Source organism: Phoca vitulina, unplaced genomic scaffold (genome assembly GCF_004348235.1).
Source record: "Phoca vitulina isolate PV1807 unplaced genomic scaffold, GSC_HSeal_1.0 scaffold47, whole genome shotgun sequence".
Lineage (NCBI taxonomy): Eukaryota > Metazoa > Chordata > Mammalia > Carnivora > Phocidae > Phoca > Phoca vitulina.
The window spans coordinates 12,553,637-12,624,313 of record NW_022589750.1 but is presented as its reverse complement, the minus strand read 5'-3'; the positions used below and the strand labels follow the sequence as shown (position 1 = coordinate 12,624,313).

The following is a 70,677-nucleotide window of genomic DNA, read 5'->3' as shown; positions in this document are numbered from 1 at the left end:
GGATCATATGGTAGCTCTATTTTCAACTTTTTGAGGAACCTCCACACTGTTTTCCAGAGTGGCTGCACCAGCTTGCATTCCCACCAACAGTGTAGGAGGGTTCCCCTTTCTCCGCATCCCCGCCAACATCTGTCATTTCCTGACTTGTTAATTTTAGCCATTCTGACTGGTGTGAGGTGGTATCTCATTGAGGTTTTGATTTGGATTTCCCTGATGCCGAGCGATATTGAGCACTTTTTCATGTGTCTGTTGGCCATTTGGATGTCTTCTTTGGAAAAATGTCTGTTCATGTCTTCTGCCCATTTCTTGATTGGATCATTTGTTCTTTGGGTGTTGAGTTTGATGAGTTCTTATAGATTTTGGATACTAGCCCTTCATCTGATATGTCATTTGCAAATATCTTCTCCCATTCTGTCGGTTGTCTTTTGGTTTTGTTGACTGTTTCCTTTGCTTTGCAAAAGCTTTTTATCTTGATGAAGTCCCAATAGTACTTAGCATGTTTCTAACGCAGGAGCCCTCAGTATTTGCTTGTGGAGAACTCAAGAAGGAGAAGGTTCGGGACACAGGTGGCGATTGGCGTTGGAAGAGATCAGGTAGCCTACTGTTCTCTGGAGAGATGAGTCTGCAAAGGCTCAGATTTTCAGCATGAGGTTGAATGAGCAAGTTTGAGGTTTTCTTGGAAGACGTAGGGAAGATGCTGATGCAAATTGTCACTTCTTGGATTGGTCCCTTGGACAGTGGTGAAGTAGGTGGGTGTCCCAGCTGGGTATAGAGCCATTTTACTGAAGGACTGGAGTGCTGGGTCTCATTTCATGCAGGAGCTTTGGTGTTCCATTGACTTCTCTCACGGACTGTAAGCTGTGCTGGGCAGGGGATGGGCACCCTCCGGGGCTTCATTTCCTCCCTAGATCTCCCTTAAACCCTCCTCCAGGTGGCACTGAGGATGAGCGGTAACTTTCCACAGCCTACACATGAAGTCCAGAAACTCCCACATTAGCCCACTGTACGTGAGTTATAACTGAACACTCTTCTCACTTAGAGCAGTGCTTGGTGCACAAAGTCAAACTTACCAACTGAAAAAGAGTGGGGCTTAGACCCCAGCCCACTGAGTTTTGAGACTACACAAAGGCCTCCAAATGGAATCTTCAGCAATATATGGGATTCAGTTTGAAAACATCTGATTCTAGTTGGTTGTATTTCTCTTCTCTCTAACTTTTGATGTGATTAATCATATCACGAAATTTCTTATTTTTTTTACTTTGCCTGGGGTCATTCATTGGTTGAAACCCAATACCCAATTAGGATCTAGTGCTGTTTCCGATTTCTTACTATACAGAGAACTGTGAAGAACCTCTATGTAGAAATCTTTGCAAACTTGTATAATAATTCCTCAATATAAATTAAAAACTTTCCAATGCTGTGCTTGTCTGGGTCTTTTCGGCTTTTAGATATATTCACCCCCATTTTAAGAATCTAATATTTCTTTGCATGATTTCCCTTATATTTCATTATACTTCATATACATGTTTAATGTAAAAAAAATACAACAAAAAAGAGTGTAAAGTCAAATTACGATTATCTCTAGTTCCTCTCACCTCCCATTCCAGGTTCCAAAAGATGATCATTGGCAACCAGTAACTCTTGCAAGGTTCCTGATTTTTTTCTATTTATATATAATTTTTAAATGATTTATATTTAAGGTGCGCCTCAGTGGCTCAGTCCATTAAGCGTCTGCCTTCGGCTCAGGTCATGATCCCAGTGTCCTGGGATCGAGCCTGGCGTTGGGCTCCCTGCTTAGTGGGGAGTCTGCTTTTCCCTCTGCCCCTCACCCTGCTCTTGCTTTCTCTTTCTCTCTCGTGTTCTCTCTCTCTCAAATGAATAAATAAAATCTATAAAAAAGATTTATATTTAATACTAATGTTTTCATGGAACCAAAGTACAATCAACACAAATATTTAGTCTTTATAATAAAGTGCATGCCTCTCTTCACATTTGTATTATTTGTATTTAATACAGGCTATATTCAATAATCCATCATACCAAGAATATTGGTATGGAATACAAAGACCAACGATATGATTCTTCTGCTCCATGATTTAAAAGACTGTGTGGAGCTCCTGTCCCCTCCGCTGGTGCGTTCCCCAGGGCCCCACCTGCCTGTCGTCTGTCGCCCTCTGCCTTCCGCCCTAACCCCTCTTGCCTCCCCCGTAACTCTCAGGGACGGGCCCTCTGGGATTGAGAGGGGGCACACACACTGGCACTGAGCCCTTAGCCCATGGTCCTGCCACACAGCCCCTCCAATGTAAGGTTTGTTCGAGGGAGGGGCGGTCAACACCCCCACTTTACCCTGAGCCAGGAGAAGAAACTCGGCAACCACTGAGATCCCCGCTGCACGGCCCAGACGCCCGCACTCCCCCCACCCAAGCCCTCCTGAGGTCCCAGTCCGAAATGTGCTTCCCCAGGGGCCGTTTCACAGCTCGTTCCTGCAAGCCCCCCAGCCCTCACCCTACTTAGGGGATTCCCTCATGACCCCGCCCTCAGCCCTGAGCACCCGTTTCTCCAAAGCCCCCACTGCGGGGGAAGGGGGTCTTCCCGCAGCATCAGCTGAACCCGCAGTGCCAGACGTCTCACGGGAACTCGGAGAAGCGAGCCCCAGCCCACACCCCGCAGAGCGCTGGGCAGGAAGCGGCCAAAGCGGCCCCTTCGGGTAGTACTGCGAAGTCCACGGGGCCGGGTACCACGGCCAATGGCAAGAGAGAGCCGCTCGTTACTAGGCAGGATCCTGTCTCCCGGCAACGAAGGACCAGGCCTGCGCCCCCAAAGGCGGACAGCAAACTGGACCAGTGGCTGCTTGCGGCGGGTGGACTGCAAGCAAATCGCAAAGTATAGGAGTCGATGACCGGTACGATAGCTACTGAAGCACGTGAAATGGGGCCGGTCTGAATTGAAATGTGCTGCATATGTCAAATCCAGATTTTGAGACTTGGTATGACAAAAGAATATTCAATATATCATTACAATTTTATATCAGTCGTATGTTGAAATAACATTTTGATGTGAATTAAATAAAATATGCTATTAAAATTAATTTTACTCCTTTAATGTTTTAATGTAGCTTCTGGAAAATGTGAAATTACATAGGTGGCGGATATGATATTTTTATTTAATGGAAATTGTTGCCCTAGCAAAACCATTATGTGAATAATACATATGTCGTTTGGAAAACCCTGCCCTCCCCAACTTTGTATACGGAGACAAGAAGCATAGGAGGAGAGCCAGCAGATTTGAAAGAAATAGTGAACAATGGAGGGGGAAAAAAGAAGGTATAAAGGTACTTGACTTGCTCATATTTCAATATAGTGTCATCGTCCCCTGTCCCTTCCCTCCATGATTTTGTTTTCACCATAGGCTAGAAGACATTTGTGGGACAGACAACATCAAAGAGGCCAAATACCGGATTTAGATTGAACACTGGATTTAAAGATTATTTATTTATTTATGTATTTGGGAGAGAGAGAGAGCGCAAGCAGGGGGGAAGGGGAAGAGGGAGAAGCAGATTCCCTGCTGAGCAGGCAGCCCAATGCTGGGGTCCATCCCAGGACCCCGAGATCATGACCTGAGCAGAAGGCAAACGCTTAAGTGACTGAGCCACCCAGGTGCCCCGAGCACTGGATTTAAAATAGAATAATGTCCTCTCCCAAATGGTCCATTCGGAGAAATTTGGAGGGTTCTAGCCCTCTGAGTCAAATATTGGTCAGTGCTGACCACCACAAATGTGGGTCTATGAGGGCCCCTCTGAGCATGAAGTACTGACCAGCCTTCCCTTCCTGGGAGAAACTATTCAGTGACTGAAGTTGTCCCAGTTTTTCTTGTATTCACCGACTCGGAGGTGCAGACTATTTTGCCTTTTACAAAAGAAAAATAACATAAGACTAGTTCACGTTACAAATAAGTGATTATGTGCCTGTGTAGTTGTAGAAACACTCTTTTATAGGAGACGCAGAAAGGGGCTTTCGAAGCTTTATTTTATTCAGGGATTTTTAATCCATAACTGTCATTATTTTTTTTTGACATCCCAACTGTCTCAGACAGGGGGATCCCCTGCAAGCTGTCCCCTTGTCCTTTTGACAAGCCCCATCATGCTCTGAGCACTTCCTACTCTCTGACAATATGTTCCAGGATCATCTAGGACATCACTTGCCCCGGATCTTCCATTTCTCCCCAGTGCCCTGCCATCTTTTGGTGGGGGACGGGTATGCCCACTGCTCCCCCCATGCCATTGCGGTAGGTCCTTTCAATGGACAAGTTAGGAAACTAGGTGTGGGTGTGCATGTCATTTTTAAAAATCATAGGTTTATACTAATCCTCCAATTTAAATCAAACAACAACAGGTTCTTCTCCACTTTTCCCCATCCCGGGTTTGCATTCCCCTTCTCCCTTGAGGACAGCCCTGGTTACCCCAGCAACATTAAGACATTTGTGCATTTGCTCAAACCTATAAGCCCCCAAAATAGTTTCAGAATCCCCATGCCTGCTGCACTATCAAAAACAAACTATCCAGCAAAGTTTAAGATCTCTTTATAGATCTTTTTGTCCTTAGAGTATCTCCCACTATGTAAGAATGTATATTCAGTGTTGTTGTTGAAAGTCACTTGAATTATTTATTTTTAATGTGTTTAGTTGCATTATCAATGTGACACACAGGTCCATGTCCTGTTTGTATTCAATGTTTATAATTTGCTTTTTATACAACTTTATATTTAGCTTTATTTTCAAGTTGGTAAAATGTTTACATTGTCCAAAAGTTAAAATTATATTTTTGAAAGTGTACCCAAAGAAATTGCCCTCCAATCCCTATCCTATCCATATCATTCATTTAACCCTGATGGGAAAATGTTTTCATTAATTTCTTGCTTATTCTTCCTGGGTTTCTTTTTGAAACAATACACAAATACATATTCATGTATACATACATATCTATATCTATATATTCTTATTCTCCTTTCTTCAAAATACATGATACATTTTGTATCACTTAACAGTATACCCTTAAAAATCACTCCATAGCAGGTAGCAGATGGCTTTCATTCTTTTTCACACATGTGTGTTTTTCATTTGTTTAGATGTAGCATATTTTATTCAACAAGGTTTCTCAGTGTGGACATTCAGGCTGTTTCAATATTTTGCTCTTGCAGACAATGAGGGCGGATACTCTGACGTTGATTGTGGGTTTTTGTTGGGGTGTTTTGTTGGGGGTTTTCTGTTTTTGTTTTTTTGTTATCCTTAGAGGTATAGTTTCAGGCTCATTCTTAGAAGCAGCAGTTGCTGGGGCAAAAGGTAAATGCGTTTGGGGTTTGGTTAAATAGTGTCAAATTTCCCCCCATGGCCGCTGCACTGCTTTGCCTTCCCCACAGCCAAGCCTGAGGGCAATTGTGTTGTGAATTTTTGCCCATGTGAGAGGTGTAGATTAAGTAGATTAACCTCTTTGAGGTACATGTTGCAAATATTCTTTCAATTTTTTGTGTGTATTGACTTAGCTTGTGGTGCTTTTTGCCCATGCAAGAGGTTTTTTCTTAGCACTTACACATTAATTTATCAGTCTGTTCTTTTACAGAATCAGAATTTGGGGGTGGGGGCAGAGGGAGAATCTTAAGCAGGCTCCCCGCCCAGTGTGGGGCTCGATCTCCCCACCCTGAGATCACAACCTGAGCAGAAACCAAGAGTCCGACACTTAACCGACTGAGCCACCCAGGCGCTCCTGGAATCAGAATTTTTGAAGCATGCTTATGAAAGCCTTCTCCACACACAGGTTACAATGGAATTACCCAGATTTTCTTCTAGTTCTTAAATGGTTTCAGTGTCTACATACATTTATATCTCTGGTCAGTGTGTAGTTTATTCTCGTGTTTATTCTCGTGTTCAGCCCCTCATTGGGGTTGAACCAGCGGCTGCTCACCACCCATCCTGAGTGGGAAGAAATCATGTTTCCCAGCCAACCACTGAAAACACACTCTTCATTGTGCCCCCTCCCTCGCTCCCACATCTGCAGTGACTCCCTACTGTCTTCAGAGACATGTTATTTGGGCCTCACTGTGAGCTGACATAGAGCCCCTAGGATCCTGCTGAATCAGGCCACACAGTGTCACAGACACTTAAAACATCCTGCCTTCCATCCACTGTCCTTGTCTTCCAGAATTCTATCTGCCTGTCTCCATGGTCTTCAGAGATCAATTTACTCCTTGTCTGCCTCCTTCATGCTTCAATAGCCCAGATTTAACTCCTTTCCTCCTCTCAATCCTCCTAGAATAAGTTTCTATGAACAAAGTTTAATGTGGTCCTTAAATCCTATATGAATTTTCTTTCTCAGGTCACAGGCTGAGCGACATTCTCTTGGGTCCCCCCTCTTGCTGATGTCCCAGTAAAGTCTTGGCTTCCTGAGTCCATCTTCAAGGCTGGTCACTGCAGGAGTCTAACCACCAGTCAGTGCTCAGTTCACGACTGGGATGTGAGGGGTGTCTGGGTGGGAAGAAGCTTCCAAGAGATGGATGCAGCCAGGGAGGGAAGGACTGGGGCACAGGCAGGACTAGCCAGTGAGGCCTCCAGGAGAGGCGAAATGTCAGGAATTCAAAGATTCAGCCCCCTGGGAGAGTGAGGAACAAGGAGGAAGAATGTAAGGACAAGGAGGGAGACTGAGGAAGCATTGCCTTGCACTTGCCCTTCCCCTGGAATCCATCTGTTGGTTTGCAACCCTCCCCGGAGCTTCCGAGATGAAATCTGAATTTGGCACCTGTACTCAGAGGTCAGGGAGAGACTGAAGGAAGAGGCACGCCAGTCCAGGTTGGTAGGTGGCAATTTTAATAATAGCAAAGGGAACTTACATACAAGGCTTGTCTTGGGCAGCAGAAAGATGAAGGATCTCTGCACCCACCCTCCAAATCTTAAAAATTTCTAAAGAGGCGCTAACTGGGCTCATGTATGCTGTGCAGATGTTTTCCACACCGCATCACCATCTTGAGGCTCTGTCCTTGCAGCAGCCCCAGGGAAGGGGAAAGGCAACCACTTTCCAGGGACAGGGGAGGGGTAAGGCGCCTCTGGATGCCCTGGTCCAGCTCACGGGTCAGTCAGCCCTCACATCTTTTTGGTCACCTTCCCCAACACCGTCCCTCCTCCACTTCTGAAATTCCACTTCTCCTTCAACCTCAGCTCACACACCATCTCCCCCAGGAGGCCACCCCCTAATTTGCATGGTTGGCGCTCTGTCGCCCTACCCTGACCCAGTGTAACACGTCGCTCTTCTCCCTGCTGCTGGGCAGCCTGCCTAACTTTGTTAGGACGGTGTCTTTTTAAACTTTGGATTGCCGCGCCGCTCATACACTTTGAAAGTCGTTCTGTGGACCCTGCAGAATTTTCTAAGTCTGTGGGCGAGCCTCAGAGCCTGAGGACTCCTCTGATAGGCTGGGGGACCAGGCAGAGAAGCCTCGGCCCAATCACATCATCCTAGGATTTTGAGGGTTCTCTATACATTCGGATACCAGCCCTTAGCTGGATATATGGTTGGCAAATATTTTCTCCCTGTCTACATTTTGTCAGTTCCTTCTCTCTTAAGGGTCTCTCATAGAGCATAAAGTTTTCATTTGCTGAATTCTAGCTTATCCAATTCTTTCTATGGACCATGGTCTTGATGCCAATCTAAAATCTCTGGCCTGGGATCCTAAACTCTTCTTCTAGAATTTTCTCCCCTAGAGAGTGCGTTCTAGTTTTGTGGTTTACATGGAAGCATGCGATCCATTTTGGGTTCGTGTTTGTATGAGGTGCGAGGTGTGGGTGTTGAGGTCGAGAGGTTCTGCTTGCCGGCTGTGGACGTCCAATCGCCTACTCCCATTTCATGGCGACGCTGTCTTTTCTCCCCTCAATGGCTTTTGCACATTTGCCAAATATCAGTTGGGCTTGGGCATATTTTTGGAGTCTCTGTTCTGTTCTGTTGACCAACACGGATCAGTCTCTCCACCTGCCAACATCACAGAGTCTCTATCAGCTCTGTAATAAGTGTTACATTAGGGGCAATTTTATTCTTGGTTTTCCAAATTTCTGTGGTCCTTCTAGTTTCTTTGCCCATTTGTATACATTTTTTAAAGATAAATGTCTACTTTTTTTAACACCAAAGAAAGTTCTACAACTTGCTTTTTTTTTTCCATTTAACTGTTCATCATGAATATTTACCTCATTTAAAAAAAAACCATAAATTTATAGTACTGCATTGTATAGATATACTGGGATTTATTTACCCTAGCCCCTCTTAATGAACAGCTATTGTTTTCCTCATTTTTTGGTTTTCATGGAAAGTAATGCAGAACTCAATATTCTTATCATCACACATGTTTTTGCACAAATGTCTCCATACTATTTTTAGAACCCACACTCTTGAAGAAGGGGCTACGTGGAGGTTAAGGTTGGACTTCTAAGAAGGGGTCACCCCCTGGCTGTGTCAGGACTACTAGGGCTAACCAGGCAGAGGACTACTCTGACCTAGGACTCAGACCTCTGGAAGAAGGTCCTGATGAAAGGTAGAACAATGAACTTTCTAGAAGAAAACGGGAGTCTGTCTTCTCTGTGCTGTGGCATTTATGAATTTGGTGTAAAAAGTGCTTTCTTAAATGGGACCCCAAAAACGAGGTAACCATAAAATAAAAGATTGTTAGCGGTGCCTGGCTGGCTCAGTCGGTAGAGCATCTGACTCTTGATCTTGGGGTTGTGAGTTCAAGCCCCATATTGGGTGTAGAGATTACTTAAAAGAAAAGAATCTTTTAAAAAAATAAAGAATATAAATAAAAGACTGTTAAATTGGACTTCGTCAAGATTAAGAACTCTGAGTAAAAAACAGCCACAGACTGAAAGGACATATTCACAATACATTAATCCAGTAGAAGATTCATACCCGAGATGTCTAAAGAGCTGATACAAATCAATTTTTTTAAAAGATAGCCCTACTAAAAACAATGAAAAGTTTGAACAGGCCTTTCAAAAAAGATTTCCAAATGGCTAAGAAACCTTGGAAAGCCAGTTTGATATCATTACTGTTCAAGAAATACAAATGAACACGACTATGTCATGCACAGCACACCCATCTGAATGGCTAAAATTAAAAAGACTCAAAAATTTACAAGACTGGTGAGACAAGTGTTGCCTATGGGAGAGTAAATGACTTCAGCAACTTTGGAGGATGGTTTGGCAGCATCAGTAAGTCTAAACACACATGGCCCACGTCCTCGGACACAGCCCAGCGGAGATTATCACTTATGTCCGCTCAAAGATGTGCAAGTCGTTAAAGGCTAGAAAAGGCCGACGCAAAGCGAGTTTACATCAGTAATCGAGCACATATGTATAGTTTGATATATTCAAACAACAGTAGTGCAGAGAGCAATGAGGAAATGAGCTACTGCTACAATGGATTTCACAGATAGGACCCTGAGTGAACAAACTGGAAATAAAAAAGTGCCCAATGTGTGTTTACATCACACTGTTGTAGCTTTGATTCCTCCCGTTTGTTTCCTAACTTTGCATTCATTGACATTCCAGCTCAGTAGCAAATAACATTCGTGAAAACAGACAGTATTGCCCCTTAGCTAATTTTAAAGGAAACACTTCTGCTTTGTAATTTCTCTGTTTAAAGAGAAACACAGGGGCACCTGGGTGGCTCAGGTGGTTAAGCACCTGCCTTCGACTCAGGTCATGATCTCAGGGTCCTGGGATCGAGCCCCGCTTTGGGCTCCCTGCTCGGCGGGGAGTCTGCTTCTCCCTCTCCCTCCACCCCTCCCCACTGCTCATGTGCACACTCTCCATCTCTCTCTTTCTCAAATAAATAAAATTTAAAAAAATAAAGAGAAATACAAATGACCTTTTTCATATGGGTCAGTCTATTCCTACTTATTTTGGAGTCATAAGATTTTAAGGATGTGTTTATACCTATCTCACATTACATTTGAGATGACAGCTTTATTTATTTTTTTTTAAAGATTTTATTTATTCATCTGAGAGAGAGAGAATGAGAGACAGAGAGCATGAGAGGGAGGAGGGTCAGAGGGAGAAGCAGACTCCCTGCTGAGCAGGGAGCCCGATGCGGGACTCGATCCCGGGACTCCAGGATCACGACCTGAGCCGAAGGCAGTCGCTTAACCAACTGAGCCACCCAGGCGCCCGAGATGACAGCTTTATTTTTGCACATTAAATGCTAATAAATAGATGTCTGTAGTTGGATGAAGAAGCCATGTTCCTGGTGGCAATTGTCAGTTGTGGTCACTAGTTTAGACACACTTTGATCACTTCCCTTCCAAACATCGTTCTCTCTGAACACCACATGTGTTTTTGTGAATGCAGAATTTAGTAAATCATGCAATATAAAGGAAAAAAATAAGCTTAAAATTGGTAACCTCAGTAAGATATTCATTCTGTTTTCTTATCTATACTATTCAATCTGAGTCTATTGGATCTTTCAGAACATTAACTTTGAGTGGATTTTTGTTATTTTTCCACCCTGGGTTTTTTTTTTTTTTTTTTTAAGATTTTATTTATTTATTTGAGATAGAGCAAGAGAGAGCACGAGCACAAGCGGGTGTGGGGTGAGGGGAGGTGGTCAGAGGCAGAGGGAGAAGCAGGCTCTGGCTGAGCAGGGAGCCCGACGGGGGGCCCGACGGGGGGGGGGGCTCAATCCCAGGATCCTGGGATCATGATCTGAGCCACCGAGGAGCCCCTCCACTGTAGTTTGAATAAATTACTCATGTCCTCTGATATCTCATTGCTGAGAAATATCAGAAAGTCTGAGTGCTGGTAAAAACAAAAGCCTTGGTGTGCTCATTAAAGATGTGTGGACCTGCTACAGGTCCTGGAGTCAGTTAATTAAGCAAATGCTGAAGAAGCAAAAAGGCAAGAAAGCCTGGAGTTTCTTTCCTGCCCCCAGACCAAGCAACACAGTCTAGTAACTGATGTTTTGCTGCCCTCTGCTGGTTCCAGTTGGAAGCCCTTGTTTAGATACATTCCAAGAAAACGGCTTTAGAGTGGAATTTTTATCAAAGTTTCCCTACACACAAAACCAGCAAAAATGAAATAAATAAAAATATGAAACACTTGATGTATATGCACTTAGTCAAATATTCCAAAGCGGAAAGTATTCTGATCCCATACTAAATTTCAGATCTACGCTGTTTTGGCTCTTTATGCCATTCGAACCCGATCAAAACTCTGCAACATTTCACCCAGAATGCGCGATTCTCAGGTAATAACGGAGTTCGATAGTGACTCCTCTTGTGGGAGCGGCTTCCCCAGGCCACTTGCTGAACAGACTGCCTCAGTCGCAACCCTAGTAGGGTAACTTTTCCAAAGGCAGAAAACATGCAACGTGGGACACATCCAAACACTAGTCAGGCTCACAAAGTCTTAATATTCCAAATGCTTGTTACGTGATCTTGTCCATGTAGGCACCGAGATTTTCACCCCTGGAACCAGAGAATTTCCAGCTGGTTCAGGCAAAAAAACACACACAGAGGGCACATGCACAAGAACACACAATAGAAACACACACAGGATGACACAGAAGCTGCTGGACCAGGGAGCCCACACTCTCCCAGAACTCACTCCTGGCTCAAATACATAACTTGTTTCCAGCTGAACAACCAAAGTGGCATTGACTCTGAGTTCCTCTCTCTCTCTCCCTCTCTCTCTCGTGTGTGTGGCAGGATGTTCTCCTACCCTGGCTATTTCCCCGTAGGGTGGGGGTGTCTGTACGCAGATGTGCTAGTCATGGTGCTCGGGACCCCAGCTCACCCTCATTTTCCAGGCGCTACCAAAGCAGTGAGTGGATACAGAGCTGCTGAGAGATGCCCAGGCCCATGACCCAAGCCCTGATTTGTTGTTGAAAAGCACATTCCTACTTCTGCTCTATAAGAGTACGCCCAGGTCCTTTCCGGTCCGTCTCCCCAAAGCCCATGAGTACAGATGTAGGGGTTATCCCCCTTGAGCCATTTCAGCCAAGAGCCAATCAACAGCTTCTAGAAGTTGACGAGGGGACCGGGAGGGGAGTGACTACTACTGACAAGTTCGCTTTATGGAACTCAAGGATAAAGTTTAACAAGCAGAAATCAAAATGTTGCTTAAGTCAGAAGTCCTGCCAGTTAAATTTTTTCAATAATTATGCATTTTGATGAAAATAGTCAATATAAGCCTTACTTCGTAATCCACACACATGTTTCTTCCTCCTACGAGGCTTGAAGCATATACTCTACTGTTTCTGTCATCACCCACTCGGCTCCCGCATAGACATGCCCCACTCCAGATAATACTGGCAGACAGGATTTCAAAAGTCCCTCCTGGTTTATTTTATCCGTATCCACACCCACCGGAAGGGCCCCTCCTCCAGCTCAGGGAAAGGGGCCTCGGGGTTCTTTGCCCTTGGGGGCTAGGGTCCGGCCTGAGGCACTGGGCCCACCAGCCCACCCTGCTTTCCTGGTCCATTCCACGAGAGATTTCTGCTGAAACGTGATCAGCAGTTGCCAGAGCAACTGCAGGTGAATTGGGGGCAGGTCATGAGTTAGAGGGGTCCTCTGGGCTGTCGACTCTGGCTCTAAAGAGGAGACAAGTCAATACTAGGAGGGGCTGAAACAGATCCAGGATCCTGAAGAGTGCTGGAGAAAGTCAGGAGGTGCTTTAATGCATTCTGCACCCTTCTGGCTGCCTGCTTGTCTGTCCTGTGCCTCTGTCTGTCTGCCTCTATGTCTATCTTGCTCTCTATTTATCTACCTTTCTATCTTTATGTCTATCTGTCCATCTACCTGTCACTCAGTTTGTTTCTGTTTGTCTCTCTGTCTGCCTGCCTTTCTGTCTTTCTGATCATTTCTCTGCCTATCTTTCTGTTTAGCTGGTTGTCTCTTTGTTTGCCAATCTTTCTGTCAACTTGTCCATTTGTCTATCTTTCTGCCTGTCTGCCTATACAATATCCATTTGTCTGTCTTTCCATTGATCTATCTGTATTATATGTTTACTTGTCTCTCTACCAGCCTTTCCGTCTGTCTGTCTCTGTGTTTTTATGTGTCTACATACAAGTCTATTTGTCTATCTATCCTTCTACCTGTCTGTGTGTCTATCTGTATAACTACTTATCTTTATAGATATTTGTATATCTGTTTGCACGTCTGCCCTTGTGTCTGTCTGCCTTCCTATCTCTTCATCAGTATATCTATTCATCTATCTGTCTCTTTGTGTGTCTGTCTGCTCATCTATCTGCCTGTATGCCTGCCTACTTGTTTCTGTATATGTATCTGTCCATTTTCTGTCAGTCTATTTCTCTCTCTTTAGGTCTCTCTCTGTCTACCTACCCACCTGTCTGTAGATGTGTCTTTCTGTCTGTCTCACTCTCTGTCTATCCACTTACCTTTCTATATGGATTTGTCTGTATGTCAATCTTTCAATCTGCCTCTTTTTGTATATTTGTCTGTCTACATGTTGTCTATCTGTTGCTCTCTCAGCCTATGTCTTTACCTGTCCATTTGTCAATCTATAATCTATCTGCCTATCTTTCTGTTTGACTGTCTCTGTCCATCTGCCCATCCATCCATCCATCCATCCGCCTATCTGATTTTCACCCTCTGTCTCTCTGTGTTTCCATCACATTTCTGACTACATCTTTATCTGCCCACCTACCAATCTTTCTGTCAGTCTGTGTATCTGACTCTCTTCCCATAAATCTATCTACTGCAGCCTACCTACCTAGGTGTATGACTCCCAGTCTGTCTTTCAGTCTATACATCTGTCTCTTTTTCTGTATGTCTACTTGTCTTTCTGTCAGTCTGCCTTTCCACCCATATATCTATATGTCTGGCTATCTTCCTCTGCCTCAGTCGATAGACAGATGATAGTTAGATGATGGATAGACAGACATCTATCTCTCTGAATGGCTGTGCATCTGTCTATTTTCTCTGTCTGTCTGATTCTATGTACATGTGCATGTCTGTATGTCTACCTATCTATTTTGTGTGTCTGTCTCTATAGTTGTCCATCTACATGTATCTCTCTACTCATGTTCCTGTCTATGTATTGTCCATCTGTCCGTTAACACATCTATCTTTCTGATTATATCTCTTCACTCACCTACCAGGCTATGTCTTTTGGTCCATCTGTCACTTTATCTATCTTATTTCTTCTGTATCTGTCTGTTTTCCTATCTATCTGTCTCTCTGTCTATATTTTTCTCTCTGTTTATCTCTGTGTATACATATGTATAAAATCTGTTTGTCTTTTTTTTAAGATTTTATTTATTTATTTGACAGAGAGAGACACAGCGAGAGAGGGAACACAAGCAGGGGGAGAGGGAGAGGGAGAGGAAGAAGCAGACTCCCCACTGAGCAGGGAGCCCGACGCGGGGCTCGATCCCAGGACCCTGGGACCATGACCTGAGCTGAAGGCAGACGCTTAACCAACTGAGCCACCCAGGCGCCCCAAAATCTGTTTGTCTTTTTGTCTCTATCTGAACATCTCTCTGTCTGTCTTATGTTCATATGTGTATCTCTCTGGGTGTTTTTCTGTTTATCACCGTAATGCTGTGTTTGTGAGGAGGTGTGCTCTGTGACGTGTTTGCTTGAGACCCCGTGTTTGCTGGAGTCGCTGTGTGTGTGAGACAGGGAGAGACCGCGCTGAGTCGCTGGTGTGCGTGCGGCAAACTGCGCTCACTGACACGCGTGTGGTACTGTGTTCAGTGACACACGCGAGAGACTCTGTTTAGCAGAGCGAGTGTGAGATGCTGTGTGCGAGCACCTCATCTGGACGCATGGCCTGGGGGTGACGGCACCTTAAAAAAGCCTTCCTTTTGAAACCTCCAGCCTGTGGAGGTCTCTGAGCTCTTTGATCCAATGGCCACCTCTATAGATGGACCACCAAGGCTGGACTGAACCCTGAGCTGAAGTGATATGAATCTCCTCTCCCTTTGTGCTCATGTCCAGTCCCTTGAGGGGGGATGGTGTGGCAGGAGGAGGGGTGAGGCTGAGGACACCCTACCCCTGCCTTCACAACCTCTGTGTGGGATCCAGCTGGTCTGCCCAAAACCACCCCATTTTACTCCTATGTGCCCCATGTAATTATTAGTAATCATGCCTCCTTCCATTTGTAAAAGGGTCTGGACTTGGGCAATAAATTATGGGTCACCCTTGACTTTTAGTCACTTTCAAAGTGTCCTGGGGGACTCTAGGCTGGAGTGGAGCCCCTGCTCCTTGGCCTCTCTTCCCAGAAGCCCAGACGTCCTGGAGGGTCCTGGCCCTGGCCGAGGTAACTGGAGCCCATTTTGCTCCTGAAGCATCACCTTGGGGGCCAGGGGAGGAAGCCCCGGCAGCACCACCTCTCCTGACTTTGGGGTGCCACAAAGATGGCGTCATCCTGGAGCCTTACTGTGCAGCAGAAGCCCCGATCCTTCTCAGTGCCTCCCTCCCTCCCACCACGTCCTGCTGCATCATCCATGTCTCTGCCATCTCGTGATCACTCAATCCCGTCCACACGCCAGCGAGTCCCCAGTCTCGACCTTCTGACCTGATCTCTTCTCTGAAATCCGACACATTGATGTCTCTGTGTGCAAGTTTTGTGGGCAACTGCTTTTTCTTCGCCTTTATTTTTTTTAATAAGGTATAATGAACCTACATTTATCTTTCGTTGTGTGGAGTCCTGCAAGTCTTCACAAAGTGCACATATCCATGGCCGTCATTACATTCAGGATATATAGCATTTTGGTCACCCCTCAAAACCATCTCCCATCCCTTTGGAGCCCTGCGTCCTTGACATGCTCCCCCTCCCCCAAGGCCCTGGCAACCACTGATGTGTTCTCCATCCCTGTAGTTCGGACTTTTCTAGAATGCCAGATAAATAGGATCCTTCTAAGTCTGGCTTCTGTCACTCAGCAGCATGCCTTTGGGATGCATCGTATCACACCATGGATGAACAGCTGTTCCTTCTCGTTGCTCAGGAGGGTTCCATCATGGGGACGGGCCATGGCGTGGTCACTCACACACAGGTGAGCGACACTTGGGTGTCTTCCTGGTTTGGGCAATTACGAATAAAGCTGTTATAAACATCCACCTAGAGGTTTTCGTGTGAAATGAGTTTTCATTTCTCTCGAGCAGCGTGTACAAGAGGAATGGCTGGATCTTATACTAAGTGTATGTTTAACGTTATAAGAAACCGCCAAACTGCCTCCCAAAGTCGCCGTGCCATTTGCTGGTATCTCACCATGTCCAGAGATGCCATCCCTCTGGCCCAAGCCTCCTGCCCTTGCTCCTCCCCATCCACCTGGCGGCTCACACCAAAACCCACAGGGTCAGCCGGGTGCCTCAGTGTCCCCATGGGCCCCTCAGCCCAACCGCCATGGAGCCTCCTCAGCCTGGCCCAAGTCCCCTCCTCTCTGTTTTGCCACCACCCTGGCCTCTCTGTGCCACTTCCTCCATGGCAGCTCGAGGGCTCTTCTTAAGAAGATACCCATTTCAGGGCGCCTGGTTGGCTCAGTCGTTAAGCGTCTGCCTTCGGCTCAGGTCATGGTCCCGGGGTCCTGGGATTGAGCCCCACGTCAGCTCTCTGCTCGGCGGGAAGCCTGCTTCTCCCTCTCCCGCTCCCCCTGCTTGTGTTCCCTCTCTCGCTGTGTCTCTCTCTGTCAAATAAATAAATAAAATCTTAAAAAAAAAAAGAAGATACCCATTTCACAGGCCCTTCTTGCTCCCAGCACACCTGGACCCCGTCAGCAGACCCCACCCCAGGCCATCCCTTCTCCTGTTCAAACTCGGCCCATGGCTCTAACTGCTCCTCCAGCCCATGCCCCCCCCCCCCACCGTGGTTGCTCATCCCCAGATAATGGCGATGAGAGACAGCGCCCAGACTTACGGGGTCCCTCTGTGTGCTACTGGTTCTTACTCATTTCATCCTCACACTACTTTGTGATTATCAGCCCCATCTTACAGAGGAGAAAACTGAGGCAAAAGAAACTAGCTCCCTGGGCTGGGCGCACAGAATGAGGGAGGGGTAAAGCCGGGTTCACGCCCCCAGAACGGTAGAGCCCGTTCACACTCTCTGGGCGATTTCAGGGCCGGTGTGAATGTCACCTCTCCAAGGGACTGCACTTTGTCTCTGCCACCCACTTGGTCTGCAGCCTCCTTTTGGCATTTATTACTTCCTAGGCCAAGCACGGAAGGAGCTCCATCCTCTGAGTGAACAAAAGCCACACTTCAGTATCCTTTCCTCTGAATGGGTCCTGGGGAGAGGTCACAGCCAGCTGAACTTTCCCAGAGCTCTATGGGGCCTCCTGGCTAGGCGGACAGAGGGACAGAGGTAGAAGGTTCAAGAAATGAGCCCAGCCCAGTCCACCTCCTATGATTGGAACTGTATGGGCTGGGGCCTCATGGTCATTTGGGGTACTTGTCTCAGAACTGGGACCCAGGGGCCTCTCCCTGGCAGGAGCTGGGCTCACTAACCACACCCCCCAACCCCAAACAAGGCTGTTCAGCAGAGTTCACTAATGCATCTTTCATCCCTTGTCCGTCTGGCCCCAGCAGCTGGGGACAGGGCAAGTGGAGCCTGGCTCTGAAGGGCCGGGGTGGGGATGCGGGCACGTGTTTGTGCTGAGCCATTCCTGGGAGGGCCAGAGCCCATGGCAAGCAGCCTGCCTGTGTCTCTGAACAGTGAGGGTCTTGAGTGTCATGTGTCCCTTCCCTCACACTCGCCTCAACGCGGGGCTCACCAGGGCGGGCCCCTCCCAACTCACCCCTGTGGCCACCAGCCCAGTGTCGTCCACCCGCGGCCCACACAGCCCACCCATCCACCAGCCTCCTGGCCTCTGTCTGCCTGTCCCTTGCAGGCTCTGTCCCCAGGGGCACAGCTGCCAGCCGTGGCCAGCGACAAGGGCAGGACAGTGTGACCTTGGGCAAGTCAGTCACCTCCAAACTTCAGCTGCGAATCTCACTGTCTGCTGAGCAGGATACATGGACATGGGACCTCCCCTTGTCAGACCCTTCCTCCTGATCCAGGAACTGCCTGTCCTCCGAGCCCCAATCCAGCCACCTGCTCCAACAGGGAAGTCAGTCCCTAGGCCACCTGCCCCCGTAGGCACCCAGTGTCCCGAGGTCTAGCACCGAAGATTAGTGCCTATTCTAGAATTTCATATGGACGGACTTAAACAACATGCGTCCTTTTGTGTCTGGATCCTTTCATTCAACACTGTAGCAGTGAGGATTGTCCACGTTGTTCCAGGCGTCAGGAGTCTGTTCTTGTTCGTGGCCGTGTAATAGTGCGCTAACGCTCACGTGCGTGTGCTTAGTGTGTACACACTTCTGTGAGGCTGCGCCGCCTTTCAAACATTTCCTAGCTAGTCAGTGAGTTCACAAGACGAGTTGTGGGCACCTGCAGAAGCAGTCCCCATCTCTGCCCCCATTCGCACCATCCCGTACCGCACGGTGCACGTGTGCTGCCAATCCCGCCCCATCGCGCCCATGGGCAACTTGTCTGCGGGGCCCCGGGGCAGCGAGGAAAGGCGAAAAGCCTCAGAGATTGCACGGTTGTATCAGTTGTGAACGGCACCGATGGGGTTGTGTCATATACTACCTGTGCAACTGGACTGCTCCAGACACTGGCAGGGGCTGCCGTCTCGCAGTTCCAGCTCGACCTCTATGCCAAGCCTCAGCAGGGAGCAAGAATGGCCCCAGGCCTTAGCAATGATCTCAGCACTGATCCAGGAAGGAAAAGAAAGATCTCTGGCACCTGGGCCGGCCCAGCTCTCAGGGCCATGAGAAAGCATCACTGCTTGAAGTCAGATTGCAGATGGGGCCCAGGGAGGGGCTGCAGCTGGCAGCGTCAGGGACGATGGAACCAGGCAGCTCGTCACCAACTCACTCCTTTGTGTCCAGCCAAACTCTCCGCCTGCCGGAGGCTCCTCCCCGCAGTGCCTCAGGGGACCCGTGGGGGCCAGGGAGCCCAGGTCCCCCAGGCCCAGAGCCGGGGCGCTCTCACGCCTTGCCCAGGTGAAGAAGAGCAAGAGGGGCCTGGGGGCCAGAGAGGACACAACGAGTCATCCAAGAAGCGATGATGGTGGCCTGGAGCCGGCAGCAGCGGTGGGACAGAGAATCATAGTCGGGCTAAACAAACTGTGGAGATCAGAAAGGTTAGCATGTGACGCTAGAGCGGGGCGTGAGAGAAGGGGCATCAAAAATCTGGCTTGAGCCGCAGGACAGGCTGCTGGCCCACTCCTCTGCTCCTTGAACCTCACTTCCTCATCTGTACAACATTTCCGGGATGCTGTCTCAGCGTCCTTTTGCGTTCCTCATCCCTGCCTTCTCCCCTGTGTGTCCGATGTGCAGGGTAATAAACCCCTGTTTGCGTTGCTCTTCTTCCTCGTCTTTTGTCCAATCTCATCTGCAGGGCACCAGGTAGAGAACCTAAGAGGACAGAAGGAAGACTTTTCCTCTCCTACATCGCCGACGGGTATCTCTGTAGGGATTGCCAGGCCCCCTAATCTCCCAGCTGCAAGGCGGATGAGAGCTTAGGTTAGGGGTTTCACTCCCCAACGTCTGGGGCTCCATCCACCTGCTGCCACAGGCTATCTCCCGGGATAAGGAACAGCAGTTCTCAAAGCAGAGCCCCCCCAACAGCATAGCCTTATCTGGGAACTTGTTAGAGACGTTTCCGGCCTGTCCCAGGCCTGCGGAGTCAGTCTGCACCTGCAGCTCGCAGCCCACAGCCTGCCTGCGTACGGCCCTCCGGCTGGGAGTACTTATTGCATTTCTTAACGGTGGTGGAAGGCATCAAAAGGAGAGTAGTATTTCATGTCATGTGAAAATTATATGAAACTCAAATGTCAGTGTCCATAAACGAGGTTTTATGGGAACACAGTCCCTAACAGCTAATGGTTTTTACTGGAGGCCATTAGCGTATATACGGTCTACGGCGGCTTTAGCCCCACAGCAGCAGGGCCAGCAGCTTCCACAGAGACCTCGGGGCCTGCAGATTTCTGAAATATCTACTATCACATCCTTCACAGACAGAGTCTGCCTGCCCTGCCTCCCTGCAGCAAGCCGCCCCCGGAACAGAACCTGCGGGGCCCTGAGCTGGGGCCCCCACACCCTCAAGGGCCCGTGGATAACATTAAGGGCACGTGCACTTGGATGTGAAGACTTTACATCTCCATGTTGCTTGCCTTCAAAGAGAAATTTAGCTTTCTCTTCCTTTTAGGATGGAGGCAACCAACGGCGGCCATTGCGCCAGCCGCCGACCAGGGGGCATTGCCCTGCCCTCGGTGCTGCTGGGAGCCCCTGGTGGTGCTCATCCCCGGGGAGACGGCAGCTGGACGGGGTGAAGGGGGCGTCCCGGTGAGCGGCGGTCGGTGAGGAAACACACAAATGTACTTGCTCATATGGTGATAACTGCAAGTCAGTGAAACGGGTTTCCTATGTAGCCCTATGTGTTTAATGTTGCGCATTTCAAAACTTTACTGGATAAAATGATATTTAAAGCACAGAAGACTGTTAAAGCCTGTGTGCAGCAGGTCCCTACACCCCAGGGCTGGAGATTGGCTCGCACAGGGATAAGGCTGGTAACGGTTCTACTGACCTCTGACTGCTGCGGTCCTTCCTCAGCTGTGGGAGAGCCGGAGGTTGACTGAGCACCTCCTCAACTGACTGAGCGCCTACTGGGTCCGGGTCTCGGACTGTGAACCTGGCAGAACAACAGTGCCCGCTCTCCAGAGGCTCACATTCCAGGAGGGAGATGCAGGGAGGCTGCGGCGTGGGCCCGAGAGACTGAGTACTAGGAACGGGGGCCGGGGCCCCCATGGTCTTCCCTGGCCTCCCCACCCCCCGCCCCCACCAAGCTGCTTCCTTTTCCTTCTTCTTGTGCTCTCCCACCTCAGGGTCTTTGCTTGTGCCAGCCCCTCTCCCTGGGAACTCCTCACGTGATTGGCAAAGGCACACTCATCCCTTAGATCTCAGAGGAAATGTCACTTCCTTGGGGAACCCACCTTGGTCCCTCTAACCAGGCCTCCCCTTGCTTTTCCTCCCATGGCACCCTGCGTGTGTCCCATTGCCACTCAGGGATCGCTCCATATTACCATGGCTTGGTGCAGTAGGCTCTGTCCAAGCTGGGTCAGTGCGAAGACGTGAGGGTTCTACGTTGATGAGACCCGCAGACCTCTCTCTGGGTGGGAGGCCCACAGGACCTGTACTCCTTCCACCCAGCCATCCATGAGGCAAATACACATGAAGCACATACTGCGCCCTGCACTGGAGACCCAGCAGCAAGTGAAAGAGATGACAATCCCTGCCTCCATGGATCTCTCTTACCCTGGGCCAGGGAAGGCTTAGGCTGGAAGGATGAGGAGGTAGATCTGAAGGGGAAGTGCTCTGGGCAGAGGAATAGCATATGCAAAGGTCCTGGGGTGAAGAGAGAAATGCAGTGTTCTCAAGGCACCAAAAGGAGGCGGGGTGCCTAGAGGAGAGGGGCAGGGGGAAAGAGAGAAGAGGATGAGCTGGGTGAGGTCAGGGCAAGATGGGACAGGACTTCACAGGCTGGAGAAGCAGTTAGGATTGTATTTTCAGTGCAGCAGGAAAGCTGGGAGAGCTGCAGGCAGTGGGGTTACAAGGCCTGATTCTGGTGCTGGGTGGATGGTGGGCTTAGTGGGATGGTGTATATCCTTTGAAGCCCCCACTATCCCCAGGTTGCAAACAGACAGCTCTGATGTCGGCCCCTCCACACTGAGGGGAAACCCATGTGTGATTCCCTCCTGAGTCACTGGGGCCTTCCCCTGCCGGAGATGGACTTTTGGAAGGATAAACTGAGTCCAGGGCAGGATCCCAGCTCCGGTAACTAAGCTCCCTGGAAAGTCCCTTAGTGTCCCTGGACTGATTTCCTCTAAAACGGGTACACTTGGCACGTCAGGGACCTCAAACGTCAAGTCAGGGAGTGCTCAGCCAACCCCACCCCTTTTCTACCTTTGTTAAAGCAGATTCCGAGTTGGACTCATCTCATCCTCGGGGAGGCAGGAAAGCCCAAGGGAAGCTACGGGCTCACCACACACACCCTGGTGTTGTGGCACGAGGAGCTGCCTGCTCCCTCCACGCGCCGGCCCCACCTCAAGGGCCCGTGCCCAGTACGTGCAAGGCGGCTGCCAAGTCAACGTTCTTGCTCCCTCTCGTTCTTTCCACAAGTGTGCGAGCTAGCATTTATTATGAACAGCCCCCCTTTTTTTTTGACAGGGAGACTGAGGCCACAGGGGAAAAGGAATTCAATACAGGTCACCAAGCAAGAGAGTGGCCTGGGGTCTGGCTGAGGGTCACAGGCAGGACATGGAGTACCTTCTTGAGGTCTCAAGACTGCTGAGCTCCAGCGCCACCAAGTTGGAGTCATAGATATTTGTCAGACGCTGACTGGGGCCCCATACCCTTCTGTAGAAACTAGTGCCCTCGGGGGACTGGGGCAGGCCATAGCTCATTGGCCCCAACTGGCTTAGATTCCAGTATTGGGGTACCAAGGAGGGCTCCGGGGCTAGGGGAGGGGAGCCCCACCCTCACCCCCAGATCAAGCCAACCACCTTCAAGGGCTCCCTGTCTCCAGGTTCAACCCAGACGAACAGCCTCCAAGAAGTCTTCATGCCCTGCCTCCGGCCGCTCCCGACCTCCTGTCCTTCATCCCTGCATGTCACCACTGCCTGGGCTCCTTATCTTGTGGTCTGGAATCATCACCTGAATCCCACAGAATGAAAGCTTCCCTGGGGTCCTTCACTGATGCAGAGGAGTTCTCCAGGGAGGGAACTAGTCGGGGCAAAGGAAAGAATTTTCTGTCTGTGGGCCTCTTGCCAGAAGGCCACTGACATCCCAGACACCGAGCCCTTGGTACAGATAAAATTCTCCTTTCCCCCACACGGGCCTCGCCTGTCTTCCTCCCCGCGTGTGCCCTTGCCCGTGCCGGGGGCCCCCGTCTGCCCTCCGGGAGATCACGGCTCCAGGTCCTCCCTGTCACCGTGCCAGGCTGCAGTAGGGGTCCTTGGGCCCCCCTGCCCACCGCGGCTTTCTGTCCTGTGGTGAGAACCAGGGCTGCGGGCTCGCGGGGCCTCCCCCAGGACGGAGTCCCAGAGAAGAGCTACCGCTCTGCATAGAGCACACGGCCGCGTGTAGACGCGCTCACCGAACGGCTGCAGAAGGAAGGAGAAAAGTGGGGAGGTGTGGGCCCAGGGAGGACAGGGCAGTGGCCCCAGGTCACCTGGCTGGGGAAGTGTCACATCCGGTGTGAGGAGGTGGGAGGGCGCACTCCAGGGCCCGTGCGGGACAGGGTGTGCGGTCACCGGGGACTGCGGGGCCGTGAGCCCGCTGGAAGAGTGCGCGAGGGTCTGCAGGCGGGTGGGGCTCTGTCCTCTCTCCCAGGGCTCCTACCATGGCCCCCCCCAACCCCGGCCCCCCAGGCCCCAGGTCACAGTGGGCTGAAGGAGCCCAAGCATGCCAGGCAGGGACTTTCAAACACACATCTCCACACGGTGGCACTCCAAGAGATCAAAATGCATTTAATGTGGTCTAGTCTCGTGGCCTATGTCTTTAGATACCGCTATGTATTGAAAATAACATGAAAATTCTCCAGTTTCACCATTTAAAATAGATTTGACATTCTATGACCTCACGCAGGGCAGACACCCCTGTGCAGGGGCCTCCTTCCCATCAGGCCCCTGCTCCCGCCCCCCCGGCTCCCGCCGGGACCCTCGGGCAGGCAGGGACCGGGGGGGCACAGCACCAGCAGGGCACGGGGGGTGGCCACCATGTCCCAAGCAGCACGCGCAGGCGCGCACGTGGACACACCGCTTCCACGGACATTCGTGTGCACACACCCCTGGCACCTGCACACGCTCACATGTGCCCATACACACTGCCCGCAGCAGACAGGAACCAGCCCTGCTCGCAGAGCCCGGCACCACTGCCCCACAAATGTACACACGCACCTGCGTGTTCACGGGGACACACGCACCCATGCAGACGCCATCAGCAGGCTAGTGCTCAGCCACACATACCTTGTGCCCGCGGGCACGAAAGCCTCACGCAGGCACACACGTTGCACACGTTCCCGTGTGGACACAATCAGGGCAGAGGGCCAGCAGGACTGCCGCGTTCAGCTGTGCCGATGGCCGCAGCCGGTGTCCGTCCTGAGCGCTGCGTGCCCCGCCGGAGAGCCTGGCAAACATTACGCCAACGCCCGCATATAAAACACACACTCACACACGCGCGCCTTTCGGCAACAATACATAGAACTAGGTGTGTGTATATACACACGTACACACCACGTATATATCTCATCAGCCCAGACACACACACATAGGGAGCTCATCGCGGGCACACGTCTGTACGACAGTCCCACGAACTGGGAACCCACACGCTCGTGCACTCAGGCAAAGCCGTAATTGCACACATTTGCTTGAACAGGGATGACGGTGATTGCACATGTGAATCCACACACTTGGTGCTCACACACCCACACACGCACCCCCCCAGCACGGCCCCTTTCCCACATAAGCAGCTCAGTGTCTCAGGGAGGAGGGCCCCAGAGGCCACGGTCTTGGCCCGCTCCAACCTCCACACCTCCTGGTTCAGGCTGTCAAGAAACTTCTTGGAAATCCCAGTGCCTGGGAAGGCGAGGGTGGGAGTAGATGGGTACACACACCCGCACACGCACATACACGTGCGCACGCACGCACATACATGGGCAACCCCCCCCAATCCAGCACACACTCCCCAGGGACAACAGAATCCTTGGTCTGCGCACACACAGCTCCTCCCATCCACCCTCCCGTTTCAAGTGCACTAAAGAGGGAGACTATTTTGGTCTTTAGCACAAGCAATAAATAAATAAATAAATACAGGGAAGGAAAAAAAGAGGGCAGAAGAGTTTGAAAACGCAGCATCTGCCTTTGGCGAGAGATGAAAGGCAGCTCAGGGTGCTCTCCCGCAGGGTCTGGGGCTGAACCATCCAGCGCGGGCCTGGGGGGCACACAGGCCTGAGAGGAGGTGCACCAAGCCACCGAGGCGGCATGGGCCTTGGGGGACCCAGAGTCCCTGGGCTCTGCTCTGGATGGTGGCAGTGGAACCCTGGCCCACCCAGCTCCGGAAGGATCTCCGGCTGCCGGGCAGAGCGGAACACAGGCCCCTATGCCAGCCCCAGGTCACTGGGGCCGCCTCATCCCTCCCTGGCTCAGCCTGACAAGCTGGGTGGGGGTGGGCAGGTCAGCCCTCCCGCATCAACGCTACCCCTGCTCCCTCAGAGCTAAAACGGAGAGAGCCAACCAGGCTGAGGACTGGAAGGCAGGCCCTGGGCTGGGAAGGAGCTGAGGCCCCTCCAGCAGATCCTGAGACGAAAGAGCTGCTTCCACTGTCCGAACCATCCCAGCCAGAACTGAGGCCGGGGCAGGATGCTGGCAGTCACACATCCCTCGGGGTATGGGACCATGGTGTTTGTGGGTATGAGAGCTCATGCCCAGACCCTCCAAGGCCTCTGACCTCTGGCCAGGTCTCCAGCTGCCTTGGGGGTTGGTGGAGGAGGAGGGGAGAGGCAAGAGCCCCACCCCAGGCCCCTGGCCTCTCCCTGCCTCCCAAGACCCACCCACCCCCTGCGTGACCTTGCACTCTGCCTCAGTTTCCCCACTTGGGCCAGAGTCCTGGGTGCCTAGCTGTCTTGGAGGGCACGGGTCGGAGTGGCCTAGGCCGGCAGGCTGGGGAGACACATGTGGGCTTTCTAATTAAGGACTTCCTTACAGGCCGGGTCATTTGAGAGGACAAAATTCTTAGCTGTCCTGGGAAGGGCCTGGCCAGCTCCATGCCCGACAGCTGCATCTTGTGCCAAGAACAAGCCCACACGGGGCAGCTCCTGGTCCAGGGGCCTGCTTCCGGGCCAGCAGAGCCGACAGCTCCAAACTTCTTCCTGATGAGGGTGCCTGGATGCAAGTGCCACTTGCAGTCATCTCGGCTGACAAGCGCACACCTCTTCTAAGGTCCCTCCTCTGCCATTCGGCTGGGGCAGCCCGGCTGGGAGCCACCCGCACTCGCCTGTGCTACCCCAGGGGCCGACAGTACCAGGACCGCCCGGCCTCTGAGACACGCAGGCTGGTGAGGACTTCACGGTGGAATCGGGGGCAGCTGGGAGGCCGGGCGAGTCCGATAAAAACAGAAACAACTGGGGCTGGCCCACCCGGGGTCTCTAAGGCACGACTCACACTGGGGTCCAGTGGGAATGGGGCCGATCTGCTTCCCTGGTTGTCTGGGAACCCGCCCTCCCTTCCCACAGAGCCATCTACTCCAATATTTTCCAAGCGTCCCTCACTGTAGAAGGGGCTATTGGGCAGAAAAGGAGAGAGAAGGAAAACAGGAAAATCTGGTGTGTGTTTGGGGGGGTGGTGAGCGGGCCCTCCACGGCAGGCAGGTCCCATATCCAGCCCTGAGACGCACCTCTAAGGTACAAAAAGTCAAACTCAAAAAGTTCAAACTAGTTTTTTCCCAGCCCCTACCCCCACCTCTATGACTCTGGAAAGCTTTTATTATGATCATTAACATGGTCTCGGTTTCTCTATCACAAACACCATCTAATCTGCCCGTGAGCAGAAGGAACCACGGATGAGCCCCGAGCTTGCACGCACAGCTGCGTCACCCGGCGCACACCCAGCCTTCACAGAGGAGAGGCCTGTCCAGCCTCGGGGAACCTCGTGGAGCCCCCGTCGAACGGCCTGCACCTTGGCAGACCAGTGGAATTCCAACTGTCCGTTTTTATAACCCCCACAAATTAATTTTTTTTTTGTCAATCATGTGTTAACTTTTTTTTTTTTGTAAACAGTCTTACTCAAGCTAAGGTTGAGAAAGCCAAAACCGGTGTTTCTCCCCAAGTTAAAAACCAGCGAGATGCGCTGCAGCCGGCCAGCCTTCACCCACAGAGGCTGGATGGCTGTCGAGCCACCTCCGGGCAGGCTGCAGTTCTATCCTCAGGCAGAAGCCCCTGGCTCCTGGCCCGGACCCCAAGAGGCCCCCTCCCTGCCCCTGCACCTGCTCCGGCCTCTGAGGCCAGGGGCGGCCCACTTTGGCCGCCCACTCTCCCGCCAACCTTACCAGGCCACTGTGAAGAAACATAAAACATCTAAAACGCTACTGAGTCTGCAACCGGGGCACCTGGCCCGTTCTGCTCCAAGCCAGGGCCCTCGCGGGACGCCGGACCTCTCCCTGGCGGGGCGGATGCTGCACCTTGGCCCATGGAGGCTCAGATCTCCGACTCCCGTCTGTAAGGCCGCTGCTCGAGGCCGCCACCAGCAGCCTGGGGTCTGTCAAAGTCATGCCGGGCCTGGGGGCTGCGGCCGTCCTGGTCTCCATCGGCCTCGTCCTCCTCATCGCGGCTCAGGAAGGCCAGCTCGTTCTCGTAACAGAAGGAGTTGGCACTGGGCAGCAGGAATTTGTTCTCCACCAGGTCCTTGGCGCTGCAGCGGGGTGTGGAGGGCACCTCGTAGGTCTTATGGAAGTGGGAGTAGTCGATCTTGTACTGGTTCTTCTCCTCGAAGAGGACAGGCTCAAAGCGGTGGCCCCACAGGATCTCGTTGGCCAGGTAGGAGCTGCGGGCCTGCGTGGTCATGGCCGTGGCCTCCACCATGCCCTCCAGGATGACCACGATCTCGAAATCATCCGTCTCCAGGTCCTGCCGGCTGATGCCAAACAGCGGGCTGGCCTCATCGATCTCATGCAGGATGGTGATGGGGGACACGAGGAAGATGCGGTCAAGGCCCTTGTCGAAGCCGACGTCGATGTCGATCTGGTCCAGTGGGATGTACTCGCCCTCCTCAGTGACCCGCGGCTTGATGAGCTGGGCCCGCACGTGGGCCTCCACGATGTGGCTCTTGCGCAGGTTGCCCACGCGCCACATGAGGCAGAGCTTGCCATCGCGCAGGGCCACCACAGCATTGTGACTGAACAGCAGGGTCTGCGCCCGCTTCTTGGGCCGAGCCATCTTGGCCATGATGGCGCCAATCATGAAGGAGTCGATGATGCAGCCCACGATGGACTGCGCCACCACCATGAAGACGGCCACCGGGCACTCCTCCGTCACGCAGCGCAGCCCGTAGCCGATGGTGGTCTGCGTCTCGATGGAGAAGAGGAAGGCTGCCATGAAGCCGTGCACCTGCATCACGCAGGGCGTGCGGCCGCGGCCCTCGGCCGGCTCCAGGTCGCCGTGGGCCACGGCGATGACCCAGAAGATGACACCGAACAGGAGCCAGGAGGCAAGGAAGGCCAGCGAGAAGATGAGCAGCATGTAGCGCCAGCGGATGTCCACGCAGGTGGTGAACATGTCAGCCAGGTAGCGCTGCGACTTCTCGTCCATGTTGGCGAACTCGATGTTGCACTGGCCGTTCTTCTTGACGAAGCGGTTTCGGCCCCGGCGCCGCGTGTGCACCTTGCCGTTGCCGAAGCCGTTGGCGCCCGACATGGTGACCAGGTGCAGCCCGTCCTCCTCCGATGACACGATACTGTAGGGGTTGGTCCTGCTGGCCGAGGTCATCCCGGGGATGGGGGGGCCCTGGCTCGCCCCTGGGCCGGCTCTGCGGGGGGCGGCTCCTGCAACAGAGAAGACAGAGGGGCTGGCGGAGCAGGCCACCCCTGGCCCAGGCTTCTGCCCCCACCCAGGGCCCTGGGACGTGGCCGGCGGCCGCCTGCGCCCTCACTCACCCCCAACCGAGCTCTCCAGCTTCCCTCCTCAGCCAGCTGCTCACCCTCCTTCTTGGCTTGGAAAACTGACACTCGATCCTCCCAGGAGATCTGGCCAAAAACCTTGGATTCATCCTCAACCCATCTTAGCCCTACCCCAAAGCCTCTGCTTCCGAAGTATATTTAGGATCCTACCTCTTCTCCCACCCTCATGGCCTGAGTCCCCATCATCACCCACCTGGACCAGCATGGCGGCCGCCTCGCCAACCTCCGTGCTCCTGCCCCCACCCCAGTCCAGAGGCAGCCAGGGGGAGCCTGTCCATCCTCTGCTCAAAGCCGGTCTCTGCTGGCACCTGCGAGGCCTGCGTGAGTGGAGTCCGGGCACCCTCGGATGTCACCTCCAGGCTCCTCCTCGCTCGCCTCGCTGCAGCTCCCAGCCTCCACGCTGTTCCTCAGGCCTGTCCCGCACACTCTCCACCCGGACATCCTCCCACTGCATCACCTCCTTCAGTCCTTGGCCTCCATGCCACAGAAGCATCTTCCTGCACCCATGGGAGACTGTAACCCCTCCCCCAGGTCGTCACTGTAACCCCAAAGCACCGACTTCTGACCTAACAATGTGGTAATAGTAACGGGAAGGCCATGCACGGGGCTGCGCTCACCCGCCATTCCCACCATGAGACCACTGGTCACCAGAGCGTTGTGAGTTCCCTGTTTGGTTCACTGCTGTCTCACCCCCAGGGCTTCGAACAGAGCCTGGCCCCGAAGACACCCTGTAGATGCTCAAGTGCTCTGCCCCGAGGCACCCACTCTCAGCACCCATACACCACGCCCCCTGCCTCCCCATCAGTAGCTAGGAGGGGGTCCATGATTCAGGGCCCAGAGGGATCACTGACTGACCCCAGCCCAGGGACCTCCCCCTTGCTGCCTTTCTCACCTGTAATGACAGCACGTAGGGAGCACTCAGGAGCGTCTCCGTCCTTGGCCCAGCCAGGGGAGCACTCGGTGGGCTTGGCGCACACACGCACGCACGCACTCACACACACCAAGCAGTCTCAGGCATGTCCCACGGCGTAACACCCACAGCCGGACAAACACTGTTCTCCTGGCCCGTAGCACAGGTTCAGCCCCCAGACAGGCCGGCAGCTGCCCCTCCCCCAGTGCCCCGCTGGCTCCGGCCTGGCCTGTTGGTGCCAGGCTGAGGCATCTACAGGCCAGAGGCCATGGTGCCGCCTGGCCCTATGGGCACTGAGGCCATCTGGCCATTAGCATCAGGCCTGCAAGTGCTCAGGCCCTCAGCCTGGCTCAGCGGGGCTGGGCTGGAAGGAGGGGGATAACCCCCGGCCGGCAGGCCTGGCCAGGGCGCTGACGAATTGGGCATATTCCTCCCCACCAATGAGGACCCCATCCACCCTTAATACCCACCTGGTCACACTAGGAGGCCAGTGTTAAACGAGGCTGGGAGCCCTTGAGTGCCCAGAAGACAATGAAGCCCCAGGTAAGGAGGTCCAAGGGCAGCCGGGCCAGAGGCAGAGAGGCAGGTGACCGGGCACCCACCAGAGACCCAGACACTGGAAGTGACACAGCCAGGAGGAGGCAACACTGGGATTTAGCCCCGGTCTGTGTGACCAGGTGCAGCCAGGGCCTCGGAGGGAGCATGACATCTGACCTCTGCTTCAAACACCTGGGAGACAGGTGCGGGAGAAGTCCGCATGAGCAGCCAGGCTGCAAACCCCTCCTAGGGTCTGTCTCCGTTGCCAGGTGCTTCTGGCTCCCCAGAGCTGGCACGTATATAACAGTCATGGCTCTTCCTGCCCACTCCTCAAAGTGCAGAGACAGCAGGCCACACACATCAGCAAACGGTCTTAGATTCTCCGCTCAAAACCCCAAGAAGGTGGCTACTGTCATTACCTCTACTCTGAACGGAGATCCCGAGAGGTTAAGTGACTTCCCCAAGGCCACATAGCCAGTAAGCAGGAGAGCTGAAATTCGAACCAGTTTGTCTGATGCGAGGTCTCCTGCCTTGGGGACTTCAGGCTCTGCGGGGGCCTCTTTTCGCACTGCCATCCTCCCCCCACCGCTACTCCAGCTGACCACCTCACCATGGGTCTGAGGTGCCGAGGCCTGGGGCTGTAATGGTGGGCGCTGCTTCCGCCCAGGCCAGGAGGCAGGGAGCCGGCCGTTGTGGGGGCCCCGAGTACTGCGCCAAGAAGATGGCTCAGCCCCAGATTCCTGGACCCTCCAGGCAGAGGTGGCCAGGACCCGGGTACTTAGATGCCGGCGGGAGGCCACTGGACCGCAGAGGGCGGGTTTATGTGGCCCGGAGGCCTTGAGGGACGTCCAGCGGGTCATGGCTGCTCCAACTGGGGCTCTGAGCAGCTCGAGGCCTGCAAGGGACAGAATCGGAAGACTCAAAGGCCGGAGAGCCCAGCCTGGCATGCTGCTCCCACCAACTGGGGAGCCTCGCACTCGGCCAGCTCCCAGGCCAGTAAGGGAGCTACAGTGTCTCCTGGTGTGTCTGCCTGGGCTGGGTACCTGGGACCTGCCCAGACTGTGTCACACAGGCTTGGGAAACCCCTCTTCTGCTGATGTTCCTCCCCAGACCACACAGAGAAAATCAACAAGGTCACGTTCACACCTTGCTCCCGTTTCTCAGCTAGAAACTGAGAGTATGAGCAGAGTCACTGTCCAAAGTGACCCAGAAACTAAGGATTAGAGATAGAGCTGGAGCTCCAGGTATCAGTCCAGTCCTCAGCTTCCTGTGGCCCCATTCTGCCCTGTGTGTGCGTGTGTGTGTGTGTGTGTGTGTGTGTGTGTGATGTCAGGGGTGTGGGGAGCCTCTCCCAGGCTCTTGGTGAATGCATCACCACAAAGAAAGATCTAGAAGAGGACCCATGAGTAGAAACCCCAGCACCACAAACTTGCCAAACATCCCAAGTGCACTCCGTGGACACAAACACAGGTGTGGCAAGAAGGTCATGCAGCTCTGGAGTCTGTAAAGACTCGACTGAAGAAATGTGCCAATATCCTCAACCAGGGATACGCAGGCCTGTTTGACTCTTGCTCAATGGATGCGTATAGTTAGATCAGATAAGAAATGCTATAGATTTGTTTTGCGAGAAGAGCCCTCAGCAAGTAAGGAGGCCGGCTCCCCATTTCATAGATTTGAGACTTGTCCCAGGTCACAAAGTAACTCGGGGGCTTGGATGAGACAGTAAAGTCAACAGCTGGTATCACTGTTGGCAGATGCCCAGGTCGGCCAGTGGGGATCCCAGGTGTTGTCTGGAGGGGACCGGGAGGGAGGCCCCGGGGTGCGCTACCTGAGCTAGACGAGATAACTTCGGCATGGAAGGCGGGGGGTGAAGCAAGTCCAGCAGACAGAGAAGGGGTGGTGGAGAGCACAGACCCACACGCCTCCGAGAGATGGAGAAGCTGTCCCCAGCCCTGCTGTCTCTTGAGCCCACTTCCCTACCGGCCACAGCCCTGTGGACACAGACAGACTCCAGGCCACCAGGGCGTTCAGGGCATGACAGGGCCTGGACTGGGAGCTTTTAGAGAGGCAGCTACCACATGACCCAACGGTGGGGCCCAAAAGTCACCAGGAGGTGCCTCCGGATGGAGCAGGACACCGCATGGCCCGCCCCGAGGCTCTGGGCACCTCAGGTTTCAGTGACATCCGGGAGGGAAAGAGGGCAAGGCGGGGGCCCTCAGTCTCAGATGTCAAGAAAACACTAACTACAAGAGCAGGAGGGGTTCAAGCCCCCCCCACCCCGGCCTTTCCGCCGGCCAGAGTGCTTTCAGAGTCAGGAGTAGAGTGATCAATCCCTGCTGCGTGCTCACTCCATGCCCAGCCGGGGTCTAAGAGCTCCAATGATCTCACTGAATCCCTTCAGCAACCTTATGACTATTATCCCCATTTTCCAGATGAGGAAACTGAAGCTCAGGAAGACTGAGTCACTGGCCCAGGGTCACACGGCCACTAAGCCGCAAGTTCCCAGTCTAGAGGGTGGGAGAAAAACCGACCCCCATCACCCCCAGGCCCCAGGGCCAGACCGCAGGCCTGAGACTGAGTGCCCGTCTCAGTCCTTCAGGCCCTGGCAGCACCGCGTGGCGATAAGACAGACAGACAGACAGCCAGGGTGGGGGTTGCCGAACATGTTGGCACACCACAGGCCCGAGAGGAGGCCAAGAGTTGGCGTGGAGGGGAGATGGAGGGCTGGGGGCACTATTTCCATTCTCACAATGGGGAAGAAGATGACAATCCCCTTTGCCCCTTCCACGCCAACTTCCCCTCCCCAGTGTGCAGACACCCTTTGCCCACACCACGGCCTGCACACAGTCTGGGTCAACACAGTGCAGGTTTTCTGTGCAAAGCCCATGCTGGGAGCGAGGAGAGAAACAGCCAGGACACAGTAGTAGGACGCCGCAGATGTGCCCCCGGCCCTCCCCGCCTCAGGGCCCGCCCGCTCCATTTCCCGCCACTAACCCTAGTCTTTCCGCCCCACAGCTCTCTCCAGCCGCCGGCTCGCACTCGGCTCACGCAGCACCCAGGCCAGGGAACCAATGCCCCAGAGCAGTTTTCCTTGAGGGGCAGCCCCCACCCCCGACAGGCCTGGTCTGTGCTCCCTCCCCAGACCCGAGCCTCCTCTCCCGGATGTCCCGCAGCACCACGTGGTCAGTATGGCTCCTCCTCTTCTCCCAAACCTCAGCCCTCTGCCCATTCCCCTCTCCCTCCTCCCCCTCCTCCTCCCCCTCTTCCTCCTTTCTTCCTTCTCCGTCCTCCCATCCCCCTCCTCCTGCCCCTCCTCATCCTCACCCTCCCCTCCTGTCCCTCCTCATAGAGCCATTTGGCAACCTCACCACTTCCCCAGTTGCCTGAGCCAGAAGCCTGGTCTCCTCTCTCTCCTTCAGCCTCCATACCCACTCCCTCACCAGGTCCTATGTGGTTTGACTCCTGATTTCTCAAAGCTGTCCACCATTTCCTGACCTATGTCCTCCCTCCTGTCCAGGCCACTCCTATCTGGACACAGCAACAGGCCTCTACTGGGCTGTGCTGTGGCACCCCTCTGCCCCATGGGGTCTGACCCCCAAATCACAGCTAAAGTGAATCTTTATAATCCTCCCATCTGTCAGGGATCAGCTGAAGGCCACCACTCCCACAGAACCCTTTGGGATCCTCTGGCCCTGGGCTTTTCCTGTTATGGCCAGAAGCGACTTTCTACCTTAAGTGAGAGTTGAGCTTGCCCAGGCCCCATCTCTGGCCAACCTCAGAGGTCCAGAGAGGCTGGTACAGGCCTGGCACAGAGGGAACACCCAAGAAATGCTCACTGACCAGACAAAAGGATGAGGGAATATGCAGTGGAGTAGGAGATGGATGAGGAACACGATGGATTGATGTATGAGGTGAGAGATGTATGCACAGGTGGGTGGTTGAGCGCACGATGAATAAATGGGACTGATGGATGGATGGGTGGATGGGTGGCAGCCAGAAAGATGAATGGGTTAGGTGGATAGAAAATAATTCGATGAATTGGGTGGATGGATTAGTAGGTGGATGAAGAGATGGATAGATGGATGGATGGGTCGGTGGGCAGACAGATGGATGACTAGATGGATGGATGGTGGATGGCAGGACAGATGGGTATTTGGGTGCATGGATGAATGGCTGGGATGGTGGGTGAATGGTTGGGAAATGGGTGAATACATGGAAGGAAAGATGGCTGGATGCATTGGGTAGGGGACTGGACAGATAGGCAGATGGCAGATGGTTGGGGGGATGTGTGGAGCTAGTGGGTGCACGATGGGTGACTGAGAGGCTGGAGAGGTGAGTGGATAGGTAAGTAGACAGATAAGTGTTTGGTTGCATGGATGACTAGATGGATAGATGTACATCAGTGACCTTCATCTTACCTCTTGAATGCTATCTTCTAAGTAACGGTGCTGAGCGGGCAAGTGGCTGTCTTCAAGGCTGTGTCAGCAGTGGTTGCCATTTCCCAGACCCCAGCTGGAGAGGAATCGGTCGCTAGAAGACCCTAAAGTTAACAGAGCAAAGCCAAGTTACTGTAGATGAGGCTGCTCTCCTCACAAGGGCTCCAAAGTCGGAAATTTCCACCTAAACCCACATTTCTGCTGCTTCCCTCGGGGTCCCGTGAGAGGTGGAAGAGGCCTCCAGCCCAAACCCCTGATACCTACACGTGCGCAGCTTGTGAGTCTGTCTATAAAACCATTCAGAAGCAAAGAAGGGCAGAACAAGATGGGTCCCCAGAGAAAATAACAGCTGATAATTACGGAGTGCCTACCGACTGCAGACACTGCGGTAGGTGTTTTACGGACATCAGCTCATGTAATCCTCACAACAACCCCCCAAGGTTGGAACTATTGCTGTTCTCATTCCAGAGAGGTAGGCAGTTTGGGAATGTTCCTAAGGTCACAGAGGAACTCAGGTCCCTAACCTAGGCTCCTAGCCACCACCTGCAGAGCCTTCCCAATGCCAACCACGGGGTTCAAGTGTGGATGGACAGAAGGACAGACGGATGGATGGATCATGGATAGATGGATGAATTATGGTTAGGTAGGTGGGTGTGTGGACGGCTGGATGGCTGGATTATGGATGGATGAGTGGGTAGATTATGGGTGGGTGAGTGGGTGGATTACCAATGGGTGGGTGGGTGTGTGGGTCGATTATAGATGGACGGATGGATGGGTGGGTATCTGGATGGGTGGGTGACAGGCAGATGGATGAGTGGATGGGGAGATGAGCAAGTGAACAAACGGATGGGTGGATGGATGAAGCAATTGGGTGAACGGGATAGATGAATAGACAGATGAGTAGATGGGTGGATAAATGTGTGTATGGATGGGTGCACGTCGGTAACTTCTCAGACACTTGCCTTGGGCATACACGCATCCTATGCGGTCCCAGCAACCCATAAGCCTCACTTTTCCCGCTGTCAAAGGGGCCCCTGCTTTTCTCCCCAGCGTGCTGTGGGGATCGGAGGACAGTGTGGCAGGAAGGTGCTCCGTGAGTTTCCAGAGGCAAGCCGACTTGAGAGGCCCTTCTCACCTTCCCCCACCTCTCGGCCACTGAGGCCACAGAGTCCCACCCCTTCACAGCTGAGCTGGCTGCCATCCACTGTCGCACTGGCTTCTCTGGCTGGGATCAAGGGAACTGTGGGTGAGTCACCCCCACATCATAAGCCTCCTGGGGCAGGTGACAGTGGTGGGTTTAGAGGCACACAGACCGGGGTTCAAATCCTTTGCCAGTCACAAGCTGTGAGAGCTTGGGTGACTCACTTCCCCTTTCTGGGCCTCTGCTTACTCCATGAGGGAATGTCCTGCTGGTCCCTCTTCTCCTTCCAGGCTCTTACCTCAAAACTCCCAGTCCTCAGCCCCCTGCTCCCCCATCCTTCATCACTCCCTGAGCAGCAGCTACAGGTCTGCAGGGTTCCTCTCTTAGCCCTGACACTCTCGAAGTGATGGGGAAACTGAGGCTCAGGGAGGCTCCATTGTAGACCCACATCACACGGCTGGGAATCTCCATGGCAAGGACTAGTGCCCAAGTCCCTGATCTCTGCCCTTCCCCCTGAATGGCCCTACACTGTGCCTGGCCCTGAGGGCTCAGCTCCTGACTTCAGTTATGCAACCTTCACAGCCTCACCCTGAGGGAACGATGCTTCTCCCGGCCGGACACGGAAATTGGGGCTCACAGAGGCTAAGTCACTTGCCCTGGGTCACCTGGAGCTGGAACTCCAAAAAAGGAGATGTCGCAGGGCAATGGGAGCCAAAGAAGTTTAGGGAGAAGGATGCAAGACAGTCTGCCCCACCCTACTTCCTGTTGGTCACTTGCCTGCCCCAGGCTCTCTCAGCCTGGTTTCTGATGCCCTGGGTCCTAAAGGGGCTTTCTCCAGACCCACAAATCCAATCACATGTGTTCTCACCTGTGAGGGGGGCACAAATTAGCTCCATTCTACAGGGAAACGGAGGCTCAGAGCAGAGAAGTGATTGGCCCAAGGTCACAAAGCCACTGAGTGAGTGGCAGTTTGGAGACAGGAACCCAGGTCTCTGGACACCCTGTCAGGTGCTCCCCCCTGCCACTCTGGGGTGCTCATAGCAGCCCATGATGGGAATTCAAACCTCTGAAGTTCTCCAAATGCTTTCCTGGGTCATGGGCACGGGCCCAGATACGAGAGGTTGGGGGGGTGGGGCGGGACTTGCACATAACATGGGAGCAGCCCGAGCCCAGACAGGCCAGACTGGCTCTCAGACTCCCAGCCAGCGAGGGCAGGGCCCGGACGGACACTGAAGCTGCCCCCCTCCCCCTGCCGGGGCCAGTGTGTTGGCCAAGGCTGGCGTTGGAACTGCCCGGGGACAGGGCAAGGCATTTCCCCTTCCTGAGGCCCAGCTTCCTTCTCCACAAAATGGGCTGATGACGCCTGCCCAGCGGATGTGCCCGTGCCACTCAGCGTGCTGAGGGAGGTGCGCTCTGGGCACCGGGCCTGGAACAGCCACGCTCTGCGAAGAGGTAGCTGTCATCCTCACGGCCCACAGGCCTCCGCTGGGGTCAGGCCTCAGGGGGCCCGCGAGCCCCGATTCCCTAATCCAAGGCCCGGCTGACCCCCGCTCACGAAGGGCCCTTCCTGGGCCTCGGTCTCCTCATCTACAAAAGAGGTAGACCCCACCGACCTCAGGACACTGTCAGGGGAGTAAAGGGAAGCCCTGTCCCCGGTGCAGAGCCAGGGTAAGGGCCGGCCCCTCCTGGGTTCCCTGGAGGGCTCTCTTTCCGGCTCTGAGAGCAGACATGGGGATTCCCGACAGGATGGAAAGGTGGCATATGTATCCCTGGCCCTCCCACGCAGTCCCGTGGGGCCCTCTCCAAGTGCACCCCAAGAGGCAAGGAAGCAGGAGAAGCAGGAGCTTGGCTGCCTCCTTCGTCTGTGCCTCGACAGCTCTGGCCGGCAGGTAGGGCCCAGCAGATGCTGGCTGCAGCCGCCGCCGGCAGCCCGCAGGCCCCTCACGGCCCACGGCCTGGTGACACGGGCTGGGCACCCTGATCCCAGGGACTGGTTGGGCCAAATGGCCAGGGGAAGTGGACATCTGCCTTCTGAGCCCCAAGGTGAAGCCGGGGCAGGAGGTTCTGGCCCCCAGGATGGACGAGAGCTCATGCCAGACACTGGGGAATGTTTCAGAGGGTATTTTTATCTTGAGAACATCCTTCTAGAGCAGGTGGGGACAGGAGGGAGACAGGGTGTCCTTGGCCCCAGGCCTGTGGGAGTAGCCGAGGACAGAGGCCCCTGGGAGCTCTCTACTAGAGTGGCCATTACACACACTGCTCCGTCCCTAATCTCCCGGCCCAGGAGCACATGGGACCTAAAGGGTCTTAGGGGTTTCATGGGCTCCCAGCTCCGCCCCAGTGAGAGCTCTCACTCACTGTGTGACCTGGGGCAGGTGTCTGTCCCTCTCTGGGCCTCCCTCTTGCAGTCAACCTTTCCTGAAGGTCTGCTCGTGCCGGGCTCAGATGGGCACCAGTGACTTGGATGGACCAGCAAATGTCTGCCCCCGTGGGGCACCCTGCCAAGCAAGGGAGACAGTGAGTAAACCAGCAATCACAACAAGGCTGGATCAGAGCCACGGTCAGAGCCCTCAGAGCCCAGGGGAGACGTCTAACACAGTCAGGGTTCAGGGGGGCTTCCTGGAAGGAGCAGCAGGAGAAAGCCCAGCCTGGGACGGACCACAGTGCCGTGAGGGGCACCTAGAGTCCCATGGATCGGGGTGCACATCGGACTCTGCTCCTCACACACTGGGCCTTGGGCACGGCTCTCCCTACCTCTGAGCCTCCCTGTTCCTATCTACAACCCCAGGGCTGGCCTTTCCAAACCCAGCATTCCAGGATCCTAAGGGATTTGGGGCTGAGGAGGGTGTAGAGAGACAGGCGGGGACACACTTCATCACCCTACTAACAGAGAAGTGCCTGTGTGCATAGGCTCTGGGGCCAAGGCGTGACCCTGACAGATGAAGAAACTGAGGACCTGAGAGGCACCAGATATCATACTAACGACCTTGGACTTGATCCCAACGGCACTGAGGTGCCAGAAGGAAATTTGAAAGTATGAGCTCTGGGGCAAAATGGCCTGGGTTTAAATCCTATCTCTGTCCCTTCCTGTGTGACCTTGGCCAAGTCATATAACCTCTCTGAGCCCATTTTCTGACCTGTAAAATGGGATTAGTAATGGTATCGATCTCATGGGGTTTCATCAAGTTAATACATGGAGATTGCCCAGCTGGAAATTTCCTGGTCCCCCACCGCCTCCCATCATCACATATCTGAGCCCCGACTCACTCTAGAGAGGGGGCATAGGTCCCTAGAGGGCCTGGGCTGGACCTCACTCCAGGCAGGAAGGAATGAACAGATAGAAAGAATGGGAAGGAACCCCAGGGGGAGGTACACAGTGAGCAAAGGCACCGTGGCCTCTATTTTTCTTAAATGTGTAATTTTTCAAGCTTCAACTTAATTGGAGTCTCAGACATTTCCTAAGCACCCAGCATGTTCACAGGAGAGCAAAGACCTGAGCCTGGGACAAGGAAGACCATGAAAGACAAGGCAGGAAAATTTACCAACATAAAAATATTTATGATGTATTTTATCAAAATCCATCATAAGCCAAAACAGTAAATGAAAACATTTCTTATAAAAAAGATTGGTGTGCTTAATATATAAAGACTGCTTATAAATCAACAACAGAAAAGGACATGATAGGAATGAACACAGTGCTAGAGGTGGGCTCTCCACTGAAGATCATGTGACCCCCAGCAAGTGATGACTCAGGAATGTCCATACCTCAGAGCCTCAGCATGAGATGGCCCCTCACAGTGGAATGCTTTGAGCTGCCTTCCAGAACTCAAAGCATCCTTCAAGCACGAAGGATACCTCCTCTATAAAGCCTTCCAAGATTTCCCTGGGTCCCCTGTTGCTCCTTGCCGAGTCCTCACATGTCTTGGGCCCTGGAACAGAGTGCCTGGCTTTGGCTGCGTACCATTAAAGAATGTTCCCGGTGTCATACACAAGCATTTTTGACAGAGGAGTAAATAAGGCACAGAGAGGAGCATGGCCATGTCCAGGGTTACTCATCTATGAGCTGAGTCTAGGAGCCCGGTGTCCTTCCTCTGGTCTCTGTGCTCCAGGCACCTCCTCCCTCCAGAGCCCTCCAGACCTATCTTGCATTTCTTCATAACAGGCTGGGCCCCATGTGGGGCCTGTCTAGGATAAGGCTGGGCAGGATCAGAGCCTGAGCCCCTGTCCCCAGTCCCCCCGTGACCAGCGGTCTGCTGGGGGGACACAGGGACAGCTGGTTCTCTTCCCTTTCTCTGCCTCCTCATTTGGTAAATCTGGCTTTATTTGGGGAACAAAAAATGCACTGGGAGGGCCTGACAGACCTCTGAGGGGCCTGCGGTTCCTTCTGGCATGGACGGGAGGCTGAGCTCAAGGATCAGGAGTCCAGGAAAATAGAGGGGGCTTTCTAGAAGAACCGTGCCTTCACCCTAGCTCAGGTCTGGGAGCACTGCCAAGGCCCTGGGCCTTCATCTGCTTACCAGAATCACACTTAACATTTACTCACTCACTCAGCAGGTATGTACTGAGCCTGTACTGTGTGCAGACAGGGTGCTCGGGGCCAACATCCACGTGGAGTAAGACAGACAAAAAAACATCTTGTGGGGGGACAGCAAGTAATTTGAGGCAAGGTGGGCACTATTCTAGAGGTCTTTCAGAAAATGGTGACATTTGACTTGAGAGCAGCACAAGGAGAGAACGTGGGAACAGTGTTCCTGAAGTGGGAACAGCAAGAATGAAGACCCTGAGGCTGGAATGTTGCTCCACGCGTTCAAGGAACTGGAGGGAGGGAAAGAGGGTGGGAGCTGAGTGTGCCAGGGAGAAGAGAGGAAGTGAGAGGGGACAGAAACAGCTCAGAAGGAGAGAGGACTCGGCCGGGGACACACAAGCAGCTGGATAGATGGGAGCACCTGGGCTTCTTCCTCATCTGCCAGTGGCAGTAATAACCCATGCCCCAGAAGTGGTGCTCAGAGCAAATGCTTCCCACCTCCTTGCCTTGCCACACGCCAGACCCCCTGCCCAATGCCCTTTCTTCCTCATTCTCCCTCAAACTCCTATGCATCCTTCAACACCCACTTCCAAGCCCCCACCCCAGTGCTTCCCTCTGTCCTTGATCAGACCATCCTGAGTGGCAACTACCTATCCCTCCCCGTCTCGCTGCCAGGCCAGGGGCCCCGTGAGGCCAGGGCCTGGGTCTGACTGCCCCGAGCATGGGGCCGGGTTCTGGAAGAGACTAAGGAGGGCAATGAGGACTGAGCCTCAGAAGGCATCCCCCGAATCTGCCCCTGTGACCCAGGAGTACCCTTGAGGCCCGCACCACAAGACCGCTTCAGTCTCAACTCATCATGGGACCTTGCCCTCTCTGGGCCTCAGTTTCCCCATTGGCCCAATGAGAGGTTCTTCTGGGTCTTATTCACTTTGTCTCAGGGAGAAGGCTGTGGCCTGAACGGGGGTCTCCCACCTCCTTCCCCTGCTAACTGCTCACAGCCGTGCGGTCCCGCAGAGAGCAGGGACCGGGCTCTCATCATCAGAGCCCCCTCTGAGCTCTGGGCAAGCCCACAGAGCCGGAAATGTCAGCTTTCTGCCGTGGCAGCAGGGGGGCTCCGGCCAAGCCTCGGGGTGTTGGGGGGTCCCCCCAGCTGGGAAACATCCCCATGCCTGCCTCCCCTTAGCACGTTCCAGCAGGTCCTACCCTGGGGCCCCAAAATGAAATCCAGGGCTCTCTGAACTCGATGGGAAAAACACATGAACGTCCCCTTTTCTCTCTGCAAAATGTACCGCTCCCTCGGCCACAGGTGGAGGCAGTGAAGGCCAGCAGCGGGGTGCTCGGCGCGGTCGGTCCTGGGGCCCCCAGAGCTCTCTCTATGGAAGGCGTCATGAAGCCAGAGCGTACTGATGACCGGGCTGCACATTCTAACAGCACGTGTCCATGAACGGTCCCGTGTCTGCTTTCCTTTGCGGTCCTCTGTGGGCTCTGTCATGCGTTCAAAAATATCATCCCGAGCTCTCGAGGACATCAAAGGCATCCCCAGCCAGCCGGCGCGGGCCTGGGGCATCCCGTGTGACATGCTGGGGTGGCCTGGGCCAACTCGTTCGCTCAGTCATCCATCCATTCCATAGCCAGGTCTGCAGGGAGCACCGACTCCAGAGAGGCCCCGTACAAGGTGTGGTGTGAACGGGGTGAAAAGCCCCTGCCCCCCGGGTCCGTTCATCACGGGCAGGACGAGAGACAGGCATTTCAGAAGAAAAGGAACAAATGAAGACCGTTCAGGCCGCACCAAGGTCTGTCCAGCCACGTGGGGAGGTGCGGTCTGGCCGCCGGGAAGAAAGCCAGGCCTCCACAGGGAACAGCAAACGCACAGGCCGGAGGCGAGAAGGAGCTACTGTCCGGCGGAGGAGGGTCAGCTAGAGGGAAGGGGGCAAGATGAGGCCTGAGAGGACCTGGGCGGGGCCTCCGCCTGTGACCCACCTATGATGTCCCACGTCAAGCCCAGAGTCACCTGGGAGTCCTTCTGGGGTCCAGGCCAGGAACAGGGAAGAGTACTGACAGCATCGTCTTCCATGCATTCCCTTGTCTAGTCCTGGGTGAGGTGCAGGCTCTTCTTGGCCCAACGTCACGATGAGACTGAAGCTCAGGGTGGGAAGGGACCCATAGCTAGAGGGCAACCGACGTTCTGCCCCACAGCTGCCTGACCCCGACTTCACCATCACACACGCTTTTCCAGCCCCAACAAACGGGAACGGCACGCCCACAGTGCATCAGGCATGCCCAGCACTGTGACATACGCTACTTCGGTTCATGGTGTCATTCCTCTTGACAGAGGCCAGAGACGGGCTCAGAGAGGGTGAGCACCCTGCCCGGGGTCACACAGCTGCTCCACAGCAGAGGGCATGGGAATCCAGGACTTCCAGGGCGATGGGAACACAGACCCTGCCCCTGACCACCCAAGCCTGGCGCTAATGTCTCTAGGAGAAACCAGTGTCTCTCCAGGTGTCTCAGGACGGCCTTTTACAGGGAGGCTTCCCTGGCTGTGCGCCGCTGTCTACCTGCCCTCACAGCTAACTGGGGCTGTGGGGAAGCAGGGGACTGGTGTCGGAACCCTGTTTGGCTCCTGCTGTGTGACCTTGAGCCACTGGCCCCCTCCGAGCCTGCGTCCAAGAGGATAAGGTAGGTTTGGGGACATTTGTCCTGGAACAGGGGGCGTGACCAGCAGGTCTCTGTCCCAAGAGCAGGTGGGACAGCCACTGAGAACCCCAGGAAAATCTTTCTCATGCCCGAAGCCTTTATGTAGCACCTACTGCGTGTGCCTCTCCACAAGCCTAGGGCCCACTGCCCGCATGTCATGTCCCCAGGAGAAGAACCAGGGTCCGAGAGAGACCCCCGCACGCCAAAGCCACAGGCCCCTCAGTGCTGGAGGACTGTCTCCTCCTCAGGCGAGGTATTCTGGAGAGGTCGTTTGGGTCCAGGGGCTGGGGTGCTTGGGCAGCAGCTAGGAGGAGGAAGGAGGCTGCTTCCTACTCCCATTCTCACACCAGCATCTGCCAGCCAGAGGGAGATACTGGGGGGCTAGAGATTCTCCCCACACTGGTCACGGCCCTGCCTACTCCAGCTTGCCCTGCCTCCGCCAGGAAGACACACAATTATAGGATTAATCCTTGCCTCAATTTCCACATCGGTTAAACAGGCCTAATTTTACTGCCTGCCTGGTACAGCTGTTGGGGAATTAACAGAGTTAATCTCTGCAAAGTGCCCAGATCGGGGTCCAGCACACAGTAGGTGTTCACGTGTGGGCACAGCCTTGCATGGACGTAAGGTCTGGGGTGTGGGTACATGTTTTTCTAGAAGTGTCAGTGATGTGTAGGCACCTGACCTCATAGAAACAGACCTTGAGGGAAGGATTTGGGAGCGGGAAGTTTATTTGGGAGGTGGTTCTAGGAGTAGGGGAAAAACAGGAGAAGGATGGCAGCAAGTCACAGGGGTGCTGCTGAATGAGCCCCTGCCAAGGGCGCCTAGGTTCCAGCCCTCTGGTGCCTAGAACTCGAGGCTTGGTTATCCCCCCAAGGGATAACCCCAGAGTGGTCCGTGGTGCTGTGGGAGGCTGGGGTTGCAATGGCCTGAGGCCGTCCACCTCGCCAAGGGGTACAGGGCCTGGGAGGCGGGGGTTGGGAGGTGTTCATCCCCAGGTTGCACCCGCACGCAGCTCCGGGGACCAGAGGAGGCGCTCATGCCGAGAGTTAGGGTGTGGGTAGAAGTGGGAGGTGTGAAGTGGACGGCCCCGCCCGCTTGCATCTCCCACGGGACAGTGCACATATGTGCGTCGTGTGCACACTCTGTGTGCCCCTGCTCCTTTGCAGGAACACAGGGGTGCCCGTGCGGTCTACTGCGTGGGCGGTGCGCGCACAGACGTGGGCCCGAGCTTCCCAAGGACGGCTCTGTGCCTACGTTTGGGCCGCGGTTGGACACCGTGGCGTAGGTCTCTGCGTATCGGCTCTTGCACGCGTGTATGTATATGTTTAAGCTTTACAAGGCGTGGCACACACATGCGTGTGTGCTCAGGGTAGGTGCACGTGCATGCACTATAGTCCCTCACCCTCACCCAACGCTGGTTGGCAGTGGCCATGGGATGGCAGAGATGGTCTGGTCACCTTGGCAACGGGGCAGGAGCGGGCTAAGCTGGGACAGCCTTGGTTCAAAGGAAAAAAAAAAAAAACCAAATCACTGAAACCAAAGAGGCTGGGAAAAGAAAAGGAGCTGGAGGGCTGGGAGGGGGCAAGGCTCAGCCCCGGACCCCCCGGTTCTGCTCACAGCTACCCCACCCCCACTGGGTCGGAGGCCCAGTCCCTGAGCTAGCTGAGCGCTACCCGGAGCCGAGATGCTGGTCCAAGGTCCCACATCTGGCCCGGCTTGCTGAGTCTCCCCTTCAGAATCCTGGGAGCCCCCCTCAGAGGACAGCAAGCAGGGATGAGGCGGGCGCCCCGGGCCCTGACCGCCAGATACGGGGAGAGCCCCTCGCAGATTCACTGCGCCCCAGCAGAGGGCGCCCCAGACACCAGGCACTTTGCAAACCCGGGGACACTGGGCCTTGCCCACACTGAAGTCACCCTCTCTGGACAATTAGCGCACTAATTGCACGCGCTGCCCCACAGTCAGGCCATTAGCCCAGATCCTGCGATGATTTATTCACGAGCTCCTATCTCTTCTCATCCCCGTGGCCAGCTCCTCAGCCTCACGGCCTATGCCGGGAGGGACAACCCACAGACGCTTCCCTAGCCTCGCTCAAAAACACTGCCTGCTATAAATATTTCATCAGACCGAGTGCACGGGGCTGAAACCGCTGGTGATCTGCTCCCCGCAGGCCGCCGGGAGCTGGACCCCCCACAGGGGTGGCCTCCGGGAAGTGACCTCTGGCCCTCAGGCTGGAGACATCCGACGTTCCCTTCGCTCTTTCAGGGTGGCCCAGGCCCGAGAGCCTGTGGCAGGACCACCGCTCACATTTACTGCGGCTTTCCCCTGACCACTTCACTGTGTCTTGACGAGGCCCTAGAGGACAGAGTCTGCTATTATCCTCATTTGACAGAGGAGGAAACTGAGCGGTGAAGGTGCTTCCCTAAGGCCACGCTGTCTGTCAGAGGCAGAGTGGGATCTAACGGTGGCGGGCAGCCCCAGAGCCCCCAGCACCTGGCCTCCCTGAGTCCCAGCGTGGCCCTGTGACGTAGGTACTCTCTTGATCCCTGTTATACACATAAGGACAGAGCTCAGAGAAGTGAAGTGACTTGTTCAGGGTCACATAGCCAGGAATGGAAGCCCGGCAGGTGACTTTGACCGATAATGTGCTCGAATCCATGCCCTGGGTGACCCCACTGATGGGAAGGGCACTCAAATCACAGCCCTTCTTGTCATCACCCCCACAGAGATGGGACCCCTCACACAGCCGGACAGGCCGGGGCTCATCAGCATCGGGCTGGGGAATTCTGAAAACCCCCTGCCCACTCCCAGGGCATCCCTTAACCCCTGGCTTTCCCTGAGACACCTAGTAGCAGAACCGGCTAGAACCCCAAATCCCACCAAACAGATTGGCCCCCTCCTTGGGCCTCAGCGTCCTCATCTGTAAGATGGGCCCTGCCAGTGCCTCCGAGGGCTGGGCTGGGCACGTGAGGACTTGGTAGACAGCATGGGGCCTGCATGCCGTGATCACACAGGAGGGGCCGCTGGGCGTTCACCTTATCTGCAAAGCCCGAGGGAGTGCCTCTGCTGAATCCAGACTGCACGAGCTCTGCAGTGGGCCAGCTTTGGGTTCAAGTTCCGGCTCTGTGCCTCCCTGGCTGTATACCTCGGGCACCTGCCCCTCTCTGAGCCTCGGTTTCCCTGCCTGTCAGATGAGGATGTCACTCCTGCCCCATAGGACTGGGGGAACAAAGTAGGCCCGGTGTGACAGGACTCATCTCTGACCTCAGCAAGCACTTGAGAGCCAACCAGCCCCTCACTCCCATTTCAACTCCAAGGTCAGGGCAGTGGCACCTCTGAGCACCCCCCAGCCGGTATCTGCCTGCTGGGGACCCCGAGAGGGCACCACGCCAGGCCTGCCAGGGACCTAAGGACAGCAAGACCGTGGCCCAACTGGGAAGCAGAAGGAGTCCCAGGCTGGCCGCAGAGGTTCAGGGCCCAGAGAGGGCAGGCTGTGCATGGGCCGCACACAGGACAGCGGGGGCCACACACGGGACCAGCCCGGGAGCATCCCGCCCAGTCACCCTGCCTGAACCGGAGCCAGAAAGCCCTTCCCCTCTCCCTGGACCCGCCCGCAGCACCTGCCTGAGCACCGGCCTCATGCACACTGTAGCTCTTGGGTAGGTTACTTCAGAACTCCGGACCTCAGTTTCCCCATCTATAACACAGGTGTAATAAAAGGTGATGGCCGTGATGATGAATGAGTTCATGAAAACTTAGAACCGCGCATAGTCAAATATTATTCACACTATCACTGTGACTCGCAGGAATAGCATTTCTGTGCCAGGCACTGCGGGTACAGAGGGAAGAGACCCACGGGTCCCTGCACTGACCACACTGTGTGTTCATGGTCTCTGTCCAGGCCAGCCGGCTGCAGGGGGCCTCGAGCACTTTCAGGAACCCCTTTTCTATGGCCCCAGCAGGGCCAGGAAAGAGTTTCTGGAAAGAAAATGACTTGACATTTCCTGACAGTTTATCTCTGGCCACACTGAACTCCCAGCAGGTCCCACCTCCATATACCTTTGCCCCAGCGGTCCCCCTAACCCCCAGGGTGTCCACCTCCTGGCCAACCTCTGGCTTGTCCTTCAGGCTCCCAGGCTGGGTTTGGGGCCTCCCCTAACCCTCTGCAGCCCAGGGGTTTCTCTCTGAGACAGCCCTGACCACACCGGGCACCCCCAATGCCCCCAGCCTCAAGCTGACCTTCTAGTCCCTGATCCATCTGCGGAACCACCCAGCACGGGGCCAGGCACAGAGCAAGGGCTCCGTGTCTGCGTGCAGAACAACAACGATCTACAATGCAAGCTGATGTTTACTGAGCACGTCCTATACACCACACCTTGTCCCCAAGGACGACATTCTTTCATTTAAGCCACACCAGAGTCTTATGAGGTAGGAACTATTATGTTACAGAGGAGAAACTGAGGCCTGGGACATAGGCCTGAGAACCCTGGAGACTTAATGTGGGCCACAGCCCAGATCCAGACTCCCCTCTCTGCTCCAGCCCATGGGGCGGCAAGAGAGGTCAGCCCTAGTGACCAGCAGTGCTCCCTAGCGGCGCCCCTGAGCTGGGAGAAGCATCCTCCTGCCGAGGAAGGGCTCTCGGTACTCAGTGGGGCGCAGGACGGAGGAGGAGTAGGGGCACAGGGGCTGGCTTCAGACTTGTGAGACTGAACTGTACATTCCAGGCTTCGGTGGCCTCATCTGTAAAGTGGGGACACGGAGATAAGTCTGGCACATGACGCAGAGTGGGCGCTCGGCGATCGGCTGTTGAAGGAAACGGTGGACGGGCCCTCACGGCCCAGGACGTGCTGGCCCCTGCCGGTGAGGGCAGCCCAGACGGGAGTCCCAGGCCCCCAGAAGGGCATGAAAGGCCCCCAACACCGGATCGACGGCCTGCAGACAGTGCTGGTCCTGTGAGCTAGGAAAACACCCGAGCCCTTGCACGCAGGCAAGGAGCTCCACGGGCTCTGCGTGCACAGGGAAGGGCATCGGGCGGGGGCAAGCAGGCCCAGCCCCAGGAACTGCCGGCAGAATAAGGACAGACTGCTCGGGACCCTGCAGCTGGGCTTCTGAGGGCTGCTCCGTCAGCCAGACCCCGAGACTGGGGCTCAGAGGAGCACCTGGGGGCCCCGAAATTCCTTTCACCCTCCCTGAGCCTCACATCCTCATCTGTAAATGGGGATGACAAGAGGAAGGCATTTTCCAGGACTATCGTGTGAACGCGTGTCAACACCCATAAAGCTCTGAAGCAGCGGAAGCTTCCAGTAAACGTCCTTTCCAGAGACCCAGGAGCCTGCACTTTCCCTCCAGCTGGGGTGGAGCGTGGGCAACAGGTGAGCCAGAGAACCTGGGAGTCGGGGCGACGCAGGTGCCACTGTACGGGGAGCAGTGGCAAAGGGATGGCATGGGACAAAGTAAAAGACACGTGACTCAAAAACCCAGCCCTGGCCTGGAAGCGGCCTCAGCCCCTCCCCAGAGAGTGGGGCGCTGGGCCAGAGAAGCAGAAGTTACTGAGGGTCAGAGCATGGGGAAGTGGGGCGCCCAGCCCAGGTACACTACCCACACCCGCCTGTGCCACCAGGTCACACCCTCCTCACTGGTCACAGCACACATCTCCCCCACCTGCTTACAGAACTCGGGCATCCGCCCCCATCTCCATTGCCCACACCCACCTTCAGGCTTTCCACCCGTCTCTACAGTCCACATCTGTCTGTCCTGCCCCCAAACCGGCCCCATCACCGTGGGCCACAACCATCTATACCGTCTGCCATTCGGACAGCCTGACCCTGGCTCCACAGTTGGTCCCAGGCCCCACAGTCTGAACCCACTGGTCTGGGCTCCACCTCCTGAGGACGCTGGGTCGTGAGGAGGGAAAGCAGAGAGGAGGGTCGGGGTCCATGAAACTCCCCGCTCCCAACAGTACCAGCATCCACAGGCCAAGGGGAGCCAGGTGGCTGGGACGCCCTCCAAACCCAGCCTCCAGGCACAGCCCTGGTGGGGGGCTCCTGCCGGATCCTCAGTGCTGACAGGCTGATTAGGGGGTGGGCGATCAGCTGGGCCTGTGCCTCCTGTCTCAGCAGCTGCAGCCCACGGGGGAGGTCGACGGACGGGGCTCCTATCGGGAGGTGGCTCTGTCTCCTGCTGCCTTTCCATGCCCAGTGTAGCAGGCTGAGCCACCCTTCCCTCGGGAAGCCTGCCTGCCGGACGGGGCACAGCTGAGCACACACATGTCCCGGACCCCCAAGTAGACACAGGCTGAGTCCCTACTGGGTGCCAGGCCTGTGGGAACTCCGGGACACAGGACCCTGCTAGGACCTCTAGTGGGTAGCTTTTTATTCCCATGTTACACACAGGGAAACTGAGGCTCAGAAAAGCTCTCTGGCGTGCCTAGACTGCTTCCTGCAGAAGTTGCTGCGGCTCAGGAAGAGGGGACGAGAAAGCGCTTCGGAGCTCCCCGGGGCCGGCCACACACCTGGCTCTCTCCGCCGACTGCCCAGGTTCACCGTAAGGACAGCCCTAGGAGGCAGAGACTGGGATGCACCTGCCGCTCAGATGAGGCGCCCAGAGCACAGCGCCGGAGCCAGGAAGCAGTCCTGCCAGGAGGCGGAGCCGCGGCTGGCCCTCCCCACCTGTCGGCCACCACCAGCCCTGCTGGGAGGCATGGGGGGCACCCGCAGCCTGGGGCGGGGCCGGGGAGGGGGCAGAGGGTCAGCAGAAGGTAGGCGCTCGGAGAGTCGGAGGTGCCCCCAGACACGCAGGGGAGATGCCGCTGAGCAGGGAGGTGGCCGATCTTGGAAGTGGAAGGCAGACCTGGACTAGAGATGAACCTGGGAGCTGGCTGAGGGGATGGCTGAGGCTCATGGGTGGAAGGAGAGGGCACCCCGGCAAGCGGACTTCAGGGCACTGGGGTGGGTGTAGAGCCACACAGGCCTTCCCGGGGGATACGAGGGTTCTGGACCCACACGGTGCTGACGGTGAGCAGGACAAACACTGGAGGCGACCGGGTCACTGGGGGACACAGGTGACCCGGACCTGAACAGTGTTCACTGCCATCATAGCTATAAAGATCAGGGACGAAGGCCAAGAGGCGAAATTGGGGAAAGCAACTGGGGACATACCCTGTGAGGAATTCTGTGGTTAGAGAGAGTAGAGAAATTTGCAGAAGCTGAGAGGGCAGGTAGGCAAGAGAGGGTGTTTTAAATATGGGAGGATAATATAACCTCAGAACCTTAAACACAGGGTTGCCATCTGACCCAGCCATTCCACTCCTAGGTATTCACCCAAGGGGCCTGAAAACCAGTGTTCGTACAAAACACGACTGTTCTCAGCAGCACGACTCACAACAGCCAAAGGTAGAAACAGCCCAAATGCTCATCACCGCTAAAAGACACAAAATATGTGGTACATTCATCAATGGAATATCATTCAGCCATAAAATGAATCAAGTACCGACCCCACGACCATGTGGATGAACCTCAGAAACATTTTGCTAAGTGAAAGAAGCCAGACACGAAGGCGTGTATGATTCGGTGTATATGAACGTCCCGAGTCAGTAAATACATAGAGACAGAAAGTAGATTGGTGGTTGCCAGGGGCTGGGGGGCTGGGGAGCCGGGGTTGGAGATTGGGGAATGACTACTCAATGGGCACGGGGCTTCCTCTTGCGATGAAAATGTTTTGGAACAAGATGAGGGACTAATTGCCCAACATTGAGAATGTACTAGATGCCAGAGAATGGTTTGCTTTAAATGGTTCATTTTCTGTCATGTGAATTTTGCCTCAAAAAAAAAAAAAAAAATGTTTTCTGAGGAATCACATGAAACAGATTTGAACCCAACCAAAGCCTGACAGATGCACGCCTAACTCCTTGCACCCACTCAGCAGGGCCATGGCCACAGCCATGGCCACGGCCCAGGGAGCGAAAAAGAAACACTTGCTGTCCTCAGAAAGAAAGAAACAATACCAGAACTCTGCATGGCCTCCAGGCCATCCACAAGGCCCCCTCCTTACTCGCGCTCCTCCAGCCCCGACATCCGTTCTCCATGCGGGTTCTTGAACCCCGTAAGCACCAGCCACCTTTGGCCTCTCTCTGATCTCCTCCTGGCTCCTCCCTGACTCCAGGAAGCTCTCTGATCACATGTCCCCTTTCCTCTCGTATGTTCCATGGTCCATGCTCAGTTGCCCATTGACACGTGAGGGCAAGGATCCGGCATCCGCGACTATCTTCCAAGACTATTTTTTAGAGAAGTTTTAGGTTTACGACAAAATTGAGGGGAAGGTACAGAGATTTCCCATCTACCCCCTGTACCCACACATGCACGGCCTCCCCATTATCAACATCACTCTTCAGAATGGGACATTTGTTACATACACATCATAATCATCCAAAGTGCACAGTTCACCTTCAGGTTAATTCGTGCTGTTGTACTTCCTATGGGATTGGACAGATGTATAATGACTTGTATCCATCAGCATGGTATCATACAGAATAGTTGCACTGGCCTCAAAATCCTCTGTGCTGTGCCTATTCATATCCTCTTCTCTACCCCGGAGAAGGCAATGACTTGCCTTTTCCAGAACGTCATATAGTTGGAATCAGACAGCACGCAGCCTTCTTCAGACTGGCTTCTTCCACTCAGTCATCTGCACTTAAAGTTCCTCCAAGTCTTTTCATGGCTTGAGAGCTCATTTCTTTTTATTCCTGAATAATATTCTATTGTCCGGATGGACCAGAGTTTATCTGTCCATTCACCTATTGAAGAACATCTTGGTTGCTTCCAAGTTTGGGCAATCATGAATAAAGCTGCTATAAACATCTGCACGCAGGGTTTTTTGTGAATGTAAGTCTTCAGCTTTGGTGGGTAAATACCAAGAAGTATGGTATGATAATAGCGTGTTCAGTTTTTAAGAAAGCAGCCAACTGTCTTCCGAAGAGGCTGTGCCATTTTGTATTCCCACCAGAGATTAACATCCCTGTTTCTCCTCATCCTCGTCTGCATCTGGTATGGTCAGAGTCCTGGATTTGGGCCAGTCTCATAGGTGTGTGGTGGCATCTCGTTGTTTCAGTCTGCATTTCCCTGATGACATATGACGTCCAGAGTCTTTTCATATGTCTACTTACCATCCGTAGGTCTTCTTTGCTGAAGTGTCCGTTCAGGTCTTTGGCCCATTTTTTCGTTAGTTTGTTTGTTTCCTGTTGTCGAGTTCTAAGACTTTTTTGTATTTTTTGGATAAGAGCCCCTTACCAAATGTGTCTTTTGCAAAGATTTTTTTCCCAGTCCATGGCTTGTCTTTTAATTCTCTTGATGGTCTTTCCTAGAGCATAAGTTTTTACTTTTAATGAAGTCCAGCTTGTCGATCATTTCTCTCATGGATTGTGTCATGGATCGTGTACCTAAAAAGGCATCACCAGACCCAAGGCCATCTAGGTTTTCTCCTACGTTATTGGCCAAGAGTTTGATAGTTTTGCATTTTGCATTTAGATCTATGATCCAAATTGAGTTAATTTTTGTGAAGGGTGTAAGGTCTGTGTCTAGATTCATATATTTTTTTGCTTATGGATTCCAGTTATTTCACCATTTATTAAAAAGACTATCTTTGCTCCATGGTATTGTCTTTGCTACTTTGTCAAAGATAGATTGACAATACTGACAGGGGGTCTATTTCTGGGTTCCCTAATCTGTTCCATTGATCCACTTGTCTGTTCTTGAGTCAATGCCATACTCTTTTTTTTAAATTTTATTATGTTATGTTAGTCACCATACATTACATCATTAGTTTTTGATGTAGTGTTCCATGATTCATTGTTTGCGTATAACACCCAGTGCTCCATTCAATACGTGCCCTCCTTAATACCCATCACCAGGCTAAAACATCCCCCTACCCCCTCCCCTCTAGAACCCTCAGTTTGTTTCTCAGAGTCCATAGTCTCTCATGGCTCGTCTCCCCCTCCGATTTCCCCCCTTCATTTTTCCCTTCCTACTATCTCCTTTTTTTTTTTTTTTTAACATATAATGTATTATTTGTTTCAGAGGTACAGGTCTGTGATTCATCAGTCTTACACAATTCACAGCGCTCACCATAGCACACACCCTCCCCAAGGTCTATCACCCAGCCACCCTATCCCTTCCACCCCCCACCACTCCAGCAACCCTCAGTTTGTTTCCTGAGATTAAGAATTCCTCGTATCAGTGAGATCATATGATACATGTCTTTCTCTGATTGACTTATTTCGCTCAGCATAATACCCTCTAGTTCCATCCACGTTGTTGTAAATGGCAAGATTTCATTTTTTTGATGGCTGCATAGTATTCCATTGTATATATATACCACATCTTCTTTATCCATTCATCTGTCGATGGACATCTTGGCTCTTTCCATGTTTAATGCCACACTTTCTTGATACCTGTAGCTTTACAGCAAGTCTCGAAGTCATGTCGTGTCAGTCCTCCAGCTCTGTTCTTCAATATTATGTTGCCCCATCTGGGTCTCCATATAACTGTAATCCATTTGTTGCTATCCATAAATTAACTTGGTATGTTGATTGGGATGGCACTGAATCTATAGATCAGACGGGGGACAACTGACATCCTGACAATGTTGAGACACGGAATATCTCTCCATTTATTTTGTTCTTCTTTGGTTTCCTTCATCAGAGTGTTGTAGTTTCCCTCTTAAAGATCTTGTATATATCTTGTTAGACATATACCTATGTACTTCATTCTGGGGAGGGCTAATATGAATGGTATTGGGGGGGTTGTTGTTGCCTTTTTTTTTTTTTTAAAGTAGGCTCCACACCCAGCATGGGGTCCAATGCGGGGCTTGAACTCACAACCCTGAGATTAAGACCTGAACTGAGATCAAGAGTCAGACACTTAACCGACTGAGCCACCCAGGCGCCCCAATGGTATTGTGTTTTTTTTTTTTTGTTTTTTTTTTTAAAGATTTTATTTATTTATTTGAGAGAGAGAGAATGAGAGACAGAGAGCATGAGAGGGAGGAGGGTCAGAGGGAGAAGCAGACTCTCTGCCGAGCAGGGAGCCCGATGCGGGACTCGATCCCGGGACTCCAGGATCATGACCTGAGCCGAAGGCAGTTGCTTAACCAACTGAGCCACCCAGGCGCCCTGGTATTGTGTTTTTAATCTCAAATTCCACTTGTTCGTTGCTGGTATGTAAGAAAGCAATTGACTTTTGTATGTTAACCTTGTATCCTGCAACATAGCTAAAACTGCATATTTGTTCCAGTTTTTTCCCTATTCTTTCAGATTTTCTAAATAGACAATCATGTCATCTGTGAACAAACACAGTTGTGTCTTTCTTCCCAATTTGTATACCTTTTATTTCCTTTTCTCACCTAATAGCATTAGCAAGCACTTCCAGCACGATGCTAACAAGGAGTGGTGAGAGGGACATCCTTACCTTGTACCTGACCTTAGTGGAAAAGCTTACAGTTTCTCATCGTTAAATCTGACATTAGCTATAGGTTTTTTTTTTTTTAAAGATTTTATTTATTTATTTGAGAGAGAGAATGAGATACAGAGAACATGAGAGGGAGGAGGGTCAGAGGGAGAAGCAGACTCCCCGCTGAGCAGGGAGCCCGATGCGGGACTCGATCCCGGGACTCCAGGATCATGACCTGAGCCGAAGGCAGTCGCTTAACCAACTGAGCCACCCAGGCGCCCTGACATTAGCTATAGGTTTTTTTGTACCTAGTCTTTATCAAGTCGAGAAAGTTCCCATCTATTCCTAGTTTGCTGAGAGTTTTTACCATGAATGGGTGTTGTCAGGGCTTTGTTTTGTCCCCTGGGGTGTCCTGGTACTTGAAGAAAGTGCTGGCCTATGACGGGTCATTAATGACTGGCTTTGGAAGAAGCAGGTGCGGAGTGTAGAAAAGTGTCTAGCGGAGAGAGGGAGACTCGCCACAGGAATGATCTTAGGTGAGTAGGTGAGAGGGGTGGGGGCCCCGTGGACGAGGCAGGATAACGTTCCATCCACAGGAAAGAGAGGAGGGCTCGCTGAGGGGCACGGGGGCCAGGACATGGGTAGCTATGCAGGGAGAAGGTAGAGGTTCTCTTCTTTGATTTTCTCAGTGAAAGGAGGCCACGCTGTCAGCTAAGGCTGCAGGACCTTGGAGTGGAAGGCAGGGTCCCAGAACTGAGGAGAAAGGTTCTGGAACAGAGAGGATGGGGATAGGTCTGGGCCCAGCAGCCCAAGCTCAGAAGCAGGACCTGGAGTGAGAGGGGCCTGTGAGGCTAATCGGCACCCCAAGCAACAGTGGGCCGCAACTGGACTCAGGGCCTCGTGTCCTTTCAGTCTTTCTCCCTGTGTGTCTAGGAAGGTTACGGAGCGCTCAGGAGGCAGGTGGCAAGAGACCTCTCTGCCCTCGCCCCTGCCTGGGGCCCCAGGGATGGCTCTGAAGGGCTCTCTAAAGTCTCCACTGGCTGGAAACTCACCGTGGATGGCCCTGGTGCCACAGCAGTCTCCTGTGGGGCTGGGGGCTACAGACGCCCTCCCCGGGGTGCCTGCTCTGCTCTGCCACCCGCAGCGTCCCCACCCTCTGCAGAAACTTCTACTCAGGCCACATGGATTAATTTCACTTTAAATCCACAGTTAAATGGGTGAATGAATGAATGAGTGAGTGATCAACCGCTCCCTTCATCTGCACAAGTGGCAAAACTGCTGCCATCCCATCCTGGGGCATCAAACAATATTTGTGGAGAAGTCTGCGGACAGCCTGATGCGCCCACCCTCCACGGGCGGGATGGGGGCTCCCATCTCTATCTAAGAAACGGATAAAGGGGAGGGACCCCCACCCTGAGAGCTGTAGCAAAACCTTGACCTAAATCTTTCCCCTGCATGAGCCTCCCAACACACAGTAGGTGCTCAAGCAATGATCTTTCTCTTCTAGTCTCGTGGGGACAAACAACAAAGGAAATTGGACCAGCCCCATGTTCTGTGGCTGAGGTCACAGGGGATGGAGGACAGCAGGTCATTCAGTGTGGGCTCAGCTCTACCAGTCCCTCTCCCTCTTGGGGCCTCGATTTCTCCACCTGCAAAATGGACAGAACTCTGAGAACCCTCGATCTTCTACAACTCTGGAATAGTTCTAATATTTGGCACACATAATCACAGTTTAAACGGAGTAGACTTAGCCCCATTTCTCAGCGTAAGGGACTGAGGCTCAGAGAGGTGAAGCTGCTTGCCTCGAGACACACAGCTAGCAGAGGGGGACAGCCCCATTTGAATCCAGGCCAACCTGGCGCATGCCCAACATTGCATTTCCCGGATCGTTGGCCCAGGGCATCTCCGCCCCCTCAGGGGAGAGCCCGGGAGGACCTGTGGCATCCCTAAAAGACTTCATGCCCTTGGAGAGAAACTGAGGCCCACTCATAGGACATCTCGGGCTGCGTTCAAATGCTGTTTGGCCATCTACGTCCCTCAGTGGCTCATCTCTCAAGCCCTACTCCCCCCGCCTGGCCAGGACATTTTAAGAATTAAATGAGATAATGTTCGGGAAAGCACTGAGCACAGCACCTGGCACCAGAAGACACCGGGTAAACAGTCATTTTCATTATGATTTTTGGGTGCCAAGTCTCAGCGAAACGTCACGCCACTTCCTGAGCCATAAAGGCACCTGGTGACACCATGGACTGCTGCTTTCTCCACCAGGGCAGGCGTTTTGCTAAAGCCCCCAAAATACCCTGACGGCCACCAGAAGCCAAGGGAAGGGACTGAGGACACCCAGGCTCTGCGGGCCACGTGGCATCGGGCCACGCACTGCAGCGCTTCGTCAGCACCGGGGCCATCTCCACAGGGACACCGCTTGGTGGCCCGGGGTGGGGGTGGGGGGGCGGCAGGAATGGAGCGCAGCCCCCTCCCTCCGGCCACTTCAAGCCCTCAGGGGCTGGGGACCTGAGGAGCCCCCGCTGGGGCTCCAGGCACAGACTGGGTTGTCAGAGCCATGAGGGGCTGTGCTCTGAGCCTCAATTCTGCCATCTGTGAAGTGAGGCAACCGCCTCCCGTCCCTGGGGTTAGCCCTGAAGAGCCGCGGGGATGAGACAGGGCTCCCGGCACGGCACGGGCACTCCACCTGACTCCCAGGGACCTCAGCCTGGCGGAAGGAAGAGGCGCAGGAATATAACCTCTTCGCAGGAGCAGGTAGAGCCCAGCAAAACTACGGGAAGGTGTTTTGACGTGAAAACTGCTCCACCTGGCTCTAGAACACGCAAAAGACAAATGAAGCAGCTGGGGAGGAAGCTGCACTCTTCACGGCCAGGACCGGCAGGGTCTGGGTGACAGGCGACGCTGGTGGCACACTTAACTCTGCTGAGACCTGGGGGCACTGGGATGACCGGGTGGAGGGCCCAGCAGTGAAGCTCTCAAAGTCACAAAGGCACAGGCCCTCGGACCCCACAGAGCTATTTTTGGAACTTTTGGACAACCCAGGCATGAGGACCTAAGTATCTGGGTTTCGCTCTGGCAGTAACAGCCCCCCCCCCCCCCCCCCCCCCCAGCGTTGGGCAGAGACAGACGCGCATCAGAATGAGGCAGGCTAACTAAATGTAAATTCAGCCTCACGTAGGGAATGACAGTTAGATTTCATAATCATTTCAATGATTGACGTACTAACAAAAGGTGTCATCTACCGCACCCACCCCATCCCAGGGCTGCGTGTTTCCTCTGATTGCTCCCAACAGCCTCATGGGAGGAAGGACCATTAATATCCCCATTTTGCAGGTGAGCAAACTGAGACACAGAACAGTCGAGTAAAATTTGCCCAAGGACACACAGCTGGTAAGTAGCAGAGACCAAGCAGGTTACCCCAATGCTCTGTGACTCCAAAATACACAGCTAAAATAGAGTATTTTTCTTAAAAAAGAAAAAATCAAGATACAGGACAGCGTATCCTGGTTGACCATGTGTAGTGGGTTGAATGACAGCCCCCCGAAAGATATGTCCACCCAGAACCTGTGAATGTGACCTTCTTTAGATAATTTTTGCAAACATAACTAAATTAAGGATCTGGAAATGAGATCATTCTAGATTAGGATGGGCTCTAAATCCAACAACAAGTGTCTTTAGAAGAGAAGACATGACAAGACCAGACCCAGGCAGAGATCAGAGGGATGTATCTAAAAGGCAAAGAACCCCGAGGCTTGCTAGCAGCTACGGAAGCTGGGAGAGGCCTGGAAGAATTCTCCCTCGGAGCCTCCAGTAGGAAGCAAGTTGGCCGACATCTTGATTTCCGACTTCTGGCCTCCAGAATTGGGATATAATAAGTCTGTGTCATTTTAAGCCACTCTGCCTGGGATAGTTTGTTATGGCAGCCACGGGAAACTAATACAAGGTGCAATCTGCTCCCCACTGCCCCCGGGTCTGTTCTCTTTTCTGGACCTGGCCGATAGTCCCCTCTGGACTGCTGCCTCTGTGCTCCTTCCACAAGCCAGACACAATTTCAAGTATATGGATCCATTCAACCATTTCCCCTAGTGTTCCCATTTCACAGATGAAGAAACTGAACCCACTGGTTTGGGTCACAGCTCCAGAGGACTCCTGGAGCCCGCTCAGCCATGGCTGGTCCTGCGACCACCAGGAAGGTAGCTGGGTCAGGATGGGGCCCGAAGCCTGGTCACCTGGGCCTGGAGCTTCAGGGCTAGAGCATCTGCTGCAGGATTAGGGCCAGGCCCCATGGGTGCCCATGAGGCTGTGGCTGGCAGGGTCAGCAGAGGAAAGGAAGAGGGCGGCCAGGGTCTCTTTACTATGCAGGCCCCAGGGAAGGGCAGGATCACTCTGCAGCTTCCCCGCGGACTGCTGCGGACACCCCCTCCAGTGGTCCTGAAGGCTCGCAGGGCCTGGTAGGGGGCCTGGCCACCCCAGCCAGGCAGGTGCTGCTGACAGCTTGAAGCTCAGCAGGCCAAGAAAATGGGCATGGCTGAGTCTCTGGCCCGAATGGCAAAACGCAAGTGGGCGGGGCGGCTGGGGGGGTGGAGGGGGGTGACGGCAGAAGCTGCCCTGCCTTGACCACAGAGCCAAACCCAAGAGGGGGTGAAAAAGTGGATGCCCAGATGTGGTCATGGCATTCATGCCCATTCTGTAAATGGGGAAACTGAGGCTTCGGGTAGAAGAGCAGCAGGGGTGATTCACACCTCTCTTGGACTTAGGCTAGCAGATCCTCCCTACCAGGGGCCCTCAGTGGAATAAGGCGGGTGCTGTCCTTCAGATGTGGACTCAAACCAGGTTAGGGGAATGACAGGGCTGGCCAAGCAGATGGTGGACACCCGAGATGGAGCAGCTCGGAGATGAATCAGGGGTGACTAATTCCCTGAACAGAGGCCCTCCCTCTGCCCCCCCCCGCTATGAGGACCGTGAAGAAGCAAGTGATGGCAGCGAGCACCCTCCCCATGCTGTTCAGGCCGTGCTGAGCGAGAGCTGGGTCGGCGCAGTGGTCCCTAGGACCCCGAGCAGGTGGACTCTACCCCCGGTCTGGGAGTTTCACTGCAGCACAGTGACTTCCCCGCGGGGGGCTGGGCTGGGGGCTGCGCCGTCGGGGAGATTGGAAAGTGCAGATTCCCAGGCTCCACCCCAGACCCTCCGAACCAGAATTTCTGGGGCTGGAGCCAGGAGATCTGGATTCTCCCAGTGCTCCCAGAGAGTTCTGAGGAAGGAGGTACCCCATCGAGGATTCGGCACCTCTCCCAGGGCTAAGATGCACCAATTCTGCAATTCTAGGTTCTCTGTCTCAAAGAGGCTACAACTTCACAACTCAAAGAACCCGTGACCCATGCACTTGGGTGGCTCTGTACATTCAAAGACTCCACAGCTAAGACTCTATGATCTGGAGACTCTGTGACTCAGCCCTCAACCCAAAGCCCATCAAAGGAGAGAGGATGAAATCTCTGGGTCTGGAGTGCTGGGGCACCAGCAGGGACAGCAGGTATGGAATGATCCCACGGGAAAAAAAAAAAAAAAAAAAAAAAAACAGAAAGCAAGACAGGAGGAAAGGAAGAAAGGGAACTGTAGATGTCGGCATGTTTATATAACTACCTTCGCATGTTTGCGTAAGCACTCAGACAATCCAGAAAGTTCTCTAATAATGGTCACCTCAAGAACATAAAGCTGTGGGGTGGGGTGAGGCGGAGACAGGGTTTGGGAAGGAGGAACTCACTTTCCACCCTTCCACGGGTTTCATGCTTTGCCACGGGCCTCTGACACTCAGGGAATTGACAACCATAACGATTAATGAAAAAAGAGGACACAGTCTACGGTGCCTCCCGTGTTCGTTCGCTGGTTTCTTTTATGGTCCTTCCACCCACCCGAACATCAGCCGCCATCGCAGACACGGGGCGCAGCGCTCCGTACTCGCTCAGGAGCGAGGTGTGCAGAGCACGAATGGCGCCCAAAGTCCGTCCGGCCCGAGCCTGCGCGCTCACATCCGAGCGGTGAGACCTCTCAGGGAAGGGAACGGAAGGGACGCCAGGGGCCAGTCCTGAGGGCGGCCTGTAAGGGGGCTTCCCGGGCCCTGCCCACACCCTGCCTCCACAAGGCCATGGCCAAGGCCTCTAGGAAGCCCCAGCCCGGAGCTCCCCACCTGCCCCCAGCACCCCGCACCCCCAGGAGCCCCGACAGCGCAGGCACCTCTGCCCGCCATGTGACCCAGACAGGCCCCACGCTCTCTGCACCTTGCAAGCTCTAGTCCTGTGAAGGGACAGGGCCTGCTCCCCTCGGCCCCCTCCAGTCCTCGGCAGGCCCCCACAGGCCTGAAAGGAAGCCCAGCCTGGCCTTGGCCTGGAACCAAGAGCCCAGAGGCGCAGGGTCGGGGGCAGGAGGGAGGCGGCTGCTACCACCCAGAACGCCAGCTGCTGGCGGTGATGTATTTTTGCTTTAAGTGCTGGAGAATTGCAGGGCTGGAGCCGCCGGCTCGGGGGGCTCAGGCTGCAGCTGGAAGGAGAGGGAGGTGGGCAGGAGGTGGGGGCTGCACAGCCCCTCCCTGACCTCTCTTGCCCTCAGCCTCTCCGCCTCTCCATCAGACACGCACACGCATGCACACGCACACGCATGCACACACATGCACACACGTGCACACACACGCACACACACTCAGGCACAGCTCAGCACCTCCCCATCTCCACAAGCTCCCTCCTCCTGGCCCCCAGCTCTCCTCAGTGTCTCCAAAGAGCTGCAAGGAGGCTTTGGGGGACAGAGAGTCTCGATCACTACCCCCCACCTTGCTTCTAAGGAGCTGTAGCACCTCAGGCTGGGGCTGTCCCCCTCTGGGCCTCAGCCTGCCCACTCCCAGGGGAGGTCCTCTTGCACCCTTTCCCTAGGACACCCACTCGCAGGGCCGGGTCGGGGGGCAGGTCAGAGGCTGTTGACAGTCACAGGCAATCTGGAGATAGCTCGGCTGCTCCTTAGGACCTGATCCCTTTCCTGCCCCAGAGGGTGGGCGTCCGGAGACAGCGCCCCGCCCGGGGCACATCTGGCCCCACAGCCTGGTGGGCGCCTGGTGGAGCTAAGCAGCCCTGGCCGAGGCCCAGCCCCTCGGAAGAACCTGTCTGCTCGTCCTAGGAAGGGATGGAAGCCCGAGCTTGGCAGAGGCAGCGGGACGATCCGGGGGAACGGAAGGAGCTGAGCTTTGCCAACTACAACGCTTGTAGGTTCTTTTTACAACTGGGAAGCTGCTAAAGTTGATAGTGGCAAATCTTGAAACAGAAAAAACAGAAAAAAGAAAAGAAAGAAATTTTTAAACCTGGGTGTTGTGCTCAAAGACAGAGACAGGGCGAAGGAGGTAAAACACACTGACACAAAACACGAACAGCCAATGGGCGTGTGAAAATGCTCAATTGGGCAAGAAATGGAGACACTGTCCCCTCAGCCACCCCCAGCCCCTGCAGTCGGCCGCCCCCAGCCCCTGCAGTCGGCCGCCCGCCACACATCTTACGGAAGGAAGGCACAAAGATGCACAAACGAAAAGAGAAGCACTGGACCGAGTGGCCCCGACTCTCTGCACCTCAGTTTGCTTAGATCTGCAATGGGCTTCTGCCCCTCACGGAGTTGGGGTGGGAGACCTCCTAAGCTGGAAGCAAGCCCAGGGCCGGGGACACAGCAAGGTTCAGAGCTCGAAGCGGGTAAGGTGAGACAAAAAGAGCTCAATGCAGAGTCGGGGCTCGAAATACATTCCAACTCCCTCCCCCTCACACAGACAGAGGGCAGGTCAAGGGCTCAGAGAAAAGGTCTGAAAACTGGCTTGCCCCTCACGAGCCCCACAATTCCGGGCCAGTGATGTCACACCTCTCCGAGGCTCGGTTTTCTTATCTGCAGAATGGGCCAATAATTCCGGCTCCCGCTACTGCAGAGCACCACGGTGTATCAAGCCCCATGCATGGCGGAACCAACGCATTCACTGCCCACATGTTTGCCAAGCATCTACTCCTCACTGAGTGCTGCTGGAGGCACGGGGGACATAGTTGTGAACAAACTGAACCCAAGGAGCTTACATCCCAGTGGGGGAGACAGGCAATAAACAAGATAAGCAAATAAAACATAATGTGGCGGGTGGCGTTAAATTCTACGGAGGAAAAAAGCAGGGGAGGGCATGTGGGTAGACGGAGGCCATGGTGTTATCCAGGAGAGGCCTCATGGAGGGGGTGGCACTTGGACAAGACCTGAAGGTGGTGAGGGAGGAGGCTGTGTGGCGATCTGGGGAAGAGTGTTTCAAGCAGAGGGAGCGGCACGTGCAAAGGCCCTGGGGCAGGAGCAGGTCCTGTGTTGGAGGCGCAGCATGGAGAAAGGCAGGGTGGCCTGAGGAGAGGAAGGCAGTGGTGGGAAGAGTAGTACCGAAGACCAGACTGTGCGGGCCCCTGTGGGCCACAGCGAGGAGTGCAGCTTTTATTCTGAGCTGGGGCGGGGAGGGAAAGGACCACGGGGGGATCCTGAGCCCAAGGTGGAGACGAAAGCCCCCCAGACTGTATCAAGTCCACAGCAGGTGTTCAAGCAGCCATGGCCACTCCGAAGGCTTGATTTTTCATTCCCTAGGTCCTCTCCAAGCCTGAGTCCTCTAAAGAGATCCAGACCACAGGAGAGCGAAGGACGGGGAGGCTTCAGCTGCCCCAGGGCGTGGGAGAGCTCTGTCCAGGCTGGTTGAGGGGGACGGGGCTTTGGCAGGAGCCAGGAGGCTGCTCCCACTGACTCCGGGGCAGCATCAGTGCAGGCCCAGGGCAAACCTGCTCCCTGGGATCACTGAGGAAGGGGCTCCCCCTCCTATCTGGCCATGCAAACGGTACTCCGTCTGGTGTTACAGGGCTGAAGGCCAATGAGGGGGCTGGACCAGGGGTCCCCCCGGCTCCCCTCGGCCTCACGCTGCCTCCGCAGCTGCCACTTCAGCCCTGGGCAGGAAGACCCGAGCTGCGGCACATCAGTGGGGGTGTGGGGAGCGAAGGGGGGAGGGGCACACAGCCCGAGCAGGAGGCCGGTGTCTGAGACCCTCTCCTGCTACAGCCCTCCCTGGGCCTCAGCTCCCCACACGTCCAAGGAAAGGCCGCCCTGGAATGACAGATTCTCAAGACTCTGGCACCACAAATGCTCACATTCCCCCCCCTTCGTGGAGTTCCCTTTCCACGCTCCCATTTCTGCTCAGATCCCCCCACCACCCAGAAGCTCCCATCTCTACTCTCCCCTCCCAGGTGTTCCTCAGGAGCCTCCCCAGCTGAGGCTTTGGTCCCACTTGACAGATGAGCAACTGAACACGAACAGAAGGGACTCAGCCATGGTCACACCACAGGCCTCACTCACCTTGGCTCCTCCCAAACAGTGAGATTCTCGAGGCCAGGGTCCGGGTCTGCCTCTATCCAACACCAGTTTATTAAGCACCTTCTGTATGCCAGAAACGGCATCGGGGCCCCAGCCAGGGTCTCCACCCCTACAGCTCAGAGCCTGCCACAGCTCAGGGCACCACAGCGAGGAGACAGTCCCCCTGACGCCCCCCTGGCCTTTCTCTGCGGCCAGAGAAAGCAGCCCAGACACAGAGCCACCAAGCATTTCCTGAGCACCTACTGCAGGCCCAGGCCTTCACTAGGTCCCAGGGAGACAGCGGCACACCTCCCAGGGCACGGGGACGGGCAGCTGGCACACGGAGGCAGCCGGGCAGGGTGTCTGTGGAGCGAGGGAAGGTGCGGCCCTGTCCCCAGGAGAGCGCCAGGGCTCACGATCCGAGGGACACAGGCTGCAGTCCCTCCCAGTGCCTCCCTGGGCCTCAGATCTCCTGTCTGTACAATGGAGCTAATGTTACCCTCTGCACTGGCAGCCCATTAGGAAATTAAATCAGGTGGCAGAGCGCTGGGCCCTCAGCCAGTGCCCAGTGAGGGCTCCAGTCCCGCCTGCGGCCCAGCTCCTCTAGAAAATCCGCCTGCCTCAGCCCAGCCCCCCGCCCCCCCCCCCAAGCCTCCTCTGAAGCCTCCAACCTCCCTGCCCTGCCTGCGGCCCAGTTTCCAGCCGGCTTTCTTTCTTTCATCTTCGGCCTTTGCTGTCTTCCTATCACGCAGCCAATTCCCCTGGTGCAGTCGGCCTGGGGAATGAGCCCACAGCCACCACACCTTCGAGTGGCCAGCCCAGCCTCCACCCCTCCTGCTGCCCCTGAGCTGCCTCCCTCCCGGCCTCCTCTCTGCCAGCCTGTGGCAGGGCTCCAGCTGCAGGCCCCAGGGGAGGGGCAGGTGTGCCCGCATGTCACTCACGGCAAAGCCCTGGCGGGGGCCCAGCAACGCATACCAGGTGCACCTGTCAGAAGGCCGGTCCGGCCCCGAGCCAGGCCTGGGAGCAGCGAGACTAAGAGTGGGCATCAGGTGGGCTCCGAGGGGGCACCGGAAGCCTGCAGCCCGGGGCTGGGCAAGGGCCACAGACGATGCCAGGACTGACGACGCAGTGGCTTCTGCCCCAGACGTGCGCCAAGGCCCCCGGGTGCCATGCCTGGTGCTGCGAACTGTGGCCCGGGGCCCCGGAGGGCTGGCCGGCCCGCCGGGAGTGCCCGCAGGCGGAGTCAGGCCCGGCCCTGCATACCCGCAGGGCACTGCTGTCGCCCTTACTGTTACTGCTCTCCTCACTGCTGTCCCTATCTCCCTGCCGCAGGGCCACCAACACTACCCTGTTCGGCCTCGGGCAGACACTGTGGCCCTGGGACAAGAGGCCCGACAGGGGCAGCCTCTGGCTTGCGAAGAGCGAGATGGAGGGCTCTGCTCGAATCCCCGACTCGCTGTGTGGCTTTGGGCAAGACCCTGCCCCTCTCTGGGCATATCTTTCTCCCAGCACAGCACAGCTCACCGGACATCCCTCCACCAGGCACCAACGTGCACCATGTCTCCCTCCTGAGCAACCTGGAAGCCCTAGGGTGGTCTGATGTGGCAGCTGGGCATGGTGGGGAGGGGGGTCCAGGGACATCAGAGCTGTGCCAACCCCTAGCATTTACAGAGCACCCCCTCTTCAGCGGTGCACCCCACTGCCGTCTGGCACACCCGAGCACCCGTGCTGGTCCCCGGGAGTGCTCAAGCAAGTCCCTCCCCTTTGCACCCTACTCTCCCTAAGGAGTCTTGACCCCACCTGAAGGGAGCCCTTCCACGGTCCCCTTCTTAGAGCTGCCAGCCTCCAGTCCCTTGGCTGGAGGGAAGGGACCACCAGAAGGCCGAGGGCAGACTTCTCTGAGGATTCTCTTTGGGGTCCCAGCATGAGGAGGGAGGTGATTTTCTCAAAAGAGGGAAGAGTGTATTCCACACACACACACAAAAAGACCATAAGCCTCCAGTGGGCCGAGGGTTGGGATCTCCTCCCTGGCCCTCTCTGGCCCTCTGGCAGCAGCCCATGGGGAGGCCCCAGTGAGGGGCCACAAAGAAGCAACCTAGCACAAAGTGAGCCCGGGGTCGCGGTGACGTAGAAGGACGGGCCTTACTCTGGCACCTAAGGGAGGAGTGAGGGGTAGGCCGGAGGCTAACGCCTTCTGGGTTCTACCTTCGAGGAGGCGGCTGCTGATTTCAGCGGCGGCATGTGGGCGCCTCCACGCTCCTGGGAGACAGAGCCTGTGAACCTGGGTTCCGGGAGGTGGATATGGGGGGCACGAGGTCCCCAGCACTTTATCCCAGGGCTCCAACCTGGGCACAGGGAGCAAAGGATAAAGTAGAAACGGTCACAGGCAGTGCAGAGCTCCTAGATGGGTACACCCCCTAGGAACTGGGTAACAGGGTGGCCCCAAGTCCCGGCAACTCCAGGCTGTGAGGAGGCCGGAGAACCTCTCAGAACAGAAGACCACCTACAAAGAAACACTTTGCTGTGACCTCCCATTCCAAACACAGGTTTTAAAACATTCACATGACCAGTGCACACTCGATCAGAACAGGCAGCACAGATATGCGCTGGGGCCTCAACTCCCATGTGAAGCATCACCCCCCCCCCAGCAGCTCCCCACCCGAGGTGCCACTCCACTGAGCCCCCTGGTTCCCCACCCCGCTTTCCCATAGGCCATCCAGAGCAGAGGTGAGCATGTAGAGGGGACTTCTGCCCTGAAACCCTGGGGGCTTCTCAGCTGAGGGGTCATCCCCTCCGCGATCAAGGCCGACTTCTAAAAGCAAAAAGGTGCGGCTGGAGTTGCAGGCTCGCTGGCTAGCGGAAAACACCATTTCCAGAATATTTTTACTCCATTAGAGCACAGGAGGTGGGAAAGAGAAACGGCTCCAAAGACCCGGAGATCTGGGGCCTGGGGGCAGTTTCGGGGCCGCTCGTAGACTGAGCCCCCCTCTGCACCCCCAGTCTAATCCCGGGGTCTCCGGGAAGGTCACGCGTAGGACTGATGCCAGGCGCGGAAGTGCCTCCCCACGCTCCCTCCCGAGCCCCCATGTGCTAGTCGGCCAGAGGGGGACCGAGGGCGCCTCAAAGTTTCCCGGAGCGCCCCCAGGACGAAGGTTAGCAAGGAGCAAAGTTCCCTGGTGGCAGTAGCCGGAGACATGGCAGGGGAAGAAAAGCTCGCAGTCAGCATTTCCTCCGATGGCTCACCAAGGGAGGAAAAAAAAAAAAAAAACCCAGAAAACGAGAGGAAGAAACAACCCTCCCGCCCCACCTTCCCTGTTGCAGCACCACCTCGTGCTCGCTCCGGGCCGGGGAGAGGCCTTCGGGGAGCCGGAGTCGGGCCCCCGGGGGGCCGGGCGCCCGGCGGCCGCGCACTTACCTCGGTCAGTGCCCCGGGCGCGGCGCGCTCCGCGTCCTCCGAGCTCCGGGCGGCCGTTCCTGGCCCCGGCAGCCGCCGCGCTGGCTGCATCGCCGCCGCCGCCTCAGGGCAGCCCCCGGGGGCGCTCCATGCCGAGGGGCGCGTGGGTCTGGGGCGCCGATCTCTCCAGTTCAGCCACGGGTCGGGGGCGCGCGCCTGGACGGCGCCCCCGGCCGCGGGGCGCTCGCTCTGGCCGGCGCGGCTGGCGTCCGTCCCTCCGTCCGGCTGGGAGCGCGGCCGGCCCACCCCCTCCCCCGCCGGCTGTTATCTGATCCCGGGCAGGGCCGGGCGCGCTCCCCTCTACGCCCCGGCGCCCCGCGCCTCCCCGCCCGCTCCGGCCGCGCCAGCCCCTCGCCCCCGGCTACCGTTCCCAGGGAGGCGGTGGCAGCGGCAAGGCCCCGGGGAAGGCGGGGAGAGAGGAATGGAGGGCGAGGAGGCGGCTGGAGGCAGAAGCTCGGCGCGCACCCAGCTCCGCGCCCCGCTGCCACCAGAACCCGGCTCGGCAACTCCTCTAACTCTCCGCCGAGAGCACGCCCGCCCCGCGCCGCGCCGCCGCTGCCCCCCCCCCCCCGGGCCCCAGCCCGGCCCAGAGCGCCCCCAGCCCCGGGCCGCCCCCCACACACACACACCGCCAGCCACTTGCGCAATGGGGCGCGCGCGCGCACACACAGACTCACACACAGAGGCATGTCCTCCAGGGACACGCGCACACACAGGTGCGTGGCCGGCGCACACACAAGCAAGGGAATCTTGCACACACGCGTGCACACAGCCGGGTACACAAGCTCAGGCGTCGGCATACGAGCAGGCGAGATGCACGCCCTGACGGGCATGATGGTTGCAGGTGCACAGGTGCATACACACTCATGGGTGTGCGTGCGGGGCGGTATCTGCACGTGCGCGTATGTGCACGCAGATCCTGGCTTGTACATCACTCCCATGGAATCCCCTCTCTTTGCACGCCAGGCATGCACACTCGTATACATACATCATTTCCCCCTCTTTAATAGCATCTCTCTCCTCCCCATCTTGTGCTCTGTTTGGCTTCTCCCATCTCCTGCTTTCTCCTCTGTGCTCCTCCCCCCTACTCTCTCTCTCTCTCTCTCTCCCCCTCTCTCTCTCTTTCTCTCTCTCTCTCTCTCTGCTGACTTGACCCCCATGTGACCCTCTTCTCTTGCCACCCCTGCAAGGCTCAGGCTTTCTTCCTAGCCTGTCCCCACTCGCCCTACCCTCCCAGCCTCCTGGGGCCTATTGTCTGGGCCTCAGATCTCTCAGCCTCCCGCCAGGCCCAGGCCTTTCATCCTGGCAGACAGACCTGCCCGGCTGGGCCTTGGCCCAGGAAGACCCCATTTTATCACCAGTCTGACCCCTTGCTCAGCCTTGGGGCCACAGAATAGGGCCAAGGAGGCAGGTCTGTGCCCAGAGCACAAGCCTCAAAGGGCTCCCTGGCCCCCTTGGCTTCCAGCTTCCCCTTTAATGTGAAATATAATTATGTGTCTGCACAGCAGGGAGACTGGCTGCAGGATTCTAACCAAGGAGGATGGCTCTCTGGCCACCGCCCAGATTGCTGGCGGCTCAGACAGAGCGGTCTGCAGGCCCCACCAGCCCCAGGCTCGCGGCCCCAGGCTCCGGGCCCCTGGCAGCTGGTAGGTGCCACCTGGTCTAAGCCACCCAGAAAACTCACCGACCTCAGGCCGTCTAGGGTTTGAAATCCACCAACTTTACTGACCAGCTGTGGAGGCAGGTCACTGCGCCTCTCTGGGCCTTGCTCTCCCGGTCACGTCATCAAATGCGGATAGTAGCAATTCCTACCTCATGGAGCTGCAGTGACGATTAAATGGATATAAGTCTACCTCAAGCACTTAGTGCAGCTTCTGGCTTGGGAAACCAACTACCAGTCATTGCGAAGTCGAGATGCGGGAGGCTCTGTGCTGAGGACCCAGCTCGAATGATTTCGTTGTCACTGCAACGATGGGGTGCGTACGCTCACTGGCCCTATTTTACAGGTGAAGGAGCTGAGGCACAGAGAGGTCACTTGTCTGTCACAGAGCTGTTGAAGGTAGAGCCAGGACTCAGAGCCAGACCCGTCCCCAGAACGAGAGCCGTTGCCCCCTCACCTTGACGGCTGCTAAGGGCTGCTGCGGAAAGAAGGACCAGCCCAGGAGATGCTGGCCCAACGCCCCACCCTGCCCTCACTTGGACACAGTGTCCTGGTTTTTGCCTCCTCCTCAGAGACCAGCCTCCCAGAGGACCAAAATCACTCAGGAAACTTTTCCTCCTTCTCCCTTGAAGCTCCCCACTGTCCCCTGCCCAGTTTCCCAGAGGAGAGAGGCCACAGTTCCACCCCAGGAGGAATGGGCCCCAAGGCACTCCTCCCATGAGGCTCCACCGTGGGCCCGCAGAGGAGCCAGGATGCCCCTCAGCTGGGAGACAGTTCCAGCAAAAGATCTTGGCTAGGGGATGGATGGGAACATCTTGGGGCACCTCTGTGTCGAGGATTCTGACAGTTCCTGGGACAAGGATTACCACCAGAGCATCCTCAACCCTCGAAGGCTCCCTCCGCACACTGTCCCCACCTAGATGCTCACCAAGCGGGGTCTTGTCCCTGGATCCCAAGCCTTGCCCAGAGCCATTATCAGACCCATGTCACAGAGACAGCAAGTGTCTTTTCTGCAGGGTCATCCAGGAGAGAATGTCCGACAAAGGCGAAAGCCTGACTCCCCAGGCCACTGCTTTTAGGGTCCGTATCCCACCCTCCCCACCTACCTGCTGGAATGGACTTCAGTTCTTTTTTTTTTTAGATTTTATTTATTTATTTGACAGAGAGAGAGATAGGGAGAGCAGGAACACAAGCAGGGGGAGTGGGAGAGGGAGAAGCAGGCTTCCCGCTGAGCGGGGAGCCGGATGTGGGACTCGATCCCAGGACCCTGGGATCATGACCTGAGCCGAAGGCAGACGCTTAACGACTGAGCCACCCAGGTGCCCCTGGACTTCAGTTCTTAATCATATGCGAGAAGCCGCTGTTATGCCCCCTGATACCCAGGCCTTTGCTGGGCAACGTGGGGCCTCAGCCTTCTTGCGGTGCACACAACCATGATCCAGATGCCCGGACTGAGGCACAGAAGAACAGGGGCATATGGGGGGTGTCTCTCTAAGCAGCTCACACACCTACCCCAGAGCTTCCTTGTCTGTGAGCAGAGAGGCTCCTGGCCCTACCAGGGCACCGCCCATAGCCGGTGCAGTGACAACGAAATCATTCGAGCTGGGTCCTTAGCACAGAGCCTCCCGCATCTCGACTTCGCAATGACTGGTAGTTGGTTTCCCAAGCCAGAAGCTGCACTAAGTGCTTGAGGTAGACTTATATCCATTTAATCGTCACTGCAGCTCCATGAGGT

General features: G+C 55.1%; 1 protein-coding gene across 2 annotated transcripts; it reads right to left on the bottom strand.

Moving 5' to 3' along the window:
• Nucleotides 1–23,572: 23,572 nt before the first annotated feature.
• On the bottom strand, nucleotides 23,573–67,303 carry KCNJ12 (potassium inwardly rectifying channel subfamily J member 12). 2 transcript variants are annotated; one of them, XM_032432118.1, is made up of 3 exons: nucleotides 67,244–67,303; nucleotides 34,623–34,744; nucleotides 23,573–28,622 (listed from the first exon to the last, which is right to left on the bottom strand). In XM_032432118.1, exon 3 carries the CDS (start codon nucleotides 28,564–28,566, stop codon nucleotides 27,280–27,282), a length of 1,287 nt encoding a protein of 428 aa, XP_032288009.1. In that variant the 5' UTR covers nucleotides 28,567–28,622; nucleotides 34,623–34,744; nucleotides 67,244–67,303; the 3' UTR covers nucleotides 23,573–27,279. The 2 variants fall into 2 exon arrangements, with proteins under 2 accessions (XP_032288009.1, XP_032288010.1); XM_032432119.1 differs by lacking the exons at nucleotides 34,623–34,744; nucleotides 67,244–67,303 and adding an exon at nucleotides 29,650–29,828.
• Nucleotides 67,304–70,677: the final 3,374 nt, after the last annotated feature.

Bases quoted from the DNA above. Each gene is read 5' to 3' on its own strand.
- KCNJ12 (XM_032432118.1), bottom strand. From the start codon at position 28,566: ATGACCTCGGCCAGCAGGACCAACCCCTACAGTATCGTGTCATCGGAG.